The 72089-nt window shown below is 45.0% G+C and overlaps 1 protein-coding gene and 1 pseudogene across 2 annotated transcripts; one reads left to right on the forward strand and one right to left on the reverse strand.

Moving 5' to 3' along the window:
- Positions 1-5452: 5452 nt before the first annotated feature.
- Gas41 (YEATS domain-containing protein 4 Gas41) lies at positions 5453-27797 on the reverse strand. 2 transcript variants are annotated; one of them, XM_084598481.1, is made up of 8 exons: positions 27726-27797; positions 26500-26664; positions 22164-22283; positions 21401-21467; positions 20032-20126; positions 15406-15498; positions 14010-14097; positions 5453-9231 (listed from the first exon to the last, which is right to left on the reverse strand). In XM_084598481.1, exons 2-8 carry the CDS (start codon positions 26560-26562, stop codon positions 9032-9034), a joined length of 726 nt encoding a protein of 241 aa, XP_084454607.1. In that variant the 5' UTR covers positions 26563-26664; positions 27726-27797; the 3' UTR covers positions 5453-9031. The 2 variants fall into 2 exon arrangements, with proteins under 2 accessions (XP_084454607.1, XP_084454606.1); XM_084598480.1 differs by having other exon boundaries at positions 5454-9231; positions 26500-26636; positions 27726-27794.
- A 1872-nt stretch (positions 27798-29669) lies between these two features.
- LOC146196711 (uncharacterized) lies at positions 29670-38289 on the forward strand (annotated as a pseudogene).
- Positions 38290-72089: the final 33800 nt, after the last annotated feature.

The raw sequence follows: 72089 nt of genomic DNA on the forward strand, positions 1-72089 counted from the left end.
TTTTCGACCGGACGATCAATCTCGCGCAAAATTTGAAGCAGCCTGTCCAGAACGAACTGCCACGTGCTAGTGATAACTAAGGCCTTCAATTTGAAAATGTTGTAAAAAATGATTTAAATACTGATGCGACACGCGACAATCACTGACGCCTATTGACCTTCGAGAGCCTGCTCGAGGCGCACTCAGTGGCAATAATAAAGTGATCGTAAAACTCCCCGCGGCAAGCAACGTATCTCCTCGGTTTCGCCCCCAAAGGACGGAATGTGCCCAGCCCCAATATAACATTTCCAAACATGTCTATACTGAAGGGCAGGATATAGAAAAATATAAGCGCACAGGAATTAGTCACATTAAGGTCACGAAGTTTTGCTCTTTCTTTTTTGGAATTATTGCCGTGAATTAAAAAATTAAAATGTAATTTCCTTCTCAGAACCACCGTAAACAGCGGGAAGACAATATTTTCCCTTTCACTTGTCTTTCCTTTTTTTTTTTTTGCTGATTCTTTTTGCGTGCAATGCGTGTGTAACTGGCGGTCCCAACGCCAAAGACTCTAAAGGACCACTTAGAGAGTTTCATTTGAACAGCCTAAGGTAGCGGTTTATATATCGCATCTCTTTCGGCTCAAGGCGTCAGGTGTGGGCTTTCGCCAGAGATGCAGGCATGCGGTGGTCCGACTCTTCTGGTCTCGTATGCCTACCTCGGGGCCCGAGAGAGTACTAGCTACGGGATTCAGGCGTATATATACATGAACTATCATCTCCTTCATGTCTTCAGTGTGCTTCTGCCTACATAGGTTCCTGCTGCCGTCGACGAATATATATCACGGCCCGTACGTGTGATGAATGGGCGGCCGCCGTGCGCACGCCGCCGAAAACGGCGGTCACCTGAGTGTCCGTCTGCTACCTTTTCGCAAGCTACTGCCATTTGCTGCTTTTTACACATCGCACTGTGGTTCCTCCTTCAGCCCTGGTTGCGCGCAGAGGCACCTGCCGCTCCGTCACCCGGTTGGTTCCTCACTGGACAGCGACCGCACGCTGACGCGCAACCGGTAGCGCGCACTCGGGCCGCCCGATCGCTTATGACCGGAATGACTACAGGGTGCTGCTGGTGGCAACCGTCCTCATCAGGAAGGACCCTTGGAGACCTCTCCACTTCACTCTACCTGCCTTGGCTTGCCAAATTGCCGTCCTGACGCGATGGTAGTTTTGTGTGTGGTGTGTCCGCTAAGCTCGCAAGTTGCAACCCCCTTCCCACACCTCAACCCCCCCCCCCCCCCCCCGCCATTTTTTTCTGGTATACAACGTCTTCGGCGTGCCCGAAGCGACTTCAATCACTAAACACCTGTAACATACCTCTATCATATGTGGGCTCTAGTAAGCGAGCATGCATCCAGCGAATATTGCAGAGCCAGCGGTGCATGGAGGTCACATGGCGCCTTTTTTGAAAAGAGCGTGCTTTTCAAAAGGGGCTTGTTGTTGTGGCTGTAGGAAGAAGGAAAGGAAAATGCACGGGCCTGCTACTGGCTCTGTAGCTGAGTCACCTCCGCTGCCTCGTGCGGACAGAAGTGAGAAAGTAGAAAAGAAAAGATAAAAATTCATAGTGGCTTATCTGTAGTTAAGCATAGGAGATTGCGAAAGCAAGAAGAGGCGAAGAGTCTCCAATAGAAGACGACACTACCTATTAGACCACAGCGCACATAGTGGGAGAAGCGCGAAACGCCCGGCGTGGCTACGAGCCACGCTACGCTGAAGAGCCGACTTGGTAGCCCAGAATGCTACAAGTTCAGCAGCGGTGGCTTTCACGCGCAAGTACTTACATTTAATTGACAAGATGTACTCGCCGGAATGTTCAATTTGTGGCATCGCAGAGACTGTGGACCATATATTATTGGTGTGCCCAGCGTATGCGTGCGAAAAAAGTGTGCTAGCCGCTTCCTTGAAGCGTTTGGACAAGAGGCCTCTGTCGGAGGAACTGCTGCTGGTTGCTTGGCAGGACAAGGGGGTGTCCAGGCAGTGCGTGCTCTGCCGTTTTTTTTTTTTTTCTGTGCGCCAGCGGACTTGATTCGCGCTTGTAAAGCAAGCTACTGTGCCTGTATATGTATTTTATATGCCTTCTCCCACATCGTCACCCATCATGATCTTCTTTCTTCTCTCCTTCCCCTTCCCCAGTGCAGAGTAGCAGGCCAGATTTGTATTCCAGCCGACCTCACTCTCCTTTCCTTTCAATAAATCCATCTATCTATTGGTAGCCCAGCTCTCGCACTGGTATTACGTCAGTAGCCACGTGGTGTAAAGCGTAACTACCAGACCACGCTACGCTGAAGGCTCGAAACCTGGCGTAATATTGCTTTCGCAATAAAAGAAGAGGCAGATTAGTTGCACTACTTTTATTTCCATCGGAAATGGGCGTGCTCTTCCCCGCGCCCGGCATACGGGGAGTCGTACGCCCGCGGATTAGAAGCTGGCAGGGAAAGACGCGAGCCGCAACAGCCGTCGTCCGCCACCTAAGCGGTGGCGAGTGCAATGACGGTCTACAACAGATAAAAATTCGGTGGCTGGCTAGCCCCCGCCGCAAGCGGCGTTGACCTAGCGTACCAGCCCCGTAGGGCCAGGAACAGCCACCCTTCAACTCCTCCCCGACCTCAAAAGGGGCATGCGGTGGACGAAATTCGTTAGCCGCAGCGGCAAAGGGAGTCGCGTTTTTTTTTTTTTTGAATTTTTAAAAAGCGACATTACTAACGGCCGGCTACAAACGACTTTACTAACGACGACGATCTTACTAACGGCACGTAAGTGTAATAATTAATAATGAAACAATTGGGAGTTTTCTACTTAACCAACTTACGAGTTAGCAGATTAACTTTTCTGATGAAGCCACCTCGACATCTCAGAAAGCATATTTTTAAAAAATTACGGCCGATTTGCATAGGCAATCAAATACGAAGTAGGTGCGTAGCACTGCTTAACCGTTGTACTTCAGCATGTCAAGCACGGCGAACCTGCGCCGCAATACCTGACGGCCCGGCTTCATCCATTGCGACGCGAAGCAAACGCGCAGCGCAGCCGCGTCTTCAGCTTTCCTTACCCCATCTTCAGAAATGATCGAAAACAGGCATAATGTACACCCTTTGCCAAAAGTTTAGAGCCCAAGGGGTCTGTTTCTAATCCACCTAGTAGCGCCTCTTTAGCATTAGTGGAAGTCGATCACATTGGAGAGGGTAGGATGAAAATTATCCCTACCTTCAGTAAAGTTAAAACTTTGAGAATGTATTGCAAACTGCAAGGTATGGCTCAGAAGCAAACCCCTTGGGCTATAAACTTTTGACAAAGACTGTACCTCTTTACAAAAAAAAAATGCACTGATCTGCTTCCGAAAGGTCTGGGGTGGGTTCATAGGGAGAGAGAAAGAGAGAGGAAAACGCGCTTGAAGGCGAGCGAGCACAAGCAGCTTCAAGACGCGGCAAGCGGCTCGGAGCCGAGGTCCAGGGAGCACCGGGCTTTCACGTCTGCTGTCCGTGAAGGTTGAGTACCTGATGCGAGGGGAGATAGATAGATGCATTTATTGAAAGGAAAAGGCAGAGAGGTTGGCCGGAATAATTAAAATCTGGCCTGCTACTCTGCACTGGGGAAGGGGAAGGAAAGACGAAAGAAGGTCATGATGGGTGACGATGTGGGAGAATGCATATGAAATACATATACAGACAGAGTAGCTTGTTTTACAAACGCGAATCAAGTCCGCTGGCGCACAAAAAACGGCAAAGAGCACGCACTGCCTGGACACCCTTCCCCTTGTCCTGCCAAGAGCCCAGCAGCAGTTCTTCCGACAAGAGGCCTCTTGTCTAAACGCTTCAAGGAAGCCGCTAGCGCACTTCTTTCGCGCGAATACGCTGGGCACACCAATAATATATGGTCCACAGTCTCTGGGATGCCACAAGTTGAACATTCCGGCGAGTCCATCTGTCCAATTAAATGTAAGTACTTGTGCGTGAAAGCCACGTTTAAACGAAGTCTATGTAGTAAGCATGCCTGATGACGCGGAATATCACGCGGAACTTAAAATTTTAATGTTTCATCGAGCCTTCTTAGACGAATGTGTCGGGCGTCTGGCTGGGCCCAGTAAGCTGCTGTAGCATTATTCATACAACTCGTAAGAAGGCACGTCGTGTTACCTCTTGAAAAAGGCACAGCTGTTTGGAGGCCATTGATAAGTGCGCTTTTCGCTTCAACATCGGCCTGTTCATTCCCATGGAGCCCGTAGTGGGCGATGCCGAAGCTGAGGACGCGCGAGCGACACACGACTGCTCATTCCGGAGTAACACACGCTTGTGAAACTACTACTACTGGGAACTTTGGGGTATTCTTGGGGAGGGGGATACTGGACGCAGGTTATGTCAGCCTAAGTCAAGCTTGTGAAACGCTGCCCAGTGACGGCCGCCACGTCTGCAACTGACACGACCCTCTCTCACTGTCTTACTATCTCACTGGGTCCATTTATGCGGCCGCTCAGCACCATGGAGCGTCCGTGTGCTGTGCGATGTCAGTGCACGTTAAAGAACCCCAGGTGGTCGAAATTTCCGGAGTCCTCCACTACGGCGTCTCTCATAGCCTGAGTTGCTTTGGGACGTTAAACCCCACAAACCAACCAACCAACCAACCCACAGTGTTAAGACGCGTGACGCGGCCGTCGCCACTTTTCCTTCCTTCTCTTCCAGTTCACGGAGAGACAGATGAACAGGCCGCTCCACCGCCTCAATGCTGAGCCGCGCGTGTCGCCACCTTCTCTTTCTCCATTTCAGGTTCACGGAGAGTGCGCGGCTTCGGACAGACATCGGCGAAATCCGTGATTGCGGCTAGTAGTGCTACGCACTAAAAATGTTCTCACCTTTGCTGGAACATCCAGCATACGTAATAATAATAATAATTGATTTACAGGAAGGGAAAGGCACAGTATCTGTCAGTTGCTCTGTTGACAGCTGAACCACGCTGTAAGGGAAGGGATGAGGGTGGGAGTGAAAGTGGAAAGAGAGAAAGGGGAGCCGTAGTGGAGGGCTACGGAGTAATTTCAACCACCCGGGGATCTTTAACGTGCGCTGACATCGCATAGCACACGGACGCCACTTCGTTTCGCCTCCATCGAAACGCAGTCGCCATGGTCGGGTTCGAACCCGGGAACTCCGGACAGTAGTCGGGCGTCTTACCACTGCACCCCGGTGGGGCATCCAGCATACGTCAAGTTGCAGATCTCACTTCTTGGAAGCCCAGTGGTCCCCACGTGAAAAATTTTCAAGCCGATTCTCGTTGCACGAAACCGAGAGGCTGAAAGTGCATGTAGTCACGCCTACAAGAGCGCGTCACCCGGAAGCATGCGTCAGGTGCGTTTTTGCTGCGCCCAGGCTGGAGCGGCGAGTGGAAGGGAGCAAGCGACACGCACTTACAATTATAGGTGCATGAGCAGAAAAAAACCAATTGCATCAAAAAATTCCTTTATTTGCCTAGAGAGGTTATGACGTCACCAGGGCAGAGGCATAGCCGAGCGCTGATTGGCTGCAGAGGTGTGCCACGTAATGAGACCAGGTGACATGGCCACGTATGCAGCGCACTGACGAGCTCGGCTTCAGTTGTGTGTAACCCTGCCTAGACTGCTCTGCTTATCAGGCTGAATAGTGCAGAATCAGTGCCACCTGCATACTCCCTAATAAAAATACAACCTGAATCTACTGTGATAAACATTTCAAAAAGACGATACAAAAAACCAGTCAGCATGCATGTCGGGCTGCTGCGATAGAAGCCTAGCTGTAGCAGGAACCTGCTTTTAATGCTGTCGCATCACACTCAAGGTGACAAGCGTCGCCACAATTCTTTCTTTTTTGGCCTTTTCTAGTTTATAAAAGCTCCGGTTTTAGGTGAAAGTGGCCTTTTTATGGTTAAAATACAGTATTATATAGGTACAGGCAAACTTGCATTTGTACTTAGTGTCCCTTTAAAGGGTAGCTTTGGCACTTTTCCAAGTTTCACGAATTTTACTGAAAATTCAAACTAGGTTCTCCGTAGTATTTCAGTTCTTTGCTCCAAATTTCGCAGTCAGCGACATTTTGCCTCAGCAAAGATGGAATTAAAAATTTCCTATTTCATGACCTCAATCCTGCCTATTTGTGAGTAGGCAACCTTGCATTTGTGACATTACAATGCATGCTTATCGACAGTTGCTCTGCATTAATGAAATAATGAAATTTCGAGCTTGCTTTTGGCAAATTCAGAAAGCCGGCACAGACATGAGTTTAGCGAATCAACGTGCACAAGAGCTGCTATGCGCCCGTCATCCCCAACTTCATACATTTGATATCACTGACTGCCACTAGGAAAAGAGGCATTACATTAGCGTCATAATTAAAATCCAGTTATGGTTTGCCACCTCTCATTGTTATATTTTTGCTCGTGATATTTCAATACTATTTATCAGAACCACAGCCGGTCTGAAGGAAGAGTACACTTCTGTGCTCTCCCTCGAGATCAGTCGTGTCAGAACCGAGACCAGGAGGCCCTCAACATTTTACACGGCAGTCAGTTCAAAACGTTAGAAAATTCTGTGCGGAGGATATCAATGAAACTGCGTCATTGGTTTCACTGCTGACCGACACATTGTACCAGAATAGCTTGGCAACCAATCGCTATGCTTAAGTGCAGTTTTATGTTTGCCTCGTTTTATTTAGGGAAACCGGAAATTGCTCAACTGTCACAGAAAGCACTAAAATCTCCAATAACACAGTTGCTCACAGGGACACCTACAACAGTGTAGTTTTTGCATCTGTGGTTCTATTCACTTCGTTCTGGACAAAGCACATGAAACATTTCACCTGTCATCAGTGCCCAATGTGAACCTGCCGCGCAACTGGCTCAGCAGCCGACACCAGCGGTCACTGTCAGTGTGTGTGGACAGCGGGGAAAGCCTCCTTTATGAACTTACATGTGCAATCTAGGACCACCACTGCTGAGACATAACATGGAGTAGCTACAGAATAGGAATATACGGTATTTTTCGGTCCTCTACACACCAGTATCTGTACAGGTGATATAATACCAGTATATTAGGAATTTGCACATAACTTCGACTCTGAAAAGATGCCGCTAGCAAGGAAACATAAAAAGCTCACCAGAGCGTTGGCCGTTGATATAGCTGGTGGTAATTATGCACTCTAGATTATGCTGCTCATAGCTCTGTATGCCCTATGTGCTCCCTTTGTATCGCCCTGAGCCCAGAAGCCAGCTGCTACAAGCCAAGTCATAAAAGAGAGCTATTTTGCATTTACTAAAAAAGTAGCAATCACAATAAGAAACAAAAGCTGTGCTGTTTTTGCATTATGTGTGCCAACTTGCCCAATGCTGTGCTTGATGTCAAGTCAGGCACAATGACCGTAAGTGGTTCATGCTAAACTGACAACTGCAAGTGGATATAATGCACATAAAGATACCATTCTTTCCATAACTGCCTGTCCCATAATAATGAACAGGTAACAATAGGGATAAAAAATGTAGGAATACTCAGCTCCATCTTTCAGGGTATGATATCATAGTGTTAGTCGCTCATCTGTGGGTCCCCTTGAGGATACCTCTTAACAAACATGTGTTTTGCAGCTTACTTAATCGCAAATTCCTTAGCTTGTGCCTTGATCTTCTCACACAGACATTAGCACGTAGGAGTGACCTACTCCATTATGAAGCAGAAGGCGTTGATAGCATGTAAATCTACCAAAGAACATGACACAAAGAACACAGGCCACCGCGACGGACTCTGCCAACCAGCCCGTGCCAAACACTCAAAGCTCCATCCACGCTATGAACATTTGCTGTGTTCATAGCAACATTAAGCCTCATTTCAATGAAGCCATACAAACGTGCATATGTGGAGTGTATGCTGCTTACTAACAGCGTCCCTGAATCGTTACCCAAATGGCCCAATGCTTTCAATTTCCCTCTCACCCTCTATCACAAAGGTGCTGCCCGAGTTCTCAGCTTCTGCCAATTCGACCATGGCACGTGGTGTCGTGACGCAACACAACTCGCCTGCCATTCAGTGCCAGTCTTTGTCAGCCACCTACCCACTACCACCCGTCAGAGGCATATCAGTCTTTGTCAGCCACCTACCCACTAACACCCGTCAGAGGCACATTCGTGATCTTTTGGTCACAATGCTGCCGCTAACAGGTAATTTCGACCTTCTAATAAAAAAGTTTGCGATATCACTTGCACCATACAACTACAGTTGTCTTCAGTGAAGTACAGCTGCTAGAATTAACGTCTTAGGCAAACTAAGTTCAGTGCAAAGGCTATAGTGAAAATACATATGCTTGGGTAAACTTTATTTACGAACATTCCAAGCAGCAGCAAATTCCCTTCAGGGTTGAGCCTGCTCTGTTCCTGCTCTGCAGGATTCAAACAATGATAAAAACACAGGTTGCCTGACAATGCTGCAACTGCTCTTCCAGCAGTTTAGTTTTTACCTGAAAGTGCACAGACAAAAGCAGAGCTTTCTGGCATTCTTCCTACAAGAGGTCTGATGAAGTTATAAAATAACGAAGTGGACATCAAAAACACAAACCAATTTGTTGCTTCGGATATCTCATGAAAGCAAGCACACTGTCCAACAATTCAACACACAATTGCAGTAGGTAAACTTGTAACAAGCAGGACAATGCTGGGTTCTTACAACCTTACCTCTGACCGATGCTGCCATTCTTTCACTTGCAAGCCACCGATGACACCTTAATAACTATCAACAAATTCCACTGCAATTAAAGTGATCTCCTCCACACCAGAACCAATGTCTCTCTGATGCTATGCAATATGGAAGCACCCACATAGTGAGAGCTTGAAAACAGGGTGATCTGGAACACGTGCACACCAATGTTCTCTGTCGCCCTCATCATTTCGAAACACCACTCGAAGCAGCATCCAGCAATGTCCGCACTTCACACCTGGCACAAAGCCACACTCGAGGAAAGTTGTTGCACATCCACAGAGACACTGAAGGCCCGTCAGGACGCTGCACTGGGAGCTGCGGCAGCACCTCCAGGATCTACATCGCCCTGGGATTCCAGTTTTGCAATCTCTGCCTTGTACTTGTCGATGGTTTCCCTGGCGACCTTGAGGCGTTCCTTGAGATCAGCCACTTCTAACCGAATTTTGTTCTTTGCCGAGAGGATAGCGTGCAGGGTCTTCTCTTTTTTCTCTTCAACTGGAAAACCAAGGGTGAACGACTGTAAGAACCATTTAAGACTCTTCACAGTTTAAGATGTGCTTTGTTATCACAGCTTAAACGACAGCATTTGCCAATTTTTGAAACGAAAAGCTTCACTAGGCTAGTCAACTCCGAGTCTCGCGTGTGCTTCGTCGTTAGAAACACCTATAAAGCCCCGCTTTAGCCAAGCCGTATGAATGTGCCTTAGTGGCCTATAGTGGTAACGTGAATTCCTGGCAGGCTGAGTCTGACATAACCGTCCCATGTGAAACGAGAGACCCAAGTTGGCAGCTCCTGCCACGGAATCACGGTCATGGACACGGCACACAGCGACGAGTGGTTAGACCTGGCGCAGTATTGCTTTCGCAATAAATGCCACAGCTGTTCATGCGCAAACCACGTGACGTCACAGGAGAGGCGCAGGTGGTCGTAGCCGCCGCTGCCGTCGCAACCGCCGCCGCGACTCCGCCGGTTGACCTTCAGCCGGTGCCGCGTGCTTTCACCGGGCTGTGTTTATGTTTATACAGAAGTGTAACGGTGATGATGATGTGGAATCGGAATAAAGTTTAATGTTATGTGATGTACGGCTGTAATCGATGTTTCACCGTGATGATAAGCCATGGAATATCTTTAAGGTACAACCGTGAACAACAAGGTAAGCCACAACTATGCCAAGGAACCACAAGCTAAGCCATGGCATGGCCGAAGCTTTTCGCTTTTGATATCCAGGCTTAACTAAGCTAAACCACCACCAATTTCTTATCTCTACAGGTAATTTGTGGATACCGTTTAAAAGAGTATTTTGTGTATATAAGTGTAAGAGCTGCAGCATTTCTTTACTTTTTTTTTTTTGTAACTTTAAAGAAGTGGAGGACTTAGACAAAGGTAGCAGTTTTCTGTCAAACAGGTCGAGCCACAGTGCAGCCATAATTACTTGTCTCTCAGGTATGTGGCGACATGCATTTTTGAATCAAGTGACGTAGGTCAAACAAAATCTTCTTTGATATGACGCCTTTGAAGTGTGAATGGCATGAGTCGCATGACGTAGCATCTTCCAATGCCCAGCAGGAACCATCCAGAGTAAACAAGCAGGTAGATCCCTTATCTGGTGAACAAAACGTCACCTCAAGTTATTACGGAAAAAATTAAAACTAAGGCAGACACATATACTTTCACTATTAGCAGCTGATGCTCAGCTAAGGATGATATGAGCCTGGCCAGTGATTCATAATGGCGTTGCTCGCGTACAACCAGCGCCAGTAGGCTTGAGGTGGCTGTCGCCTGGCTTGCTTTTCCAGTCGCTCCGCTGCAGAAGGAAAGACAACCTCAGACTGTGGCCTTGGCGCGATGAAAGGAGTGCCACTAACACGAATGCATTCCATTGTGGCATTTGCACAGCATGGTACCATTCTGATAAAGCTTTGCCATGTGTAGATTTGCCTAGCATGTAGCATTGAGCTAGCCATGCTAAGGAGGCCACTGTGCAGTGGTGAGTTCTCTATGTGAAAGCGGTTGAAGGTGGAACCTGGCAGAACGATATGCCGTCAGCATGATTGTGCTCATTTTAACAAGTGAACCAGGTAACTGCCATAGTCTAGTAGCTCCCAGCAGAGCATATCGCATGAATAAAAGTGATACACGCTATCTCTCTGGCTAACTTCAATTTTTTACCTTTTTCTTTTTATTACTTGTCGAGCTGGGAGCTGTACCCCGCACGAGTGAATTACTTCTTTCTTTGAATTTCTAGAAATGATGTCTCCAAGTCATCATGAAAATCACTAACAATGGGTAAGGCTTTGGAACCATTTCTATTATGATGTTACCAACAGCGAGGTACCTCAGTACTGAAAGACCATTCATCTAATCAGCATACTTGGCCAGATCAAAAATCGGGAATTTTTTTTTTTTTTCGTGCCAAGGGAGGGGTGGGGTGGGGGGGTTAGGCCACATTTATTGTACCAGGGTCCAGCGAGCCGCCCAAACTTTCAGGCAGTACTGAATGAGTCCTTTTGCAAGGAGCTTGCAATAGCCAACTTTTCTAGCTTCAAAAATCTGTTGCGGTAGCCTTGCTTGAAGCTCAGTAAAGCTGTTTCTTGGGCGTCCAGGTTGGCTGAAGCATCCACGTTGGTGACGATTCACCAGCAGCAGATGTCGGAAAGTTGTGTCGCACAATGATGAGCAGAATTCAGTTCTAGTTTCAGTTTCAAATCACCTTCATTGCTATGAGACATGCCCTTGTCGCATCCACGCATTGTGCAAAACCCGAAGTGTTCGCCTTTTCTTGGCGTCACGAAGCACACAATGTCAGAAGTACAAGATTGCAAAAACTTCTGCTAGTGCATCTTCCTTTGTTCTGACAGTAGTGCCATGACCTCAAGCACACGAAAATTCTAACTTGACACTGTCCACAGCACACAGGCAGCCTAGCCAACTATAAAACTACACATAAACAGCTATAGTAAACACAAATTGCAACCAGCCTTTGCTACTTTGGCTTTGATCGGCTGGGCAGCCGATGATGCCGGTGGTGCTAGTGCAGCAGTTGATAGTGATGCTGGTGATTACAATGCAGCTGCAGGTTCCACCGGGCTGGTTTTGCAAAAATTATACTTTCGGAGACAGAGACAACTTATTGGCAGGTATAGGGGAGAGTGGCCGTACAATCAGAGAGTTCAGTTCAAAATCAGGAGTCTTCTGAGTGAATCGGAAAGGTTGGCAGGTATGAATTGGCACAACAACGATAATACCATTGTCACATGGGCACTTTCGGTCGTGATAAAGTTGATTGAAATCGAGCTCATTGCAGATCCGGCGTTGCTACATGACGAACTCAATCATGATCGTCCACGATCCTGCTCTACCGCCTCAACTACGGTCGAGCTGTCATTGCCACCCTCATTCTCAGACATTCATCAAATACAGTCGAACCTGGTTATATCGAACCCGGATATATCAAATTTCGGTTATATCGAACTCACGGAATATCCCCTTGAAAATCCCATGTAAAAGTATAGGAAAGCCGCGTCATATATCGAACTCAATTTCACAGGTCGTTCGATATATTGAACTCCGCACCACGCACTGGAAAGTGTGCCTTCTCCAAAGACGATCGCATCACCCTTGGCCGTTTGCCGCTTGACGTTTTCAAGCCACGCGTGGAAGGAATGAAAGGGGACAGTTCGGCGACGCTGGTCTTGGCAGCGCCGCGCCCATTCCCCAAAGGCGCGCGCATTTGCAGTTATCGTTTCCCGCGCGCCAACACATGACGTTTGCAAGCCATGTGCGTGGGAGTGCCCATTCTTTTGCCTAGCTATCTCTCTCCTTCAGCACGCGCTACGCATGTGCCAAGCCAGCTCAGCCCGTTTTCAGGCAGACGTGGGACGCTGTCAGCGTGTGTTGCGAACCCTCTGCGCGCGTGCGCGCGGCTGGCGTGGCGTTCATCCTTGCATGTATGAATCAACGAAAGCACGCGGTCAGCTGCTGCGATCATGACGCTCGCCCCAAGCGCGGCGTGATAAATCGAACCAGGCTTGTGCTATCAAGCCATCAAGCCATCACGGGCACTCTGCCAAGTTTGCTCCCCACCACCACAGGAGCTATCAAGAGATAAACGTGCCCCGACGTTATCGCTGCGCAGCATCTTGGCACGCTGCCATTGAGCTGTGGATGAGACGACCGAAACGGACTGACGCACGCCATCGACATGCAAGCGAAAATGCTCGCGACGATTTCTGCCGCCGCAACAGAAACCTTGTTTTGAGCTGCTGCGGTGGCTCGAGTGGCGAGAGAGACACAGTTCCAACAAGTTTGAAAATTTTCACTCTGTCGCTGCCGCTCGTCGCTGAGATCGCTCAGTCGCTTGCATGTGAGCGAGCTGGCCTCAACGCATTTTTTTTTTTTTTTCAAATTCTCGGGTGCAAAAGTGGAGGGTGGGTTCATTATGCGAGTGGGTCGATTACGCGACAAATACGGTATCGTTTTTTCGCATCGTAAGTGCCGTCACAAGGCGATTTCTGTATATAGAATTATCGATATATCAAACTATTTCGCGATCCCCTTCGAGTTCGATATATCCGGGTTCGACTGTATACCAACGGTAAAGATTACTCACAAGATTTATTATAAAAACATGCCATATTAAAATAAATATTTTTGTTATCTAAATTTATGTGAATTTGTTCAAACTATCGACAGACACCACATGCGCGTTTTGCCAATGGTAAACAAATGTGCGGGCTCGACCACACCTGACCACGCTTGCCAGTTCCCGCGTGCGCTCGCTGCCTGATCTGCCTGCATGCGCAATGGATGACACAACTGCTATTCGTCAAGGAAGCTATGATCACAAACAAGAACAAAGTTTTAATGAAGTTTGTATTTATGTATATAATTACAAACTGACGACGATGTTTATCGTGTGCGTAGCGTCATCTCTCATGTAGCTATCAAACCTGTCGATTGGAATCGAGCGGGTACGTGTAGCACGGTCCTTCTCGACCGCGCTTGAAACTTCAATCATGATCAATACCGATTGTGATCCAAAGTGCCCGTGTGAGAGTGGTATAAGATCGCCTTAAATCATGCTGCAAGGTTTCAATGTAGCATGTTTACAGTCTGCCATGCATATATGTATACATATTTACTTGCTATCCAGAGTAGCTCTGATGTCTATTTTTCACCCAATTCAGTTGCCAATTCTGCCAATTATGCTACAAATTCAGTTTCAAGTTATACACCAAACCGTACAGACCATAGACTAAAAGGTGAGTACTCACAGTCGAACTCATGCTTGTATGGGCCCACAGTAAGCGGCCTCGTACTTGTTAGGAGCTGTTGCATCATGACAGTCGGCTCCGAAAATATCTGTGGACAAAGCAAAAATGTTAACCATGCAGATGCTTCACCACAGAAGATGCGTATTCAGCAAATTCGTCCCCACTGAAAATACCGTGCCATCTTGCCAAATGCAGTAAGCAGGAAAACTATTTTTTTTTTCTTGCCGTTACAACCAGTTGCTGTGTATAAATAAGCAATCCTTCAACAATTCTAAGCTTGGTTTGGTTCGTGGGGTTTTAACGTCCAAAAGCAACTCGGGCTATGGAGACGCCTTAGTGGAGGGATCCGGAAATTTCGACCACCTGGGGTTCTTTAACATGCACTGATATCTCGCAGCACATCACGTTTTGTTTTTCATCTGCATCGAAAAGCAGCCAACACGGCCGGAATATGTTTGCTCCTTCACCTCTGAACCAGCGCTTTTTAATCTCAAAGCACGAACTTCGCACCTCCAGCTAAACTCACATTAAGGTCACACTACACTCCCAGCACAGATGTATAAATTTTGGCTGGATAACAATGTGGCAAACAAAATACAACTTTTATTGCTTGACAAGACAGCACAGCACATTGAATTACATAGAGTAAACTCTCATTCCCCTATTGCAGTGTGACACCATTTAACTTTAGCGCACTTGTAGGGAGTGAGCACCAGACTGAACAAGGTTGACGACTGGGCAAGTTGGTAACGGTTCATTTTAAACCACCCAAAGGATGAGACACAGGGAAGAAGAGGACAGGACAAGGCTGGACCAAGAACTGAATGTTTATTGAACGAAAGAAGACAACGAAGAATCGTTCTGAAAAGCACGCGCACAACGCAACTGGTGAAATTAGAAAAGTCGTTAGTTAGGCCTTGACTTTGAATTTTCTTCTTCTTCTTCTTCTCAATTTCCTGCCATTCCACCGGTTGGGTTGTACGCGTCCACTTCTTCCCTGTTCTCGTCCTTTGGCTGGTTTAAAATGAACTTAAACACTTGAAAAGGCCTACAACAAGCAAGTTTCTCTGGCGTGTAAAGAGGCCCTTGTCTATTGCCTGACAAGCCAGGAATTACAAAAGAAAAAAGAAAGAAGAGAATGTGGCAGGACGTTTAATGCACAGCAGCTTAGATTTGACTAGCCATACCAAGAGTACCAAATAAGAAATAAGGTGAAGTGCATAAATAACAACCAAATATGTGGCGAGCTCCTATTGAACTGTCACCAGACAAATGCTGGCATTACTGACAAGATAGTCAACTGCCAGTTGGCATGCAGTGCGTATGGCAAAGCTATGCAATAACATTCAGTAGTTTCAGCCTGTCAGGCAACTGCGTAATAATTAAAAGCACTCACCAACTCATCATATGATTCCGACACAAGCTGCTTCTTCCCAAGCATTATGTTTGTCTCACTTTGGAACAGCTTCAAGATGTGGTAGACAGTCACCTAAGGAAGTGCAATTGAATCATTAACTAAAAATAAATGCAAGATCAGTGCATGGCTCGAAAATGCACTTTACACGTTCCGACCATTACACAAAGCAGGAAACAACCTTTCAAAGACATTGCAGCATGTTCGATTCTTTGCTCTTACTACCACTTAACATCGCCAGAACAAAAAAATTAAATCCAAGAGATGAACATTTTAGTTTATATATATATTTTCAATTTGGCAAGCTTCCAGTGCTTACTTCAGGATTTCAATTTTTATCTTCTTTTTATGGCTAAAATATTAGTTTTGAAGATCAATTGTCTTTCGGTAATCTGGTGACCCTATGAGGTAAAAAGTCACGTGCAGTTAACCTTAATTGTTTGTTATCCCCATCAGTTTTTGCCATTAACACACATGTAAATACAGCAAAACCTTGTTCATACGTCTCTAAATATGCAAGAAAATATGTATTATCCGGAAACGTATGATCCGAACTGCCTGATTTTGAAAAAGTTGTCTGCTGAATAACATACAAAGACATTTAGAATTGAGACTTTCACTGCATAAAAGTGTACATTAGCAATTATAGACATCCAGTATGCACAGCTCATTTTTTTGCTCTCAGAGAATTCAGTCTATATTTGCGTAGTCCCATGTGGAAGAGATTTAGTAACAAATCTGGTTTGCAGCAGGTTATGACGAGCCAGAATCGCTTCCTTAGTTGTTTCCAGATGCTTCACCCCCTTACACTAGTGACACGTGGAGAAGCCATCGTGTTAGCTTACATCACCGTGTTTTGCTTAGGTATGCATCCGCCAGAGCCGGCCTGCTTGTATGCAAGCGAATAGTTGTAATCACACAGTTCTCCCCTATGCCCCGACCCTAGAGAAGCCGTCGGGTTGCTCCTCATGGAGTCATGTTTCTGCAGGAACGGGGGCCTTATGTTGCGAATTATTGACCAGTGTCTTTGACTTCTGTTGCCCGTAAAGTTTGGGAGCATACCTTGTATATTACTTTAGTAGCATATATTAACGAATATTGTTAGATAATCCAGCTGAACATGGTTTTCATAAGGGCCTTTCTTGTATTACATAATTAACAGAATTTATGCATGACATCGCCAAAGCTTTAGATCATCGTCCCTCTGTAGACTGTGCCTCTTTAGATTTCCAGAAAGCATCAGACACTGTGGCACATGTTTTACTGATTGAAAAACTAGCAGCTTATAGCAACAATGCACAAGTTTATCTCTTGGATATGCTCATACTAGTGCTTCGTAAGCAATTTGTCGTTATTAATGGGTCTCAATCTCGGTAGCAAATGTCACATTTGGGGTACCTCAGGGATCAGCCTTAGGGCCACTATTATTCTTACTGCACATCAATGACATAAGTGATGACATCCAATCTCAAATGCAATTATTTGCAGACGATTTTGTACTGTACAGAGAAATGGGGGGGTGCGAGTGATGCGCTTGTTCTCCAACAACACATAGACAGAGTCAGTGAATGATGTGTAAAATGGCATATGAGACTAAATTTATATATATATGTAGATAACAGCTTCAAAGAACAAGAGACTGCCTCAAAAACTGATGTATTTACCAGAAAGAAAAATCCTCACGTGAGCAGCTATAATCTAAATGGTATAATGTTAAATAAAGTTTCAGAATATAAATACTTAGGTGTTTACATCTCAATGAAAATGGCAGAGGCAGGTTGACTATTTGCATCCAGAGCAGCGAAAGCTTTGGCCTTTATTGTTGAAATGCCATGTCTTTTCCGCTAACTACTGGAGAATTACTGTACAATACCAATGTTAGGTCAATCTTCGAATATGCCTGCCCAATTTGGGACTCTCCGACTGTGTGAGACAAGGCCAAATTAAAAAGGGTTCAGAAATTAGCTGCTCGGTTTGTGTCGGATTTACAGAAACGGTATCTCTGCCAAGACATTGAAAGAAAGACTGCAATGGTAGCATTTGGAAATTCGTCGGCATAAGTTAGGACTCAAGTTTTTTCACGTGATTTATGACTGTTCTGTTACTATTGAAAGGGAAAAATATATATTGGCACCTCAATATATCTCTGACTGTGTAGATAACAGCTTCAAAGAACAAGAGACTGCCTCAAAAACTGATGTATTTGGATTGTTTTTTATTCCCACAAACAATATGTGATTGGAAACTGCCTTCAGTCACTGCTTGCATTATGCCCAATGATGTTTTCTTGTTTCTTTTTTTTTTTTTGCATTATAATGACCATTTCAGTTTTGTGGTGCAGCGAGATTTTTTATTTGTTTTGTTTTGTCTTTGCTTTTTGATATGACTTTGATTTGTTTCCGTGGCTGACATTGCTATGTTTTGCTTTCCTTTATGTATACCCCCTCCCACTGTAATGCTGCTTTGGCGCTGTAGGGAAATAAATAAATAAATGAATACTGGTTTGTTGGCTTTCTTTGATGCTTCGCCCCTTTGCACCTAGGGACTGCAGGAAAGCAACTGTTCAATTTTTCGATCAATTTTTCATGCCGCAAGTTCTTGTTAACAGATGTCTGGTTGATCGCAAAATGTATTATACGACCACAATTTGTCAAAACTTCGAACGAAGTAACCAGGAAATCAGGTTATGCGAGAAAATATTAAACGGAAGAAAAATAGTATAACTCTATAAGCGAAATTCACTGCCTGCGATTTTGAGCGTCTGAAATGGGAAATCGTACAAGCCAGGAAAGTATCAACGATGTTCTAGTGTATAATCAGAGGATCGCTCATAAAATATAATATGTAGCCACAGGAAGACATAACAGTATGCGATTTATTTTAATGGTTTGGACATGAGACGTCCGACAACTGGTTTGAAAAAAAAAGCACCAAATCGGTAGTAAACAAGTATGTAAACAGCAACATGTGGAGAGCAACAGGTGAAGGTGAAGCAGACAGTTGCCAAGTGAAAATTCACACTATTTAGGACTATTAGTATAATGTGGCACAGCAGCACTGTAAAATACAATGTGCAGAGAAGTGGTAGGCTCCGTATAACCGACTGCCTGGGTAAGTGCACCAAAATCTTAGTATGTACGCAGGCGATTTTGCATTTGATTTCCATCGAGGAGTGACCAGCATGCCTAGATTATCAAAACCGCAACCTCGCACCAAACATATCTTCACTAATGATCAGGAACCACAGCACGGCGAAAGCGGAAACCAAGCGCGTTATTATTCAAGCACCAATAGTCAAAACATTTTCATCTTGTTCACACTTTGAAGGGTCGTGTTTTAACTTCATTTGCGAATGACAGCCTGAAACCTGTGGTGAACAGGTTTCCCTACTACATGTGGCCAAACTGGTTTCCAGTTAAAGTGCAAATAGCATTCAGAAAAGCTGGACTTTGTCAATGTCGAACAAACTTCAACTCAGCGTGTGGTTAGTACCCTAGAACCCTTCTATAGTAAAGCCATTTAGACCAGAAAAAATCTTTGCTATATCAGTTGTTGGTGATTAAAATTAAATGGCCACTTACTAAACACGTCTTGTTGCTAAAAAAAAAGTAACACTCAAAAATACCTTCATTCCTCCTCTTATTGTCTCTTTGTGCAATTTTTTATTTTCTTTTTAAATTATAAGATTTTCTGTTCACACTGTCAAGTGCCGCATCTCCACTTTTCTGCCACTGCCACCTCATGCTTCGCGCTGCACAGTGCTGTGAATGTTAGGCCGTTTCTTCCCATCCTTATTTCTTACAGCAGTTTTGCTCTCTTACTTTTTTAACGGACCGCATCAACTTTTCTGCATTCGTAGCCAGGTTTACCGTTTTCCTACGCTCTGCATGCTTTCCTCATCTCACATATCCGAGGCACACATGAAGTCAGATTCTTCTTAGAGCTAATGAGCCTAGTGGTAAAACCATTTTAAAAAAATGCTGTTTTATAGTTTTTTTTATTTAAAAAAAAAAAAAAGATATATATATATATATATATATATATATATATATATATTTGTATCAAAATTCTCGACTGTGTGTTTGCGGAAATCTCTTGAGAAATATGTCAACCAAACGCAGTTTACTATAATCGATTTTTATGACAATTTCTTTACTATAAAGGGCAAAAAATGTAGTCGCCCATGGAAGATGAACTAGTACTTTAATTTCACTTTACTATCTTGCTACCACTTGCATAATTTTCACTCGAACTTTCTTCGGCAATGTAAAATGAAGAAAGGCAATGTCTTCTTCCCAAGAAAACATTCCTGCTTTTCATGCTTTGTAGCGGGCGGTCCTGGCCTCAATTCCACCCAGGCAACAGATAAAATAAACAGTGAACTTTTTTGAAGTGGGTAGTTCTGTGCTCAAGCCCAATCCTTGTAACGTGTCTTAACAGTACGCTCAGAGTTTCGAAATGTTAATAATCCTTCACTGAGCGACATTAAGGGCTGCTTCAATATGGCAGTAGATTTCCACACACAGTGCATTATCCAAGCGCCGAAGACTCTCGACTCTTGAGCTAGTTCACACTCCTGTCCAATAACTAACAAAATGTCATGCTCACCGGTCTTTCTGTGGTATCCATGAAGTATATTTTAATGACAATTTCGAATTCCCCCCAACCAGTCTCCGTCACTTCATATGGCGGCTTTGTCACCACTGCATAAAAAGAAAAATATATTTGCTAGAGGCTATATCACTACATTACAGTCAATGCATCACAAAGCAGTAGAAAGGCACTCACTGAAAAAGTCTCTTCATTACAGAGTAGGCAGTTACTCAATGGAAGAGGGAGAGAGGAAAAAGAACACACTGAACAATGTTGCTAGGGCACAACGTCCAATTACAATCCTACTTGCAACATGTCATTTGATATAACTCACACTTATCAATGTATCTGTCTAAGCTTCTATTTTTGTGGATTTAACCAATAAGCAGTAACACCCAAGGAACATAAATGTTTACCCCCCCCCCCCCAAAAAAAAAAAAGAAAAATCCATCCTTCAGACAGAGTGAAAAGGACACACAGTCGAGCATAAGCAGTTTCTGCCACTGCTATCAACAAAAAAGGAAAAAGATGAGCTAATACTGACTAAGTTGGTTCATCAATTAGATCTTGCACATGAAAGTAAGTTTGGTTCAACCGCTGAATGCCTGCGCACTTACGTCTAGCTGTAATAATGAAACATTTGTCATCATTAATGCCACAAATGCAACCATACTCACCACACACTAATATGCCGCCAATAACACAGGAACACATTGTTCAAAGGTAGTGGTTTCTTGTCATTTGAGATTAGCCATGCAGATCATCAAACAGAAGAAGTGATAACTTGAAGGGTGACAGTAATACAGGCTCTTCTAGTAGGGTCACACAGACATCAAGAGAAAGTGGCTAAAGAACCCAGCTGTGCTGAACATTGAGCACAAGCAAAGTACAGTGCATTAATCCACCGTACCAGAAAGGAATGCCGCGTGCCAGACCACGCTATGTGTATTGCAAGCTTGGCACATGCATTAATATCGCTGTATCTACTGTTTGCAACCGCATCTTTTCGTCGGCCATACAATAGTCTCGTATAAAGCGTCTTGTAACTAATAATATGTAACTGTAATAAATTATTGTAAATTAATGTGAAAATATTTGAAGAATGCCTGAGCCTCATTTCTTTCAAGTACGAATGACAGGAAATTTTTTGCCTTCGTACTAAGTACAGCTGTTGCAGAGGGGCTCGCGATATCTTTTCTAGGAAATGCACACATTGCAAGTGGCAACATAACACCACAGCGCAGCTCCTCGCCACAGCCATTACTGTCAAGCCATTAAGAAAGAAGTGCCACATCATTACTTATACAAGCCATGGTAGTCAATAAGTTGCAAGTACAAACTACTTAAACGAAAGGAATCAGCTGAAGGAGTGCCGTATACTCACCCCTATTTTGGTTCGGGTAACTCTCGTGAAGCTTGAAGTGCACTTTTTTGACATATGAAGACATGTCCTGCAGAAAATATGCACAATTCATTGAACACTCTACCTCACCTCACCTAAGCCCACCTAAGCCCTACTAAGCCAGAAAAAACAATTTTAACCTAAAACAACCTGATGCGGTGTCTGCACATGACACAACACCAATGCGCACATTTCAGAATGGCAACCTAGATCAGTGGGAACCCTTTCCAACATTGGCGACACATTAGATACATGAGCACATTGGCCTCACAACCCTTCTTACATGCAAAGGTCACGCAGCAGCAGCAGCAGCAGCACGAGCTGCATCAAAATACACAAGAAATGTTCACATGGCGTCAAGCGCATGTGCCTAAATAAATAAAAAACTTAACAGTAGCTGAGAGTGAAAAATGTACAAATGGTTCCTGGATAGGTTATCAATAAATTGTAATCAAGGATGGCAAACAGTGAACGTTAGGCACCTAACAAAGAGGTGCCACAGGCACAACATGACATCCCTTAGCAAAACTGCAAATCTATATCTCCACAACATCTGATGATAATACTGAAAGCGTACACTACTGCGAAGTTCCAACTGCCTAGGCAACCCACTGATAGATGTCGCAATTCCTAGCTGTGGTTAAAAACAAAGTGCAAAGAATTAACAACAGGAAGTTTCAAACAAAGATTTGGAATAAACATACATCTAGACGAAGACCAGCAACAAAACCAAAGGCATACATACTTCATTCTTGTATGGCTTCAAGTAAACAGTCCACTGATGAGTGTGGCCATCCTCTTCTCGCTTCTTCCCAAAGTAACGGGCAACATTTCCATACACAATGGGTTTCACAATAGTTAAGCCCTGTGAATAATGAGAAGAGACATAGTGAGACGCTGCCAGCAAACCTTACTGGAAAACACAAGTTTTTCAATGACACAAAGCTCAAAAGCTTCTGCCACACCTCAGATTTATCGTGGCTTTATTTGCATTTACAAGAGGTATAAGCTACATGGCCTGGTGATGATGCAACACCTATCCCATCTGACCTTTGCATATAGATACGCCTTCCCCTGATACGAATGCTAGATCCTATGCAGCAATAAAACTAACCTGCACATGCAACACTCACGTACTTTGACAGGAAATGGACACGCTTTGTGCGTTGCGTTTACACATCCTGGACTAACTCAAGTTGGTCAAGACACAACTACACAACGGCGGCAGAAGCTCAATGTGCAGCCTCATTAATAGGTGTTCTCCAGGGAAGTGCGAACAGGCTACAAGTGGGACAAATGTTTTTGACACCAAAGTTCAATAAAATAAAACATTTGACAGTAACAAAATGAGCCTGTGCATTGTAAACTACTTCCTTACTATATAAACTATGCTAACTTAGCCCTTTACTAACTTTCTGTAACCAATGCTATCACTGCCACTCACAGCAATGCTTACGTCATGACTAAGCGCTATGCCATCAAAGTGATTCGCATATTGTAACTTGAGAGGAACAAAAGGATGAAAAAGCTAAAACAATTAGGTGCCAGCAACTTAACAAATTGGCACATGATTTTAAAAATATTGCCTTCCCCAATGAAAGCTCTTAGTAGAAACTGTCAAGCAGCATAAATGCAGCCAAATACACTGTATAGATGCAGCTTGAATAGTACATGGCATCCAATAAGTGTTGAGCACATGACTTAGTTTATGTTTACACTACTTGTTTGCGCTTAAGGGCACTTGGAATAATGAAGTGTATATCACAGCATTTGCTAGGTGGCAGAACGTTTTGCAAGGTGAATTCGAATGCAGATGCATCTAACATTCCGCTGTAATCTCTAGAACAAGGATGTCTGATCGCATTTTGCAACTCACTGCCAATGCTCATTTGCATACCCCTATTATACTATCCCTCTGTTCTTATCACAAAGCAATACCTTCCACAAACATGACAACTAGATCACATAATATCCATCAAAATTATGCTTGAAGATGGCTCAGCAAATAACAGCCCTTACTAAGGCTACTGAACTCTCTCGTTACCATGCCACTATGCCTTAATCCCCAGTAATAGAGTGATTCAAAGTGCAATTTCAGTGCTAGCATCAAAGACATGGTGCATCATTATAGTGTCATGTCCCACATAATCTTAATTTTTACCTCACGGCAGCAATTTTCGAAATACCCGTGAAGTTTAGATTTTTGCATAGTGTGCTAGTAGCATGATATCAGCCTAGGGACAACACAAGCTCAAAAAAGTCCTCTTTCACACTATTCTGCATCTTCTGCAGAAGATTATTTTAATGTATCAGGCAGCAGTTACTCTGACAATGAAGCCTGTAAGTTTTGCTTTTGGTTCTTGCCGATTTCGTGATTCCTGAAGCCAGTTCAGGCATCATGCTGCTGTCATGAAAGACATTTTTGCTACTTGTAGTGTATCGACAGCGTATGGGCAATATTTGCTTAAACAAGCTCGAAGAAAAATAGAGCTCTGGTCCAATTGAAGTCTGGGCATATACCTAGGATTGATACTCTATACCAACTGAAAGCAACTTGCAAAATTTTGTAGCAAAATCGGAGCCTTCTAAGGGCTTTACAAGTATTTTGTTACCTTCTTTTAATTTTCTTATGACCTGATAATTACAAATGTTATGGCAGATTGATTTTTATGGTTCTGCAATTCTTTCCAGTCTCTTGAAGCATTCCTAATTATAATTTCCAATGTTGAAAGGTATGGTTAGGTTGGTGGGGTTTAACATTCCAAAGCTACTCAGGCTATGAGAGACTCCGCAGTGGAGGACTCCGGAAATTTCGACTACCTGGGGTTTTTTAATGTTCATTGACATCGTACAGCACACGAACGCCACTCCGTTTCGCCTCCATCGAAATGCAGCCACCGTGGCCGGGATTCGATCCCGCATCCTTGGGCACAGTAGTCAAGCGCCCTAACCACTGCACCACCACAGCGGGGCAAGTGTTGAAAGGTATATTTAGCAGCTTTTATTTTAATATCTGTATGCTAATATTTTTTTTATTACTAATTTAAATCAAAGGGACACAGAACACAGCCTTTTGTTTCCCCACAATTCAAGAAAATGTTTTCTGGCTAGAAAAGTTGTAATTTCAAACAAGTGAGCAGATCTAAAATAGTCCGATTCGAAATCTTCTTAGTCTTTTTTTCAAGCCGTGTTACTCTGTCAATAAATGTTTTCCTAATGTTCAACTTTTTTGTGCAGTTCACATTTTTTCGTAATGTTCCCACTGAATATTTATGCCAAAATAAATGTATTCAGAAAGCACATTCTGTTTACGCTATCTTCATCTACATTACACAAATTTATGCATCACACATTCTGAAAAAAATATTATGCCTCAGACCCACAAAAAACACACACTTCTCTCATGATAAGGAATGAGTTAATAAAAACTTCCCTAAAGTCAATCACAACCGTGCAACAATCTGTTTCTCATTGGAAAAGCCCTTACCATAGTGTTACCCTCTGACCTCCTTTCATTATTTAGTATAATTACTAGAGTCTTCCTCAAAACACATGTTGCAATGTGCTTAACTTGTGAAATCCCATTTTGGTGGCTACAAACTCTGTTTTGCACCATTTCTTTAACTCCTTAATGAACAATGCTACAAATCTACAAATGCCATTTACATTCCTTGTGCAGCGTATTGCGCATGCAATTATTGAGCGATATGATGTTACATGAACACCGCTTTGTATGTACGGCGCTTTTTACGTTCATATTACGTTTGAAAACGTTTTATATTACGTTTTAAAGCGCCGCTCTTTTTGGGCACTGCCTGGACACTCAGGTACGAACAGTGCAACCTTGCTTAACAAGTTATGTATTTTGTACAGTATACCTATGCTCACCTATCATTTGTCACTATCGCTCTCCACTGTACTTTGCCTTGCTGCCTCTCCCTAACCCTTCTATTTCCGCCGGCCACAGCTACAGTGCTTAAGATACTAGACAGCACTGCCATAGACAGTAATACCTCTTCCTTTCATTTGCATTCTTGTAATTAACAACTAATACTACTGTAACACACCATGCACTCATTATTACATAGAGCTTGCATACAGAGTTTGACACCAGCATGTTCTTAGTAGCCAGCGAATTTCTAGTAAAAATGTTTAGCATCACTATGAAAAGCTGCACGAAGAAAAAACTAGGCAAACATAAGCACCTTCCAGCCAGCATTCAGCGCAATCACATAGCCAGAATATTTATGGGGGAGGAACCCAGGGTAACTTTCTGTAATGTGGGGTAGTGCTGCATACCCAAAATCATTGCTGTAAGAACTAGAGGCAGGTGAGCATGATTTCAAAGGGGTAGGATTTGCTTCGGGGCTATTTTGGGTATATGTCTGGCCTAACAATTTCTCATCTCTCATTTTCTGACAACTGCTGTGGGAAAAAATAAGCAACCATTTGTTGAATTAGAAACTGTTTATTTTACTGGGGCCTTCAAGTTGTTTAGAGGCCTTTGATTTGGAGATTCACACAACTCAGATAACGCATATAGTCATGGGTTCGGTCATGCATGCGGATCCCTTTGGCAGAGTGTCATTGTTTTTTTTCTATTTCGTAATACAGTATCTTCATGATTGCCTTATTACCACACTGACCACCACAAAAACAAAACAAAACAAAAAAATCCTGCTGCTTGCTCCCTTTGTATGTATCCCATAAAGAGCCCCTCATTTCCCCTACTTTTGTTTGTGATTAGCTCAACGAGGGTCTCAAATCTAGCAGCTTACAAGTCATAGGTAGCGTAAAAGGGTTATCACACATCTCCCACCTTCCCCGTTAGATTCTGTTTTGTGTGACAACTTGCAGTAACACATCCTCCGCTACGGTGGAGGATGGCGCTGGCAAGTACACTGAAGGATCAGTGACACACAACATAAATACCTAACAAAGATGGCTAGGAATTAAACTTGCGACTTCATGTTCAGGCACATCACTTCATAGCTGCTTAGTTACTGCAGTGCTTGCAGCAACAGAAGGTGCAAAATGAAGCAATCTAAAGAAAATCAGGCAAAAGCATCCACATTACATACCTTCACTCTCCCACCGGGTTCTTGGACAATATCTGGAAGTATGCCTGGCATGACAACTGCCATTACACGGCAACCGAATGCTGAGCAAGGATTTCCTTTTTTTGCAGACAACCTTTGTGCACAGCCTATGGTCACACCTGTACGGTTAATGATGTAATATATAAACTAGAATAAAACAGTGAAAGTCAATGAAACAGACATAACATGCTCATCTAATACCAAAAGAAAATTCTAGATTAAAGTTAGAAGCTTCTTATAGTTAAGATATTCAGCGGACAACCTGCGATGGCATCATAAAGAATAAACAAGCCATCACTTAGTTGATTCACATGTAGACAAGAAATTGTTGTTTGTCCATTAAAATTTCTGAATAACTAATAGATTTTTGTGTGTTAAAAAACAAAATGGAACATAAGGTAAGTCACAGTGATGAGCTCCAGACTTATTTCGAGCCTGTCGACGACCGCAACTCGCAGAAAAAACTCAGCGGAACTCGTGGAGTCGCGCTCAGCAATCGCAGCAGGACTCGTACCTCTGGTTGTTAAATTAACGTACTAAATAAGTTTCCTCCGAATGCCGGAGGCAAAATCAAATCGTTCTGGCACATCCCTTTTCTCTTTGGTGCAATAAGGAATCATTATTCGAGATCTCATCGTTCCATGTTTACCAGACATCTAAGACATCTTCGCTCTGTGCTGTCACTGCTTGCCGTTTTTACCTTTGAAGTCCCGCTAGCATTATTCTGCATTATATATCCGTCAATTCTAGTTCGGCGAACATATTTTACAGACTACTTGCGAGAACAATTAGTTACATCTATGCGCAAAAGGCCAGGGAAAACTCGAAGTGCAGCTATAAACGAAGTGAACTGACAAGTTCATCAAACTAACCCATCTTTAACAATTAAACGAACTTAGTCCGGAGTAACACACATAAAACCTACATACGTTTTCATATATATCAGCGACCACATGTCATGAATGATACTCAGTGATTACTGAATAATAAGTAATACATATAGACTCCAGAAACCGAAATAAAACGTGTTTGCATGATGCACCGAATCCTGAGTGCGCGATTTTGACTCTGGAAAAAATTCACTAAAACCAAAAACAATACTAATACGTAAAGCATATACTTAGTCGACTTATAGCAGCAGTAGCATAAAATCAAAAGCTCAATATGTCAAGAATTGTGCACCAACTACTAGGAAACATGAAACTTACGAAGGACGCAGCGCACGCATCCGCAGCGGCTACTCACGAACGCGAATCCGTGTTGAGCGCCATTTTGTCCAGCGTTGCCGCCTTGCTAAAATTATCTAGAGTCGGTCGCTTGTTTCGGCGGTTTGCTGGGAAACAAAAGCCACAAGGACAAGATATATCGCTTTGTAATATGATGTTATTTCTAAGCCTTATGTTTTTTGGCCCTGTGAAAATTTCTACGCGTGCCAGCTATGCATACGTTTTGTGCAAGGCTTGCGCTTTCGGTTTCGGGCGCTTTTGGTTGCGGCTATTCGGGGCGTGACGCACAATGGTAATACGCGTTCGGGCATAGAGTTAATACTACTAATCGTTCGGGCACGAAGTTAATACTACTAATGCGGTTCGGGACTTTTGAGAAAAGCGAGGAAAAAAAAAAAAAGCCAGAACAACCATGTTCAAGGAATGAGGTCTAACTAAAGAAATGCCGCGCGAACCCAAGAAAGCAGCAGCTACTGGCGCGAAAGCATAGGAGAATATGTTATTTTTCTTTTATGAATGTGGAGCAATAATTGAACATAAAGTAACTGACTCGAAAGTAAAAGAAAAAGCAGCCCCATGCCACTCATGGGATCCGAACCAACGACTTCCGAATTTCTCGTCAATGGTTGTTGGCCCCTTATTGTTATGTGTATCTTATAAACATGCATGTCTATAACGAAGCCCCTCATCTCCTCGCATTTGTTGACTAGTTTAACGAGGGCTTAGAATTCTGCTGCCTTGACGTCATAGGCAGCATAAGAGGGCTATCACAGCTCCCCCCCCAACTTCTACGTGTAGTTCGCGGTATTGCAGTCAGTTCCACGTCCGCCGCCGTGGAGGCGGCGCTGCATGCAAACATTGGTGACGTTTTGCTCAAAGGCATAAGGCTGTGCTATATGAACTCGAATGCAAGACTAATTGTTAATCAGGAGCTAACGAAACCAATACCACTGGAGTCATCTGTTTGTCAAGGATGTCCACTGTCTCCATTGTTGTTTGCTTTATATCTGGAACCCCTCTGTCTCAGTACAATTAACAGTGCAGCCATCCGTGGTTTCTCACTGGCTTAATGAGAAGTTAAGATTTTTGGCCTACGCTGACGATATCGCCCTCTTTTGTTCTGACAAAAAGAGGGTACTTGAGGCTTTACACTTGACTAAACAATTCTGTGATGTTCATGCGCTGCTCTTAGTTTATATAAATTCAAAGACTTTTGGTTGGGCCATTGGGGCACTAGAACAAGCCAGTTTGGAGGCATAGGCTGGGACTGTAGTCCTCTTCAGTAACTAGGGGTTCCGCGGCTCCAACAGCCTATTGGGATTCACAAATCGTACCTAATGAGGCGACAAACACAGGCTTGGATGGGTAGGGAACTCTCAATGTTTGCTAAGGCACAGGTCTGTAACATATTTTTGTTTGCAAAGTTTGCGTATGTCCTTCAAGTCCTGCATTGGGCGAGGAGGAAGGTACAAGTTATACACAGAATATTTGCAACATTTGTGTGGCGCTCTCAATGGGAGCCCATGCGGCGTGACAACTTGTTCCTTCCCTTGGAGTCTGGTTTAGTCTGGTGGAGTGGGCCTTGTTCACTTGGTTTTGCATCAACTTGTTTCCCGTTTTTTTTTTTTTTTTTTTTTTTTTTTTTTTTTTTTCAAATCGGCAAACCACCAGTTTCTTGTAGTTGTGCTCATTAGGCGCCTTAGTCTTCATTTGCCTTACTTATTCGCACCGACTGGGCAGGCTCGTGAGGGGTCTTTATGGGGATTCCTTAAGGGGGTTGCTGACACTTTTCAATTTTAGATTACATGTATAGCCTCTCGAGAAAGCAGATGACCAGGGTTCTCTCTGAGTCTTTGTTCCCTACACTTGTATCGGCAGCTTTATCTGGGGTTTTTGGACGCCATTGTTCTAAAGCGTGTTAAGCAAATGTGCATTCAGGCAGCCTCAAAAACGTTCTTTTTCAAACTAAACACAGCGACGTTGCCTGTTAAGACATTTCTTCATGATAAGGAGATGTTTGTGCCCTGGACGGTGAATTGCCGTCTCTGTAACGTACCTGAGACAATCGATCATTGTTTTATTCTGTGCTTTGATGTTATGTTCTTTTGGGACATATTACAAAGAACTCCTAAAAAGGACATTGAAATTACACCATGTACAATTAGATTTTTGCCTCTTGACAAAAACTCCGTCGTGCCTTATGATCTATTTGTGTGATGGGTACTGTTCAGTCTTTCGAAAAGCCGTATGATGGACAGGCATGCCAAGCCACTAAGATCGTCCAAATCTGGGTTTTGGGAACTGTGTGCTTTGGTGAGGAATGTATATTCTGCACGCGAAGAACCTCCAAACTGGATGCTGTACCTAGATGCATGTGTGTGCCTCCCAGATTTTGGATGTTTTGATCATGGTGCATTGTCGGTCTATGGATATAGCGGGCTTGTATTAAGCAGCCCGGCAACTTCAGACATCGACAAGTTTAAGTAGGTAGAGTTTTTCCTTTCTCTCTCTTTCTCTATGCGCATAGGTTAAGGAACATAGGATCAAGATATGGTGTTGATGTAGTATTTTCAGCCCCCAAAAAACTTGCCAAGATATGTGCCATAGTGGACAGAAGAATGAAGAATCAACAAAAAAGCGAGAGGAGGTCGTGTAAAATAAATCACCAGGTTAAGTTCGTACCATGTGCTGAAGGCGTGGTGTATGACATAGAATTTTCTTGCGGAAGGAGGTATATAGGCCAAACAGGTAAATGTATCAACACCCGGCTACGCCAACATAAGGCATCTTTGAAAAATGCCCCATCTTCGAACCTTGCCCTGCACTACAGGGACTGCCCTTTAAATAATGATCAGAGATATCCTGATAAAAAACTATGCACACCTCTTTTTAACAGCACTAATGTAATCTACAGGCATAAGGATCAACTAACCAGGGAGTTATCGGAAGCCTATCACATCCATAAAAAAGGGGATAGTTGCGTGAGCACGCCATCGGTGCTTCTGCATGACACTGAGATTGTATATTTGGATTCCCATGATTAGACTGATGCTTGTTTGGGAGCGCATGCGTCCTGGTTCTTGAAGAAAAAAAGTGTATATTACCTGTGCTTTTTTCGAATAAACTTCAGTTGTTAGTCAGCGCTTGTCCGTTATTCTCCCTTTTCTGTTTGTCCCAAGTAGCCGCGCTGTTTTTTGATCTTGCCGTAGTGGAGTACTCCGGAAATTTCGACTACCTGGGGTTCTTTAAAGTGCGCTGACATCGCACAGCACACGGGTGCATGCTTTGCTTTTCGCCTCCATCGAAAAGCGGCCGCCGAGGCATCGACCCTCAAGAATTTATTGGGCGTGTCTCTTCGTTCTTAAAGGAAGCAAACGAGAGTGACGAGAGTATAGAATAGGGGCTGCGAGTTTTCTAACCCATCCTGTGTCTCTTCATCGAGCTACTGATCGGCTTTCTACCTCTGTCACTCAGCAACCCATTGGGAGCCCCGTGGCGAACAATGTTACTATGGCGGATAAAGGAGGCACTGTCGTGGGCTGTAGCAGGTCGCAAAGGTAATCTAAAGTCTAAGATGACCGATTGCAATTATGCTTACGTGGCTAGTGTGCTAGGAAGTCGGCCGTACCGCTCAGTTCTAACACGCTAAAAGGGCTGGGCTGGGCAGGTCAGTGGGTGCAGAGGAACGGCGGTCTGGCGAGGTGTTCATTTTTGTTTTCTTTTAGTGATGGCATTCGAGCAAGGACTGGATGAAGCGGCGAGCATAACTGTACATCCCCTGACAGTAGTACTACTGCCGCAGGCGGGTGAAAGTTTTTAATAAGCCGGTGTGTGTACACTGGGAATCATCGTTGTAGTGGGAACAAATTACAGAATGCAGGTGAGTCGGAATGACAATCAGCCACTTGCAACCATCCGGGAGGTAATTCCTAGATAAAGGAGCACTTCTCTGGTGATGAAGTGGTGGGACTAAAGCCCCTTGAAATTATCAAGGGACTTTAGGTGGGACTATCGACGGAGAGCGCGAGGAGGAGGTCGTGACGATCGACCAGACAAGAGATCCAGGAGTAAAGCGATCCATGCATCAATGCGTTGCTCGTAAGTCGGTGGGCTCAAAAGACAAAGGATGCAGGACGGATATAGAAGGAGCGGCTTCGGGCGGCAGGAGAGAACGTGAGAGGAGATCAGCATCTGCATGTTTATGGCCAGAATGATAGACGACGTTAATGTCTTATTCTTGGAGTCTGAGAGCCTAACGGGCCAGTCGGCTGGAGGGAGCTTTCAAAGAAGGCAGTCAGCAGAAGGCGTGATGATTGGCGACAACATAAAAAGTGCTCCCAAACAAGTAGGGGCAGGCGCAGGCGGGCAGATAGACAAGGAAAGATGACTTGCGACTTCGTCCTGAACAAACTGCTGAATGTGCTCAAGGAGGGACTGGTGGTCCAGAGTACCGTCCCCGGCGTGAGCCGACCTGGAAAGGTGGCCTCCGAAAGGTAACATGTGGAAACCCGCAGCTCATCGAAGCTTTGACAAGAGCTGATGACATCGGACACAGTCTGTGGATTCTTGGCGACGAGCATCTGGAAGGCGTCATCATAAATGTTTTTCATAATGTTCTTTATCTTATCGGCCTCGCTCATGGTAGGGTTTATGCGCTTGAAGAGGTCGACCACATCATCTATGTAGCTGGTGAAGTTTTTGTCGGTTAGTTGCACCCATTTCGCAAGGGTTGCTCGGCGCGAAGCTTACGGACAGCGGGACGGCAAAAACTTCGGCTGGCTTTGAGTGCCGTCCAGCTACAGATGTCAGCCTATTGGTTGTGAAACCGGCAACGCCGCTCAAATAAAATATAACGTTGGTGAGCTTCACGGTGTCGTCCCGTTTGTTGTACTCACTTAAGGCAACCGGTCTTCCACATGCGTGTCATCTGTGCCGCTGAAGATTACCTGGTCACGCTGCCGCGCTTCGCCGGAACAAATGACGGCCGATGGAGTGGGTGGGGCAGGTAGAGTGGCGGTCATCGCAGAAGTGGTAGGCAATGCTCAGCTATAGCTACAGGAAGAGGGGATTTTTATAACCTCTACCACTTGTAATAAAATACCTTGCACAGGACGCTACGCCGTGAACAAGGAGCAGAACGCCTGGCGATCAGTCGTAGCTTTTTCGCAGCACACGCATGAGCGTTCATCGGTTGTCCTCTCTTCCTTGAGCGTCAGGTGCTGAAGATTCCGAAGGCGGACGCCTACCTGTATATATATATATATATATATATATATATGTGTGTGTGTGTGTGTGTGTGTGTGTGTGTGTGTGTGTGTGTGTGTGTGTGTGTGTGTGTGTGTGTGTGTGTGTGTGTGTGTGTGTGTGTGTGTGTGTGTGTGTGTGTGTGTGTGTGTGTGTGTGTGTGTGTGTGTGTGTGTGTGTGTGTGTGTGTGTGTGTGTGTGTGTGTGTGTGTGTGTCTTTGGACCTCTCCCTTTTGTTCGGCTCCTACGTAGGGGCACAAGCCGAATCATCTCTCGAGTATTCGCCCAGATGTTTAGACAGTGTGCATCGTCCACATTTCCAGATGATAGCTCCTCTTCAGATCGCCTTCTGACTTGAGAATGTGGACGCAAAGGGTCTAAGAGTTGAGCCCTTCTGGAATCTAGCAAAGACGGATTCATAACTGTCCCTTCTTTAAACTCTTGCCGACGTTATACACAAAATGAAATATGCCTGGGCGTTCTTAGTATGCGATGCGATATAACTGTTTTATATCGTGTCGCATAGCTTGGTTGCAAGTACATTTCGCTCTTGAATTGATCGCCTTTCCACTGCATATTGGAATTTTATTTCGCCGTAGCGTTTTTGGTCCGCTGTTGCTTGGGCATCTGATGGGAGAGGGGCGGACGTAAGCGCTTGTGTAGAACGCCTCCCGCACAGACCCCTTCCCTTTTGAGATAAATAAAGTCGTCACTCACTCACTCACTCACTCACTCACTCACTCACTCACTCACTCACTCACTCACTCACTCACTCACTCACTCACTCACTCACTCACTCACTCACTCACTCACTCACTCACTCACTCACTCACTCACTCACTCAATCTAGAGGTTAGATAAGGGTGGGTGGTAGGCGGAGGCTCCTACGTGGGACATCTTAGCCTGTGGAACAGAGTTAACCAAAGCATGTGGTCGTCCAGAGGTACATCCAGCTCAGGGTGGTTCGGAGGAACCACCTTACGGGGCCGGAGGATGCCCGGAAGGTGCCCCGATTCGCTCCGATCCTTTAGGTGCGCTGTGTGCATGCACGCTTCCCGCGAACGATCGCCGCAGCCAAGGGGGATTAGGCCTGGTAAGCAAAAAATCGCCAGCCTGCCTCCGGGCACTGGTTTGTCGGAGGGCTGTGTGATGTCACGAGACCACGTGACATCAAGCTGTCAAGTAGGTAGCTTTTTGAGATGACAATCAACCCGCCAGTACCCTTGAATGCAAACTCAGTCACTCTACTCCTGGCTGCCCAGCGCGCTCGTACGGCTTTGTGATAAACGGGGCTTTACATCTATGTCGGGTGATCGTTAACATAATGTTGTAGCTTATGACTGCATGCTAATGAGCATGCATAAGATAATGAGGCGATAAATTAAAGGATTAGGGATAAATGAGTAGCAAAGTGCATGCATGAGAAAAGGGATTCGCAGATGGGTGCCGTAAATCTGTCGCGTCATACCCTTAAAGGCGAAGCTTAAGTGTACAACCATTTTTGTTCTCTATTTTCTTTTCAAATAACTATTTAGTGCAAACCTTAACATTCTTGATCTATGCTTGATTGCGGTCATGAGACGTGAACAGTAACGATGACGACGATATCAGCATTCGAATTTCCCGGCTGTCTTCGCCAGCAGGCGGGAAGCTGTCACCGCGCAGATTCGCGTTGTCTCCGTTGTGAGGCTCTACTAAACACTGCTGGTTCCACTAATCGCAAGCACGTTTTCTGGACTCTATTCAGTAACTATCACACGACAGGGTAACGTCACCGCGTGCGCCACTCTCTGCGCGCAAGGAACCAAAATGGCGCCACTCGGCTTAAAGGGTTTCTTCGTGTTCGCTCCCTCTCCATTGTGCGGGGAGTTTTATGAACATGGGGAGAGGGAAAACCACGGCGCGTGCTGGCGGAGGGGCCCAGACGCGGAGGCGCCTGCTGAATCGATCCCGCCGCCGCAACGGGACAACTTTTCTTGCCAACTTTTTCTGGTCGGCGCGAGCAGCGGCGACCTCCTCCAGTCGTCCCGTTGCGGGACGGCCAAGAAAAAGGATGCGGATGGGATGGCCCGGCGGCCGGATCGCTTGACTGGCCGAGCGTCCCCCTCCCCACTGCAGCCACGCGTGTTGTGCGACACGCAAGTTGACCCTCCTCGGGCGGGGTTTCCGGTGATGTTTGCCCGGTGCCGACAGATTTGCTGACAGGATAGACGCGATGAATTACTTCTGTGACGAAGAGTGCCAGCTACTGCCCGGTAAGAAAAGAAGAATCCTATGTATGCTCTTCTAGTAACAGGTTCCCGTGGCCGAATCTGTTGTTTGTTCTATGGCGAGTTTTCGGAAGGTTTCATGTGGAACCTAAATACGCGAGTTCTTTTTTTTTTCACATATTTATTTTTCTTCCCTTTTTGCCAGAGTTACTCCAGAGCTTGTCTCGGTGTCCAACAGGACAGTGCTAGCAGGGACCCTCAAACGTGGCTTTTGAATATACTCGTTCCGAACGTGCGTAGGCAACAAAGGAGGACAGGAGAATTTAATCAAATCTTTCTTTTGAGCATCACTTAAAGATAAGTGCGTCGAGTAGACAGTCACGATCACGCTCTGATATATATATATATATATATATATATATATATAGGTAGTGTCATTTCAACGTGCATACTTTTTCGCGTTCATCCGACTAGAAAAGGGCGCAATTTCTGCTGCTTATTTCTATCACGCTGTTCGCAACGCATCACGGAGCGTATATGCTTTACAATAACAAAAAGCGATTCCGAAACCCTTGAAGAAAACAAAAGCCTTTTCTTTAATACGTGGGAAGTTTTGCGGTGTCGCCTCAGTGAGGCTGCACGCGGCCACTGCACCGCTTTTTCAGCTTTCAAAGTATGGAAGAAATGCCAGATGTTGAAAAATGAGTCTAGGGATATGAGATGCTTGCGTACGTGTTTATCAGTCTGTCGACTCACTCGTCGCAACAAAAGTTCGACAAGTATGTGCATATGGTTTTTCGCATTATATGTGAAAAAAAAAAAGCGTCGCGTTTTCTTTAACACACCTCTGTATTTTCTTTCTACAGGAAGGTTTCGGTTAACCTGTAAATCACCAGCAAAATCGCAAGTTACAAAACGTTGCATCCTGACGAAAAATATTTTTCGCGAAAAAGCCTTTTACTACAGGCAATGAAACACATCACTCACTTTAGTGGAGGATTTCTAGTTGGTCTGATAGACCCATCATGTTGCAAATAAATAAATTATTTCAGTTAGGCATGGAAAGGTTTCAAAACTTGTTTATGATATCATTTTATTTTTGATAAAGAAACCAAGATAGGTTTACATGAGTATCACGGTAAAAGTTTAATGTGTAGTATGAAAAGAAAAAAATAGGGAGGAAACAAACGCAACCCTTCTCCGATTTCTACCGAGGCAACAACACAAACAAGTAACAATATCACACGGTTAAAGAAAAAAAAAATCAGCATTAGAATCTTCATCACAACGATGTTTTGTTTGTTTATTTTCTTAATAAGACGTGGTTCCGTTTTGCTCATGTACGAATTACTGTGCTATCGTAGCGCCACACAACGAACCGACCTATCAAAGCCCGCACCTGCATCCTGCAGGCTACCAACTAGCAGTGGTATGCTCGTCATCCATCGCTTATAACGCCGTCGCCGTACTTTCTGCAGATCGGGGCCCTTAACGCTATCTCCTTAATAATACTTCGTATAGCTAAAGCTCTTAGCTGTAGGATTGGTCGAGCTATAGAGCCGTGTGTTCTACTATCCGTATGAGCTTGTCTACTGTTGAATTAATGTAATTAAATGCAGCGTCCGAAAGATGGCAAAGTAGAGAAAGAGAGAGAGAGAAATTTCCCCTTACATTTTGAGGGCAGTGGAGGAAAAGCCTGGAAGTCGGAAGCCACAGTAAGAACCTAAAGGGTGGTTTTCATTTGTTCCACAACACGTCCAATAAGGAGTTATATAAATTTTACCAAATCGTAACAATTTTTTGTACACTGGTGACAACAGAAATGATTACCACTTTCACAACCCTTCCATCCGCCCCTCCCCTTGAAAATTTGGGCCTCTCCACCACCCATTTGAATTCCTGGGGAAACCTCTGGCGGCTGCCGTGGACAGAGAAGGTTCTGACGCAGCCGGTGTAATTCGCTACCAGAATTCGCTACGACGTCTTGGAATGTGGCAACCGTAGAAGGCAGCCACCTGTCGGATGTGAATACCACTGCAAAATGGAAGGATAAATAGCTAAGCCAAATCTGATTAATGCATTAAGGCAACCTTAGCCCTGTTGAGTTATTGATCTTTTTATTTTTATTTTTAGGGTAACCCGCAAAGTAGCTTTTGGGGGAGGTGGTGAAATAACGTTAGTCACACCCCGAAATTTGAGTCAGTGCACTGTCCATTTTGCCATGGCGGGAATCAGTCAGAAGGGTCGGCGCACCTATACATCCCATATAGCGATACTTCCTCCCACATGTAGTGAATAGGAGCTTTGTGCATCTCCCATAGCCTGAGTCGCTTTGGAACGTTAAACCCCACAAACCAAACCAAGGAGCTCTGTGTTGGTCTCCACGAGCCGCGCGGAACGATAATCTGTGTGCTGCAAAAACTGTATGGACATTCTCGCACTTTAAGATGCAGTAGTACATTGCAGGACCTTACGCGGTGTTTTTGTGGTACAGCAGCCGCCTCGCATTGAGGTGGTACCTGGTTCGATCCCCGGTACGTACCAACGGGTACCCACCGTTTCCCAAAGGGTACAATATTTCCTCGGCCTGGTGCTCGGCTCTTCTGGTGTGAAATGCTTGGGAAAAGGGGCCATGGACCAAAAATGTTCAAAAAAAAGCGGGGGGGGGGGGGGGGGGGGGGTGCATATGGACTTCTGCCATGTGAGGCGGAGGCACATTACCGCGTTATCAGGCCGTCAATACGCTTCGTATACATGGAGTCAGCATAAACCTTATTTCCTGCGTAGTCAAGCTCATGAAGCATGTGATCCTGAACAGACTGCAGGAGTACGCAGAGGACAAAGAGATCTTGCCAACAATTATGCTAGGCTTCAGAGCTAATTTATCTACACAGGATGCCATGATTCAGCTCCAAGCAGACGTCATAGACACTGTGAAATGCACGGGCACCAAAGCAGTGCTACGGCTAGACCTCACCAAGGCCTTCGATAACGTGGCACACGAAGCCATTCTCGAGAACCTCTCAGACATTAACCCAGGAGAAAAACTTTCCGGTACATTCGCTAATTTCTCAGCCATAGGTCCGCGATAATTAAAATAGGCGAAATAGAGTCATTACCTTTTCGGCTAGGGGGTAGAGGGACACCGCAAGGATCGGTACTGTCACCATTTATCTTCAATCTCTCCCTCATAAAGCTTCCACCCCGACTGGAAGCCACTCCTGGGCTGAGACATACATTCTACGCAGATGACATCACACTCTGGACCACCAACGGGAATGACGGTCAGATAGAGGAAACGTTGCAACGCGCGGTAGACACTCGCAGAGCTCGCAGGTCATTCGGGCCTATCATGCTCACACCCAAAATCAGAGCTACTGGTCATCAGACCCAAACCTGCACGGTTCCAGGAGCCAAGCGCCCCCAACCCCGCTTAACGTGTGCGTGGGGGGACTTGCAATCAAGGAGGTGGAGTCAATAAGGATCTTAGGGTTGTATCTACAAGCTAACAGGAAAAACGAAGAAACCCTGCAAAAGCTGAAAACATCAGTTAATATGTCAATTAGGCTAATCAGAAGAATTGCCAACCGTAGGAGAGGAGTCAAAGAAAAAGACCTCTGTAGGATAGTGCAGGCATTTGTCCTGAACAGGATGGTATATGCGCTACCGTATACCTAAAACTAGATGCTGCGTAGAAAGGCAAAGTCGAGACAATAATTAGGCAAGCATACAAAGCAGCCCTGGGGCTGCCGAACTACACATCGACAGAAAGACTCATGGGACCGGGAACACATAATACACTAGAGGAGCTCAAGGAGGCTCACCCCACAATGCAAAAAGAACGGCTTAAGCGCACTAAGGCAGGCAGAGCCATACTGGAGCGCCTAGGTATAGGCGTGGAACTTCCACACGAGGACACGAAAACACAGCTACCCAAACTCCTTCGCAAGTGACTGACGATCAAACCACTACCAAAGAATCTGCACCCTTCTTACCACGAAGGAAGGAGGAAAGCTGGGGCAATAGCTCTGCACGAAAAATACGCAACGAGCGAAAGAACTGTCTATGTTGACGCGGCAGAATACGCAACAAGAGGAGCGTTCGCACTGGCGGTGGTGGACGTGCACGGGCGGCTGCAGGCATCAGGGTCGGTAGTGACAAAATCTTCGGAAACCGCGGAAGAGGCAGCTGTTGCCCTAGTCATAGCTAGCACCGACGCGGATACAATCTTCTCCAATTCTAAATTTGCTGTCCGTAGCTTTACCGGGAAAGGGGGGGGGGGGGGGCAGAATTTCAACTGCAGCACAGAAAACACCGAAACTGACCAGGCAACCATACAGAGAAATTGAGGTGATATGGGTGCCGGCTCACTTGGGTAATCCGGGAAATGAGGCGGCCCACAACATGGCTCGAGGTTTCGTCAACCGAGTCGGTGGGTCCTTCGTATCCATGGGTTACTCTAAATAGGGGGCTGGCATCTTTTCACGATATCACAAGTCATTACAGATTGGAACGGCACAAATTTCCACCACCTGACAAAACGTTGGATAAGGCACAGGAGACCGCTTGGAGGAGACTCCAGGCCAGATTCTTTCTTAGCCCTTACCTATTAGCAAAAATGTTCCCGGATGACTTTAACCCCGCGTGCAGGTTCTGTTGCGAAACAGCCACGTATGATCACATACTATGGCAATGTAAAGAAGAGCCTCCACCGGAAGATCTAGTACAAATTCCTTCTTTTGAGCGATGGGAGGCCGTTCTGGTCAACTCGCGGACCCGGGCATTCAAGCCTTGACCACCGAGTGGGCCACTAAGGTCGCCGCCAGCCATGGACTGGAGGCCGTCTAGAGCGGACCGTCTGCATCTGCATTTTGACGAAATAAATGTTTTCCAATCCAATTATTGATAAAGACCTCTAGGGACCGTGTGTAGCCTTTCACGAAAAGTGGACCAATGGAGTAACTTCCTTGATGCAGCAATGATTTAAAGCACATACAGAGAGATGCACGGGCGAAGTAAATGAGCTACCGAGGAGGTCGTGTAGCTTGATTGCAAGTACGCGTGTTTGCCTTGAGGGGGTGGAGGCAATAAAAAAAATTAAAGGGGACACTTAAACTTCTCCTTAAAGGTATGGTGTGATAGCGTATAGGCAACCACTAGACACATAACCAAGTCATGAACATGTCGGTGTATCCTAAGTGTACCGTGCCTGGCTTGGCCTCCAACATCACCGGAAGGCTGATTCTTATTCCTCCCAACGTTCTAATATCATGTGTCTCGTTAGGTCGCACAAGTACAGTGTTCTAGGACACTGTAGCACAAGCCATCGAAGAATCAGCGCGGCCATATGCCAGCTGCCAGCTACTGCCTCCCAGCGCCATACCCGTAATTTTTCGCACATAACGCCGATGCCGACGCCGAAGCCGAAGCCGGATTTTGACACGGTAGTGTAAAAAAAAAAAACAAAGTGAGCTAAAAATCACGAGCGTGGCGCTGGGAGGTGGTAGTTGACAGCTGACATTGCCGAGCTTTGACTGAACGTAGGGTTGCCTCGCATTAAGTTTTGCAGGAGCTGCCAACTAGGGTCTCTCCTTTCAAATAGGAACATATCAGAATCAGCCTGCCAAGACCATTGCATTGACGTTACCAGGCCACGCAGGTATGTTTATACGGCTTGGTTATAGTAATGATTTATATGTCGAGTGGCTGCCTACGCTATCGCTTTATACCATGGAGGAAGGAAAGAACTTAGGAGAGGCCCTGACGTCATTTTTTTGAAGCCAGCGCGGGCGCGCCGCGGCCGGACGCTGCAACGTCTCTCCTCCTCCTTTACCCTCCGCATTCTCTTTCTCCGCGACGCTCACGTACCTAGGGCCCTTAGCAACGCTGTTGTTATAGTGGCTCGAGTTTTCATAGCAACAGCGTCGCCGTTGCTAATGGCCCGACTTGGCTAACCCTAAATTTTGACGTCACTTCCGCCACACTTTCTCCAATGCATTGGGAATGGCAAGGGCCTCTCCTAAGTTGTTTCCTTCCTCCATGCGTTATGCCCTTAAATTCGGAGCTTAAGTGTCCCCTATAACTTTCAGACTAACGGAATCATTAACGCTGTCGTATTAACACTATAACCATCCCACCTGCAGTAGCAGATGCATCATGTGCTGCCATATATTGCAACCGGGCCCACCCATATGCACCGGGACCCAAATGATTTGATTACCTGCCTATGCATGCCTGTGGAGGATGCTTTGGATCACCGTGACATTGGTATCCGTCCAGGCAGGGCAAAGAATCGGAGTAAACCATGATTCAATCAGTGAAGATTGATTATATTCATACCAATGTGCGGAAGGGCGGAAATGGTTGCCCAGATTGCGAGGACCTCAGCGTACAATGGGATACTGAGAGGAAGGTAGAATGTGTAGGCCCATAAAATTTATTTTCAAAGTTGCATAAAATCGACAACGCAGAGACAAATACTGATGACACGATTGTGCCCATCATCTTCATGCTGCCTTCAAGGGGACTAAGAGGGATAGTACTGCTGTAATGTGGATAGTAATACAGCAGCATCACTATCCGCATTTTATGCTTCTCCGAGAAAAGAAAGAAAAAAGTAACGGAGGGCATCCGAACTCGCGTATGTCTCATCGTGAGTTTATATACTGTCGTTTCATAAACTCACGATGAGACTAACGGTTCATAAATTCGCTTCATGAGCTAGCCTCCAAATTGATTAGCAACTGTATGCTATGGGCAGCGAGAAATTTTATTAGTCACCCGGAACGCTGTGGTGACGAACATTAGCCTCATAATTTTTGTACAAAATTTAGGAAAGGTTGCGTCACATGGAGGTCTGCTGATTAGGACGCATGAACAAACTGCGAGCCATACGCGGTGATGGAAATGCTTATCCTGGCCTTTCAGGACTGGGAATGCAAGGGCCTTCGTCACGGGGGTTTTTCTTCTACAATCCCGTCCTCGCACTCGCCGCTTCGGTGGCTAGAGGGCTTTTGTTTCGACGCCATCGTTTTGGGACCATCTCGAGGTCTCAACAACAACGACGGTTACCGAGTTTTCAGACGAAAGCCCTACCAGCCCCATTAGAGGAAATTTCGTTCGAATTTCGTCGACTGGCTTGTTTGTTAGGCGCCCGTGTGTTGTGCGAAGTCAGTGCACGTTAAAGAACCTTGGGTGGTCGAAATTTCCGAGTCCTCCACTACGGCGTCTCTCATATCGCTTTGGGATATCAAACCCCACAAACCAACCAGCCAAAAGTCCCCACCTGTGTATTTCGAACCCAGGTAGAGGCAGAAATCAACTTTGCTTATCACTGCGTTAGGGTGCCTCGATGCCTTTGCCTCCGGCGTTGGCCATTGAAGCACCCTACACTGCGTTGCAAGCCAGGGGGGCCCGAATATCCTTGCGTCAATAAATGTTTTGTCCTTCTCCTCCCCTACACAGTCTCCGTGTCTCGTTTCTCCATGAGCTCTGCTGCCAGTCTTTCAAGCTGCGCTTCGGGTGTCGACGTTTCCATCTCCTCGAAGAGAGTTCCACTAAAGGCACTAATTACACACCCATCATACTAATAAAAACACGAACCATAATTTAAATACTTAGCCAAGCATGCCAGAATGCGGCAAAGCAAAGCTAAATGAAGCAAAACTCGGTTAAACGAGAACTAAAATTTACTTCTTCATGCCTTTATCCGTGCTTATAACCAAGCTAAATCAGAGCTTACTTTTTTTTCATCAAAAGCGATATTATAAAACCACGCTCGGTGATGTCGGAAACAAAAAAAAATATATATATTGTTCATTCAATTCAAATACGCCCTGAGGAACTAAATAACCGGGCTTTTTAAGGAAAAAGAGGTCAAATGAAAACTTTACAGCGATTGTCTGCAGCACGTATTTTATCGCATCGTCTAAGACTATACATGTACAAAGTGCTCGAGCAGCATTTATCATCTGTCAGGACGTAGTTGAAAAAAAAAAAACGTTGTTTTTATTTGACGGCCATGTTTGTTTCATGTTCTCTTCATTTCGCCCTTCTTAGCAATGGCGTAGTTTTAGTGTTCGTCGTTGCATAAGGGTCTCCTCGTTTTCTCCGTAAATGACGAACTTAATACACAAATGCGTGTAGAGGACAAAGAACGAAGAAAATAGCTCGAATGGGGTCATTAAGTTAGGCTATACAGTTTTTTGTTTGCCATATGAAGGCGCGATGAAGATTTACTCGACGAACGGAAAGGGAGACGGAAGGCGGATAGAAGGAACATCCGGGCTATCTTGGGAAACCGCTCGAGAGGAAATGAAGGCACGGTACATTTAGCAGCGCCAAGAAGCCTTTGACAGGATGCATTGTTGCGAGTTCGGCAGGCTCATTCGATCATGTTTTTCGCTGGGGCGACACATGCATGCACTCGTGCAATTAGAAAGTAGACGCAATGATTTTCGACCATTGGCCTGCCAATCAGCGGCGTACTTAATACTTGCTATGTTTCCATCTTACGGCGGACTGGACCTCCGCTGCCGTCACATCCACCACCACTACCGCAATGATTGTCAAGCATCAAATTGTTTTTGAAATTTTGAAATGTTTTCTCCTCCTCCTCAGGCGCTTTCAGCTGGCGTCTGAATAATTTCTTAATTACCTCATGACAATTAAGATGTTGTACGGAAATAATTCAAATATCGGGGAAACCTATCTAGCCAATTGAACAAACAAAAACGTGGTTTTAATGGACAACACTGAATTTTGCTCTGAATTTAGGAATACTTTAATTAACGACGCTGGAAGTGCGTGTTGGCGTTCAAGCAAAAGTGACATTTCTATGTTGAACTTCATGCGCTGCATGATTGGCCGGAGACACCTGCGGTGTCAGGAGCGCTAATAGTTTGGTAGCATGGCAGCCGTTACCAGCTGTTCACTTGAGTTGGATGACGAACTGGTTTTGGCTGTACCAATGAATTACCCCGTTGTTGTAATAAAGAGTGTTCGTCACTGAATACCTATCATTATAAGTTAGGAGGAGCTAAATGAATAAAATACAAGTGCTACCATTGCTGGCGGATTTCGCGAGCAAATTGAGATATATAACATCAATACATTTTGATAGCGGACCCCGGAGGCTTGACTATATCATTCAGTTCTTAACCGGCGATTATGGGATACTTTTAGAATCTGACGTCATTAGTTGGAATTTTAAGGACGAAAAAAAGTTGAGTTTTTAAATGCTATTCTTGAAGCAATGAATCCATATTTTGCTGCCGAAAACAATCATAAAAATAAGTACAAAAATTTAATCGATTTTTACTAAACCCAAAATGGTATGCTACTGTGCTAGGTGTCCCATTAACGCTGAAAGTGATCGATACGTGTGCGCATTGCGCCGTGTATGCACGCCTATACTTGTCAACCGGATTGTAAACCAATGCTTTCTTTATCATATATTCTTCCTTTCGTTCTTGAAAGCACTGACGCATAAGTTTGACATCAATAGGAGACACCACTTCCGTATAGCCCACAAAGCGAGTGGAAACACAATAAGCGCTGAAAAGACTACTTTTGTATATAGAAAGCAAGCAGTTATGCGCGAGAAGAAAACCATATTGCCAGAAAAGTGGCGTGGACCCTGTGTACTAATACAAGGTCCAGAAAGTGGAGCAAAGAAACTTCGACGTGAACTAGAGTCATGAATGCAGTGAGGCTTGTAAACTCTCTTTCAAGATGCGTTGTACTTTTATTATTCGCCGTGGTTTCGTTCTGCCTCGCATCATCATCATCACCACCATCATCATCATCATCAACAACAACAACAACAACAACCAGAGTATACCCACTGCAGGACGGAGGTCTCTCCCATATCCCTCCGATTAACACGGTCCTGTGCTAGCTGCATCCACTTGACCCCTGCGAACTTCTTAACCTCCTCCACCCACCTTACTTTCTGCCTCCTACGCTTTCCTTCCTTTGCAATCCAATTTGTTACCCTAAGCGACCATCGGTTGTCGTCTCTTCACACTATATGCTCTGCTCATGCTCATTTCTTCTTAAATTCCACTGGATAGTGATTAACTCGTGTTATTTATCTGACCAACACTGCACGCTTTCTATCTCTTAATGTTACACCTACCATTTTTTGTTGCATAGTCCTCTGCGTTGTCCTCAGCTTAAGCAGAACACTTTTCATTAGCCTCCACGTTTCAGCCCTATAGGTGAGTGCAGGTAATATGAGTAGAGAGAGGCAAGATGCGTTGCACATTGCTAAAATTTTCGTCTCTCTTGGCGTTCTTTTGTCAGAGTTATCATACCTTTTTTCTTAGTATCGCATAGCGTCAATGCATAAACTTTGCTGTTCGGAAATTTTGTATGATTGAAAGAGAAGATAAGAGAAATATCATATTGCCCATAAGGTCAGTGCCGTGGTGTCCTGAAGCAACACTTTGATACAAACATATTCTCATAAGGTACCCAGAAGATTTTATGAATAATGACAGAAGACGAAGGGGCGAATGTTTTGGCTTTTTCTTTTGGATCAAGACCATATTCGTATCTCTTGGAAGTTTTCAAGATTGCATTGAGTGGAATGGACGCTCGAGACCTAAATATTTAAAGTTGCCAATAACCCCTGAGCGTCTATTGTTATGAATAAAAAAAGAACTTACTGCCAACGTCCAAAGTATCCTGCGATATTTCGTGCATATATAGCAAGAAAATTTATAAACATGATTGATCAGGCAAAAATTCCATTTTGCTATGGTATCAAACATGCACACTTTATACTCGCCTAACAATTTGTTTCTTTTTCATACGCATCAAAAAGTCATTTCTTATTATGCTCACAAAAAAACCTTCTATAGCACTTTCGTACCAACAACAACAGTGTGAACATTAATCAGAGTTACAATCTTTCGCAATGTTACCTTGAAAACCTGTGCAATAGGCGTATAGACTAAGAGCGCATCAAGTATTTTCGCACAGAAAAAAAAAAACAAAAAAAAAAACAAAGACCAATATCTGAATCGAGCAATGGAAGGTCCAATAAAAACAGAAAGAGGTTTCATAACGATCGAATCTTGTTCTTCAGGCTTCGAATGAGGAAAAAAGCGTTGAACAATGAAAACAACTGGCTAGAAGTCATTAGCAGCGTAATAAATCTCATATGAGTGGCCGTCCGTATGTAGAACAAATTTTAGGGTGACCCGTCCGAGGGCAAAAAGACCGAGAGAAAGCGAGGTGACGGAAGAAAGGAGACGAATGGGTGAGAGCTTGGCGACCAGCATATATCTGTATAAACCGAATGCCTGGGAACCACTAGCCAATTCAGTCTAGAGGAAGAGACCAAGAAAGAGGAAGAAGCAAAAAAAAAAAAAAAATATTCGAAACAGTGTTCTGTAGAGTAGGGAAAAAACAGAGCGAGAAAGGGAGAAAGCGGGAGAGGTCGACGGAAGGCTGGAGAAGAGAGGAGCGCATCTCACCATTGCCAGCGCCGGGCGCTATATAGCTCCCGCGCGATCTGCCATTTCGTAATTACGACGAAACGATTCGGCCCGAATGGCCCTGCCACCGCCGCTTTTCTGTCGGTCGAGGGCTTCGCTCGTTGGGTGTATAGGCAAGGACCAACCCCGGCACTACTAAGCGCACTCTTTCGCGCTCTCCTTCTTTGGGAATTGTTTCGTCCCCGCACCGCCGCGCTCTACTGGAGCCAGAATCGAGGCCGCACCGACGCAGGGTCGGCAGACTGTGGCTACAGAGTGCCCGCCCTTTCCTCCGTGCTCGGAACTATTACACGAGCCGGGTTCGCAATTAGGCGCGGCGCGAACATGCCGCTGTGCCGTCGAAAAAGCGAAGAACGCACGGAGTAGCAGTGGCAAGGGTGTGAGTGTGTGCGTGCGTGTATGCGGTATAAAGATACAGTGGTTCTCTCAGTGAGACGAGCACAAGTGTCCGACCCCTTCTCCAGTAGAGCACTTATGCATGCGAAACTACGCGTAGCACTTGCCTTGTGCTCTTGTCTGGAGTGGTTTGAGGGTTGGATACTAAGAAGGTGAGGGCTGTGGAGGGTCCGCTGGTATGCGACATCCTTGCAAGGTAAGGGATGCCGAGTGAATCTACAGATGCCAGGAACACACTTAAACCAGCCGTGGAGTATGTAAGAATATAACTCTCGCAAAAAGCGAAATCGCCTCCGGCTTGGAGATAGATGTTTATGACTGATTACTTTTTGAGAATCCTCACTGACACTAAAATGAGCCATAAGTGGTCGTCTTACCACAGCGCTTAATGCGAAGAGCTTAGGGATTGGGGCCAGAGAAGAGAACCTTTTATAAAGCCAACTTGTGGAAAGTTGCGACACTTGTCTTCTTTTTTTTCTTTTTTTTGCACATTGCCATTTAATGGCATTTGCCTCATTGGAACAATGGCTCAGAGGGTTCCTAAATCTGACTTCAAACGAAATTGATGCTGCACTGCCGGATGATAGACCCTTAGCATCTTACGTCTGAAACACTGCCGGCAACTTCTGCATCTGTTTGTGCGCGCACGTGTGGGCTTACATACGTGCGTGTGTGTTTATGCGGGGTACAAAACAAAATTTCAAACTCAGTATTACACACCACCCGTCATAGTACGGCGCAACTAAGCGATTGTCTGGGCCAAGGCAACTACTGAAATAAATAAAAAATAAAGCGCGCCGCTCAAAATCGGCTGAGAGTCATAGTCAACAAAACGCGACAAATGAAAGTGTCTTATTATGCAACATGTCTGCTCGCGTCGGCGCTGACAATCATACTCCTCAAATTTCTTGGCAAGCAGGACGCGCTCTTTTCAGGGAAGAATTACTAGTGCTTATTTGGCAGGTGGCCAGAGAAGCGGTAATGATAGGACTGACGACGGACATGTCTCATAATGGCGAACAACTCGCCGAAGACATTCGTAAGCCAGTTTTTGTCAGGGCTAAGCAGGACTAAGCAGACCACTCTATGAGCGAAGGGACCGTGGGCTTTGAGATCCCTAAAGTGCCGTCTGCATGACATTTTGACAGAGATCATGCGGTGGTGTCCATCCATTCTTTTAAATACAGAAGGCACAGCTCGTGGTACGTTACGGTCCTGTTTCGTGGGTTCTCTGTGGTTTCCACGAACCTTCCAGCCGTGCTTTTGTACTGCCATACAGCTAATCCTTATTTGATTGAGGCGCCGTATCGACAGGCCCCGTCTTTTGCGAAGAAGAGCAGCGACCTATGAAAGGAAACCTAGGAAGTTTGAACAATATAATATTGAAAGAAAAATCAGGAACGTTATCGTTCTACCGCTTTACGTATGGAGGTGTTAAGTGTAGCTGTATTGAAGCTACAGAAAAAAAATTATAACCAGTCGTTTATACTGATAGTGCCCGTGTCTTCTACTCCGTCGGGACCACTGAATAAATAAGCTCTCTGAGTCCACGTACGTACTTCGAGCGGGTGGCTGTTTCAAGAGTTTATAGTGTTTCAAGCATTGATAATCGACGCCGCGAGCAACAATCGCGATAACTGCTTTGCGCTATTATAGTAAGTACGCACGGGCAAAGTAAGTCTCAGGAAGCATGCAAGCCTTTTCGTGAAATGTATGCGCCAGCAATTTGGTTGTTATTTTATTCGGGGGAAAAAACTACTGGCCGTCAGGATACAGGAATATATACAGGGTGTCCAACCTAACTTTAGCCAAGAGTTATAAAATGAAACATTGGAAATAGGCCAAAGAAACCACCTGTATACAACTTTCAGCTATCTGGTGCACAACAGGCAATTTTTTGTTTTGCAATTAACTAATTAGTAATTAAGATATTTTTGTAATTTACTAACTATTGCCTTTAGACAACATATGTGATTTGCAGAGTTGGACAGCATCTTCTAAAACACCCATTCCGTCTATTTCCGATAAAGAAAGCCTCACGTGTATTGTTTTTCCAAGCCCTAAAGAAAGCGAGCGAAATGCAAAAAATATCACGTGACTGGCGCATTCGTGCGCCACGATTGTGGCGTGGAAAGAAAATGAGGGGCTCGTTTGGATCCACAACTGAAAGAAGCCAATAGTCGGTGTCGCCAATGATAATCAGGTGCATCTTTCGTTCACCAAAAAATATGAGAGATTATTAGCTAACCTTTTTATCCATTGGCTTATAGGAAGTGTAAATGCGGAAGCCTTTCATCGCCTCGAGAAACGTATGGCTACGTTGTGTCCATTACGCTCCGATTTCTGTAGTTTTATTTACTAGCCTTCAAAGAAAGCTGTCACGTGACCAGCTGCTAGTTAAAATCACTCGCCCAGGTGCGCGTACAAATACTAACCGGAGATCGCGCTGCGGAGAAAAAAGTTGTGTAATCAGGCCGCGTCATAGGAGTTTTGGGGATATTAAATAGCGCCGATGTCACAAGGAAGGTTTATTTTTTTTTTTTTTTAATGCGAAAGCCTTTTATGCAACAGGACTCGCTAGCGTCTCCGTGCATGCGTCCGCGGTGTCCCACATCTCCGCGAGATTCGAGGGGTACCGCGAGATTCCATTTGTGAATCATCCTGATGACGACATCAGAAAAATAAATATCCTGTCTCCACCGGGAATCGCACCTCCATCCCTCGAATCCTGAGCCTGAAGCTTTACCAACTGCGCCACACCCGGGATCGGGAAACTCGCACCAGAACTCCCCTTGTCTACCGTGAGGATAATAGCGAGATTTCGCGAATGACAGATATTGCGCCTTTCCTTTCCTGTAAAACCAATTATAGAACACAGGTGAACTTCGATTAGTTCAATGGAATGCTGGTTGTATTCGACGAGGGGCGTGATGAGCCGTGTGCAGCAGCGACGCTCAGACTTTCGCATTTCTCCCACTTCAGATTCTGCACGTAGCCCTCCACTACGGCTCCTCTTTCTCTCTTTCCACTTTCATTCCCACCTTCCTCCCTTCCCCTACGGCGCGGTTCGGGTGTCCACAGAGCAAGTGTGACAGTTACTGCGCCTTTCCCTTCCTGTGAACCAATTTAACTTAACTTAGCATTGCGCTCAGATGTTTTTTTTTTTTTTAATTGCTCAAGGTATCGTACTTCGATGTGGTAAAAATACTCGACGTGAATGCTAGTTTGACGAAAGAACGTAATTAGCTGTTTTTCGAGATCTAAAACTTTTACATCGGGACTGTATTCCTCAAGGCAATAATTAACAAGCTAGCTAATTAGTTTCTACTAATTAATTTTAGCGAACGAAATATATTGCATGTTAAAACAGGCCACTCTGAAACAACACACACACACACACACACACACACACACACACACACACACACACACACACACACACACACACACACACACACACACACACACACACACACACACACACACACACACACACACACACACACACACACACACACACACACACACACACACACACACACACATGATTACATTACTCATTTATGTGATTACCGATGTAAAAATAAAAAAAAAGACAAAGTACAATCCCCAATGCTTCCCTTGGCCTCGCCGACTGTTGGACTTCTTTCCGTCATGTATTATAAAGAGCACCCTCATCCCCCTCATTTATCTGCTTATATATATATATATATATATATATATATATATATAACTACGAGTAACCAATTAAGGAGATGGTTCATACTGATCCCTTAATTTTATTTGGAGTCACGTTTTGACCGGAGCTCGGTCTTTCTCGAGGCTGAAGGTTTGTATGTATGTAAAGATATATATCTTTACAGATATATGTTTTGTTTCGCGAAAATTCTTTCTGGTTCCCCTCCAGATTGCACGTCAAAACGCGCAGTATCAATGCGGTCACGGATTAACGAAAACACAGGTACAAGCTGCAGTGAGTTGGAGAGCGCACGTGCCACGCTAGGCTGCCATGCAGAGTCGCCTGGTTTCGTGGCCGCATCGCTTAGACGCATTGTTTGCACAAGCGACGCCGTTGCTACGGGGAGTCGCCGCGCTTCGCGTAAGAACTGGAGAAAGGGTTGTTGCGGTAGTAGCGGCTTGGCCACGGGTCCTATAAAAGCAGCTACGTGAGAGAACAGCGGCTGGAGGGGTATGGCGAAAACGCTATGGGCGAGAGGGCGTGGAAAGAAGGATACAGGGAAGCCTAGTGCGTAAGCACAACTGGAGTATGGGGAAGTGTAGGCAGGGCGTCGGGGGAAAAGGGGACCCAAAGGGGTTGGCGCTGAAAAATGAAGCGAAGAAAAAAAAAGTACGGAGGCCTCGGTCACATTCTGGTCACGCTCCGGCAATGAGAGGGCCCCCTACGTGTCTACGATCGATGACCTCAAAAAGGAGCCCCACAGAAGGACCAGCGAGGGCTATGCAGCGGCGAACCAACGTTGCACGACGTGTGGGTGGCACGAAAACCACTACGCTCACGCTCGCCGTGGTCAGAGAGCGAAGCAGGGAGGGGGCTGCAACCGAGAGCGTGGTGCTGCATCATTTTTATACTGTGTGCGTGTGCGTACCTCATCAGGAGGGGACTTTTTCCGCGACAGGAGAGATGATCTAGATTTCCGTAGCTTTGTGTGAAGGCATGCGGTGGGAAAGCCCCACTTGTATGGTGCGAGCGTTCCTACTGCAGAGGCAGGTTACTATCAGCCGATAACCAGTGTGGCGATAGATTACGTCGCCTTTATTATTATTTTTTGGTTTAGATGAAGAATAGCGGGAAAGAATTTGCCGACCATGGGCTTTATTAATGAATTTTCCGCTGAGGAGTGATAATTAGGTCGCCATCCAGATGGAATGGTAATGGCTAGCCGTCATTTTACGCTCGAGGAGGTTTCATGTGGAAAGTAGAGAGCTGGCGGGGTGAACTTCATGGCTTTTTGAGACTAATGATTACTGCGGCGGAAGAAAGCACGTACTTTTCGTCGGAGGAGTACAATAGGAATGGGGTATATGAGTCGTCTGATGCGTCTAAGATCAGCCAAGGAATTCTAACCAGCATCGCACAAATGTAGTGCTGTCTTGGTGGCTGGTTTTGGGGTGTCTCGTTTTTGCTTTGTCAAACGGGCAGCCGAGGCAGCTATCTGGGCAATTTGCACGTGATAATTTGCACGGCACTGACTTAAAGTTGTGCCGACTTTCACGGAATGTTTTGTCGGATATACTTTTTTCTTTATTTCAAGTCGTCTTCTCTGCTCTGCCTAACAGCAATACAAAGAGACGACGTTTTATTGATTAAATAGCATATTGTGGTTGGGTTCCCTAATCCGTGGTACTGTTTAATTGAGTCGTCAAGCGGTCTGTCTCGTCGTCAAGCGGTAAAGTCCTCCGGGTCCGAGGTGGAAGGCCACTGTCTCAAAAATGTGAACAATGAGGTCCAGTGCCATAGAGTGAAACTGCGTGAGACACCCATTGTGTCCGTAGTTTTGCTGAAAAAGCTTCGCTCACTTCTGCGTAGTTTGGCATATGATTAAATCTTGAAGTTATACCCGTGGGCTTCAGAGATTTTGCGACCGACAATGAGACTTGATGAAAAATGAAAACAAATGTGGTTGCAATATCGCGAGAGGGACTTTAAAAGAGGGAGTTTTAGTGCAGGTTAAAGTGGTAGTATATGTAAGAGGCCACTCAGATATCAAAAAATGGAAATTAGCTTAAGGACCATCGATTCTCCTTGCATACTGCAAAGAGTCGAATTATTTGGTTGTTTCTTTTTTTTTTTTTTGTTAATTCGACGTTAGAAATAGAGAGTTCAACTTTGGTCTAGTTTTTGCCCTTATTAGCCCGCTTATTTTGATGTCTTTCAGATTATTTTATGCCGCGTGTTGCTTTGGAAAGATATATTTTTTTTTTTTTCTGACGTAATCTTTGAGGAGGTTGTAATGCAGCTCTCCGTTATTTTGTTTTTGCGTCACGACATTACCGCATAAGCTGGAGTTCGACCACCTAGAACAACTTTCCTTTCGAGGAAAAATAATGTTTTTATCTCAGTGAATACAAAACAAAAATGCAATCCGAGCTTCTGCCCCGCCGGGGTGGTGCAGTGGTAAGACGCCCGACTACTGTGCCGGAGTTCCCGGGTTCGAACCCGACCGCGGCGGCTGCGTTTCGATGGAGGCGAAACGAAGAGGCGTCGTGTGCTGTGCGATGTCAGCGCACGTTAAAGATCCCCAGGTGGTCGAAATTACTCCGTAGCCCTCCACTACGGCTCCTCTTTCTCTCTTTCCACTTTCATTCCCACCCTCCTCCCTTCCCCTACGGCGCGGTTCGGGTGTCCACAGAGCAAGTGTGACAGTTACTGCGCCTTTCCCTTCCTGTGAACCAATTTAATTTAATTCAAGCTTCTTGTCACCACGTCCCAGCGAAATTAATGTGGCAAAGTTTATGGCCTTTAAGAAAGAAAGGCTACCATGGGTTTTTTACAGATTAAATTAGTTGTATTTGAAACCTCGGCCCCGTAGTCAGCGTCGTTGTGTGTCCCTTCTCAGTTTGAAAGGCCCTGCGTCGCCTGTAGCCTCCCGTTTTTATCATTTGAGCAGTCATGTGCGTTACTAGTCAATATTCATTTTGTTAAGCACTGGCTAGCTTCGACTAGCCACTTATGATTGAGCAATACGTTTAGAAAAAGGACACGGCCTTCACAGTTGGCATGGTTTCATTATTGCAAACGTACCTGCCGCTGGTTGCTCCTTTATTCATATCTTGACCACTTGACCCCTACCTTAAGGAAGAGTAAAAAGAACTCGAAGCTGGCCATTGTAGTTAAGAAATGCCAGGAAATTCTATCAAAAGAAAAAAAAATACAGTACTGCCACAGAAAAAAAAAAAATCTATCTTTATAAGGTAGAAAACACCATGAAACAATATACAGGTGGCACCGCCGCCGGCCAATTTCGCAAGTAAAGTGCGTGCGTCTACACAGTATACGTTGCACTGCATCCACTTCAAAACGGCGGCAAACGATCCTTACTGGTAAGGACGATACAAGCTTGTATCGACTGACGGGAAGATGTCTAACTCCAATATTTTTGAATAATTTGTTTTTTGATACCAAGCAGACGTCGGCATACCTTAATTTTTTTTCTCAAGGAACAATTTTTTTTACCTTTTAGCAATAATAGACTGTTATTCTGTTTCCTTCACTTTCTACCAACATTAATTGTCACTTTCTTCTCCTTTGAAGCAGGCATTTCAACAAGGCTGATGCGTAGCCTAACATAATCTCTGATATTGCTGGTGAAACAAAGAAATCTGAATATGTCCCGTAACAGAATTCTGCTAGTCTGGCTTCGTTAAGGAAGATGAGTCAATTACGAAAAAGTTCTCAGACCAAATTCGCTTTCAAGGAACTCGGCTTTTCCGGGCTAGCTCTGTTGTTTTCTCTTACCCCGACCACGGAAGTTGCCGCAACACATTTCCGCTAGTCAGCGCTTGAGTGTAGGTTTTTCTTTCTTTCTCTCTTTCTTTCTTTCTTTCTTTCTTTCTTTCTTTCTTTCTTTCTTTCTTTCTTTCTTTCTTTCTTTCTTTCTTTCTTTCTTTCTTTCTTTCTTTCTTTCTTTCTTTCTTTCTTTCTTCCTTTCTTTCTTTCTTTCTTTCTTTCTTTCTTTCTTTCTTTCTTTCTTAACTTGCCTGCTTTCGCAAGAAAAGCAGACTTCCGCAAATTGCCCGCCAACGTGAAATCACCGTCGTTTTCATACAGCTGCATTACGGGAAAATAAGGTCAAATAGGGTTAGCCTTAATGGATTCCGACGAGGTCACTCACGTACATGCTGCTAGGCGGGGCCACCTGCACTCCACGCCAGGGACAAAATGGGATGAAATCGGGAGAATAGCGTGAAAAAACGAAAGAAGCAAAACGGTTGGAGAGAATAGCGTACGTGAAGTGTATGCCGAATTACGTGAAATAACAGAGTGAGCTGAGACAGACACGTTGTAAAGATTACTGTGCAGCGAACAACGCGAAAAAATGTAGAAAGTAAGACACGTCAACTAAAATTAAATGAACAGAGAAAAGGTAGGAATGGTCTCTCAAGACCTAAGTATGCGAGAAGCCGCATGTTAGTCTTGTCCATTTTATCATTGAAGTTATGCCAGCTGTGCAGAAGTCCAGATAAGGACCTCAATACAACTGAGAATTCGGTGCAAGCGTCTTTCGAAACGGGAGGCGAGTGTTTTGAATCTGTGAACATTTTGATGGAATACACTGTTGCAAAAATAATAATAACAGCTAGTCGTAAAACGCGACTGGCCCGCTTCCGCGAGCCCATTACGATCGTTCAAACAGAAATTACCCAAACCGCACTCTACGACTCGACATCTGTTCCGGGTTTAGCAAGGGCCGGCGAAATAACGGGGGCTCGTCGCTGACGCCCCGGGTCCACTTCGAATGAAATATTCAGCGCCCGCTTTGCCGCGCCCCGCGCGTTATACCGCCCGGCTCTGGTGTGTGTATGTGCGTGCTCGAGTGTGTGTCAGGTGTGGTCGGCTTAGGCGTGGTCTTCATTCGGCAGGTCTAGATTCTCAAAACTTACCTGTAGTTAGCCTTCGCGGGTGCTTGGGTATGGACGTATAAGGCTGCTCACTGGCTTGGTGTTAAGCTTTACTGCAGTCGTTCATTGTCCATTGTGAAGTTTCGGCGCCGACAATAAGCTCATCCTGAACCTCGTTTATAGTCCGGAGCTGTCATGTCAATGTCGCAAGAAACGTTGACTTTTGCCCCGTTACTTTGCGAACGAGGTTGCACCTCTCGATGTACATAAACGAAAACTGAGATATCTTTATTACTACATTCGGTCGCTGCTTACGAATAAAAGGCTGGTGGGCGAGCAGAAGCAGCTGCACCTAAAAAAAAAAAAGAAGAAAGGAATGGCGCCAAAGTTGTGAACTTGAGTGAGCAACCCTGTAAGTACATATAGTTGAAATACAAGGTAGGTAGTGTTTGTGAAACCATCTGGAAGCCGCATCAAGCATATCTCGCCAACGCGTTAGAATCAGATCAAAATCGCGATGTAAGATTTATTCATGCATCATACCCGTATAACATCAGCGTTTCATCTCTAAAAGCAGAATCCAGTTTATCAACAATTTTATGTCGACGTCGCATTTCCAGCCTTTCACTGTATCATAAGTTCTTTTTTTCATCCCTTAATCAAGCATCCTACATCACAGCAGTAGCACATATATCTTATCGAACCAGTCATCCACTTCAAGTTGCGCGCCCGCGCGCCCGGACCATGTACTACTTTCACTACTTCATTCTTCTTCCGAACCGCCACAGACTGAAACGGCCTTCCCCACGAAATCGCTGCTGCTACTTGCCCATCTTCGTTTTTGCAATTTGTATCTGACCATTTTTTTTTTCAATAATTATTTACCATTATACTTACTGTTTGTATAAAAATCCACCCCTTACGTAATGCCTCTACGGGGACATTTAAGGTCATAAACTGAACTGAACTGAACGTAACCAAACGTTCTCGTTTTGGCAAGTGTGACTTGAGGTGGAAGGCAAGTCGGCAGTAAATGAATAACAGAATTACTCCTGCTATCAGGATAACCGCTAGTGTGAAACTGGAGCGCAGCTCTTTACGTGCTTTTGATTTCGCGCCATATTGAGGCAAATAATTCTAATTTAGAGAGTCATGTAGGTGTGTACAGCTACAGAGAGCACTTCCTTTTCCACACTTCCTCATTCTTCAAGTCACACTCTTTTACCACTCCTTGATTGTGATGAAAAAAATATCGCGGTCAGATAAACGTAGGGAGATATGTTCTACCGCTGCACCAATGGATATTTCGAACGGCGTCTTTTGAGGTTGTCACGGCCGCGGGGAAATTACTAGAAAGAGGGAGGCGGGATGTTTTCGCGGATAAGTGGTATGAAGTATGTTGATTCTCTTTATATCCAGATAAAAGTCCTTCACTGCTAGCATTCGTGTGGATCTATGTGTGGACAACGAGCTGCGCAGGAAGTCTACGACGTATTATGTAAGCGCTATCAGCAAGACGGTGTCAAACTTTGTATCACACCGTTCACGCACTTCATCGAAAGAATCGATCAATTTGAAGGGCGCTTTACAGACAGAACCTTACGCAGGTAGATGGTCCCTCCCGCCGCTTTGTGACGGCCTCTGCGACTGGTAGTCTCTACAACATCGAGGGGCCTTTGGGATTCATCCTGCAGGTTTGATCAATACAAAGTACAGAGGCATGTTGTAGAATATGTTCTTGATCAATATCCTTGGCATGTGCCGCAAGAGAGCGAAATGAAGATTGCTCGACGCCGACCGGAATCTTGTACCCCAGGCTGGTCTTTGCTGCTTGCAATAGGCTGGAAGCCTGTACCGGGCGTACATAAGCTTCACCTTTAATATCTTTAAGTGGTCTCTCAGGTCTTCCCCACTGCCATTCACCAGACTGCCCGAGATGTCTGGTTCCGGATGACCATGGCGGGTTTACGGAGGCCGAGCGGAATCTTTAAGCCTGTGATTGGGTGATGTAAAATGTAAATTGGTTTATAGGAAAGGGAAAAGCTCAGTGTCAGAGATCTCCGTGGACAGCTGAACCGCTCTTTAGGAGAAGGGGTAGGTGGATTTGAAAGAACATCGAGAATAAGGTGCCATAGTGGAAGGCATCGGTATAATTCCGACTACCTGGGGGTCTTTAACGTGCACTGACATCGCACAGCACACGGACGCATCTGCGTTTCGTCCCCATTGAATTGAGGAAGCTGTGGTCCGATTCTAACCTAGGTACTCCAGATCTGTATCCGGGCGTCTTGACCGCTGAGCCACCACGGCAGGTTGACAGGGTGACCACTTAGGCCACTCTATCGGTTATGCCGATAGCGACGTCGCTCGAGCCAGGAACGGGCGCCTAAAAGCTGTTCTGTAAAATAAAACGGCGCGAGTATTATAACAAAAGACGGCAGAGAAAGGCTAAAATGTTTAGGGGGAGAGGGTTCTGCCAGCGCACATTAAAACAGCTAAATAGAGGAGAATAGCATAACTAGAAAGAACTGGCTATTCAACATTAAAGACTTGATCAGGGAAGGATTCAGCCTTTATCGTAAATTTTTCATCACTTCCAAATTAAGAATGCGGCAGGAAAACCGGCGTCGTCTAATGAAGGCTCCCTGCGGACATATCACAATCTGGAACTAAACTCGTGCATCCCAGTCGTACAACGCCCTTGCTCTCCATTTTGTAACATCTTTGAAAACCTTTCGAAACGTTCGGCTTCCCACACTACTCTGGAGCCGTATTTCTCAATTTGTTAGGACATCAGGACGATAAGCTCTTTTCTTTTTGCAGATCCGCTGCGATGTATGTGAAAACGAGCACGCCCTCTTCGTTTCACAACCGCTCGTCTCTGAAGTGCTCGTATTAATTACCGAGCTAATAATGAAAAGCTCTCGCCTTTTGTATCGAGAACATTTCTAGGGGCTCCTAATTTAGGAGTTGCGAGCAACGTATACACAGGCAAGATCGTCAAGCGAATATATAAGGGTTGATAAAGATCTAACTTCCAGATCTTTTCCGTCATACGGGGCGAAATATTGACTCCGCTAATCCAGCCAAATAGTTTGAATGCCCCTTGATTTACACCATATGAGCACCTCGCCTTTCATAAGGAGAAAATAAGCAACGCTTACGAAGGCGACAATCTTTTATGCTATCCTTATATGACATTTCCGAGATAAAGAAAGGTGGTAGTTTTTCTTAAGCTTTATAATATTTCTAAATTTTTGATTTTGTTTTGTACCCATCAAAATTCTGTAGAGGTTCAACCATATTTGAATCAAGTTTCTCGAGCGTGAGCCATTTACCGCAGCCGCAGTTGCCTCTGTTGTTTCAATCGTGGCACGCTTCCACGCTGGGTGATTTCGTTTTCTCGTTTCTCAACGGGAGGGAACAGCGTCGCATGGTAACAGATAGCACAAATATTGTAAAAATTAATCAGAGTGCATTTAAAGCCTTCCGTACTCGTTGCCTCAGTGTTTTTTTTTTTTTTTTTTTTTTTTTTTTTTTTTTTTTTTTTTAAGGCTGAGTGGGGGCAATGGATTAATACTACTTATGTGAGCACTTAGCGTTTAAAACATATGTTCGAATCCTGTATATGCAACCTTTTTTTTGAATTTTTTTTAATTGCAACATTAATTATTGCTACCAATATCTTTCGAGGGGGGGGGGGGGGGTGTTCTCTTTTAGGTTGCATCATGCGATGTTTTTAATTCTTAATAGCCACAAAACCAGCCGTGAACAGAGCCATGAGGTGACAGCACGACAACGGTAACACTGTTTAATTATTTTCACCGTAATCATTTCCTGCCTTTAGTGAGTTTATGTTACCTTTGGGTTGCGTTCAGAGACACCTTTCGGTAACAATCGCCGTTTAACCCGCTCAGAAGCAACCAGTCGGGAGAAAAAAGTTGCGTCGCCCTACCGTTGAGGAGACGGAATTACGCCTCAACGGTAGGGTCCTCTGAGCAGCGTCATCTGGCGACAGATAGCGGAAAAATTGTAAAAATGAATAAGAGCGCATTTAAAGCCTGCTATACTTGTTGTCTCTGTGGTGCAATGGATTGACATTATTTACATGAGCACTTAGCGAATAAAATATATGTTCGAATCATGTGTTTTTACCTTTTTTTCGGAATTTGTTTTTCAAATTGCAACATTTTTCTCTCCCTCTTCTTTCTCTTTCTTCTATACGTTCTCTCTTCTGTCCGCACGCAGCGGAGGTGGCTCAGCTAGAGAGCCAGTAGCAGGCCCGTGCATTTTCTTTTCCTTCTACTTACAGCCACAACAACAGAGCTGACATCGCACAGATGGAGGCGAAAGGAAGAGGCGTCCGTGTGCTGTACGATGTCAGCGCAATTACTCCGAAGCCCTCCACTACGGCTCCTCTTTCTCTCTTTCCACTTTCACTCCCACCTTCCTCCCTTCCCTTACGACGCGGTTGCAGTGTCCACAGAAAACAAGTGGGACAGATACCGCGCCTTTCCCTTCCTATAAATCAATCAATCACATCGCACAGCACACGGAGGCCTCTTTGTTTCACCTCCATCGAAACGCAGCCGCTGGCGGTCGAGATCGAGCCCGGGTACTCCGGCACAGTAGTCGAGCGTCTTACAACTGCACCACCGCAGAGTTAAATAAATTGGTTCACAGGAAGGGAAAGGCGCAGTAACTGTCACACTTGCTCTGTGGACACCCGAACCGCGCCGTAAGGGAAGGGAGGAAGGTGGGAATGAAAGTGGAAAGAGAGAAAGAGGAGCCGTAGTGGAGGGCTACGGAGTAATTTCGACCACCTGGGGATCTTTAACGTGCGCTGACATCGCACAGCACACGACGCCTCTTCGTTTCGCCTCCATCGAAACGCAGCCGCCGTGGTCGGGTTCGAACCCGGGAACTCCGGCACAGTAGTCGGGCGTCTTACCACTGCACCACCCCGGCGGGGCCCACCGCAGAGGGGCTGGTTTGGTTTTTGTGGAAAGGAGGGCGCATTATCTCCTAATTAATTACCGTTTATTGGTTAAATAGAATTGAGAATTGTACTTTATGCCACAACGTCAAGTGGTATACCGTTGACAAGGTCTCGACGAGTTGAATACAACAGTAAACGTCAAACCATGCGAAATTATGCAAAACTAAACTATCGCTTGTCTAACTCGGTTCAACCATGGTTAAACCGCTCCTATATATATTTGGTAACTAGTGTCATCACATCACAACGCACTAGTGGCATAATCCGTTCACTCGCAAATTCATATCAAGACGCTTATTGTCGTGCGTCTTGTAAGGCGCTAAAACTAGAGCTTCCACTTAGCCTTTCAGCCAGTGTGTGATGTCTGAAGCCTCCAGGCTCGCTCAACAGCGACGACGCTCGTTTCTGTGTCGGTAGTTTGTGTGACGTCACGAGAGCACGTGCCATGGCCAAATTGGCAAGCGCTTCCAACAAGAGCAACACTTTTGAGATGGAAATAGATAGATAGCCAGGGGAATCAAGGCATGGTCCAGGGGAATCAAATTTACGTCTGACCGGAAGCCGAAACCGAAGCGAATGCCGAAGTTCCAACGCAGCTCATTCACGTCATGCCTAAGAAAGCTAAATCCCCTCACTTTTTTTTTTTCATAGTATTTAAGGTAATATTCTGGGTTGCCTTTCGAACATTGCAAGCTGCATTGCATCCGCACCAGACTGGAAGTAAAATTAAATAGAAAAACGTATGCAAGCTACATACGTGATGTACTTTAGTAGAGATTCACCATCTGGGTTGTCTATTTCTGCGCATTGTTGATTCTGAATGGTCATCTGTAGTGAGACGCAATTCAAGAACGCACTGCAAATCTTAATCAAAGGATGCACTCCAGCCAATGGCATCGGCCGATTGTCGTGATGTCGAAGCTAATCTAATTAATTCTTGGTTAGTCGCATTGCGTTCACCAGCACCCTGCGATTAACGACCACATGCAAGGGAAATAACTGCGAGTTCATGAGAGCCTGTCGACATGATTCACAGGAGGGCCTCTTTTATTAGGCATTTGCAGTTGCAAATTCTTTAGGTGTGTGACTACAAGTGGTCGCTCTCTTTAGCACATTGTCAGCATACTTCTCAACCTGGATTTTCGAGAAGTTTAGCAATGCTTCATAATAACACAGCCCGAAACATCTACAATCGATTACATTCCAGTCATTAGGTGATTACAGCATTTTTTCTATTGATCGGCACTACAAATTGAAGTCCACATACAAATACATTACTCTATAAGCGGCCTCTGAAAATTATACTATCACTCTATGCTAATACATGCTGCCTCTGAATATTCTAGCCAATGAACTTTTAGCACGCAACCGAGTAGGTAACGTATTGGCTAGAGTTTAACCTTTTCATTACTGATATCAATGAGGCAAGCAAAAGTACATTTAAACAAGAAGACTTGTTAACTGGAGCCGGCACGAAGTTCGGTTTACAGGAAAAGAGGAATAATATAAGGAGATCACAATTGTAGGTCAATGCTCGCCTCACACTCAAACTACAATAGTCGTTGCTGAATGTTGTGATATGTCACTCTAGGATGATTTTTTTTTTATGTGTAAACTAGGGTCGCGCCTCAAAATATGGGCTGCACAGTTGCGAGGGCGTTGAACTTTCATTTTCTGCTGTTATTGTGGCCACTCTTCACACGGGTATTCTTGCGCATTATCAGCGCTGCTCTGCTGGTCCGCGGCATGCTAGTGGTGCCTGGGTCTTTTATGAGACGCAAATTTGGCAGTCGCATCGGCGATGAGTGCATAGTCCGTGGTACCCTTATTTTAGTACACTTTCGCGCCGGGAGAAACGAGGCAGTGGTGTTTGGATTAACAAATAAATAGGCCTTGAGGGCACGACGTTCTTATTTTTTTTGTGTGTGTGTGTATGGCCACGCTGCTTCGTACGGCATGGTCAGAGTAACTCGAAGCACGCCGTGCCAAGTGTCTCGAGACATAGCGGATATCGCTTACAATCTCGTTTTCTAACGCATGCGCAACCTCGTTGCTGACGCCGCTCGTGTGACCCGAAAACCAGTCTACTCCCACCTCTAAGCTGGGATCTCCATAGTATACGTGGAGCAATGTTTTGATGGGAATTCTGAAATAAATATCAATCTGCACGGTCCTTCGTAAACAGAAATAAGATTTTTTTTTTTATACACTGTATGCAGCTTCACGTTTGCTTTTTTCGAGTACTCGTACTGTAATAGAACTACAATAGGAAGTGTTGCATACATCAATATCCTTCACTTTATGTATTGCGGCATTTTCATGCATGCATTCGACAATCAACTGATTCAACGGGGCAGTAATTCACAGACCGCTGCCTCGTTAGAGTTAGAAAAATAAGCGATTTCAACAAGCAAAAGAACACCATCATTCGGAAGCAATTCGATGGCGTTCGGTAATGTTGAAGGTCTCCCGATTGCAGTGTAGCACGCGAGAATAGAATAATTCAGGCCCGCGCATATCTGCCTGCCTCCTCTCAAATAAGCATTCATTTGTACAGACCTTCGCAACAAGTCTTTCTTTAATTATCTGTTCTAAGCAGATTCATTTTCACTAGCGTGAGCATTTGCATCGTAACAGCACTGAAGTACGTTGAGTGATAGTTCAAGCCGAACCGTGAAAGTTTGCTAATATTTAGCGAAAATAATTTCTTTGAACCGAAACTATCGTTGTTCTGTGCAGCCTTTTTTAAATAAAATATTAGTTCGCTCTTTTGAACGAGTGAATATGTGGCTAGTACTCCCACGGGGCGTAGAGAGTTTTTATTCAATAATAAAGTTGTAACTGTTTTCCAGAAATTGCCACCGTTCAGAGGCCATCCCTTCCTATACTAACGCACGCAAGTGCACCTCTTCGCAGAGTGACTCCTATTGAGGCCGAGGCATACAGCTTCCTGCCACCAGGGAATATACCTCTCTATTTTTTCTTCGGTCGGATCAGTGACAGAAGTATTTTGCTAGGAATGCATGTCGCAGGTGACCGTGTAAATTTGGTTCATTATACGAGCCAACTATTCTTGAGCACTTTTAGCCCTTAGTGGGGAGTGGGCGGACAGGTATGCTCTGTGCTGAGTTGAGTTGTTGTATGCTACAAGTGGGGTTAGCCTTGTTTATTCTTTCGGCAATTTCTCCACCATAGCGTCACTTATGTGTTAAGAAAAAGTCCTAATATCTGTGAAATCTGCCACACTATGCTCAAAGTCACTTATAACAGTACATATTTCACTCCAGCAGTCTCCATCTATGCACACATTCACATAGTCTACTCCAGAAGTCACCATCTACGCACACATTCACTCACAGTATAACATAGTCCATTCCAGCTGTCACCATCTAGAGTCAAGATCAGTATCCTGCAGAAATCGTAAAAAAAGGCGTGAGGTCTCCCTCTGCATGTCTGGTTTCCACTCGGGTAGATAATGTTCTAAAGTGCACCATTAAGGACTCCTGTCTTCTTGAAGGAAGCGAGTATCACACACCTTTCCGCATTGTACTCTGGACAGCACACAATATAATGTTCTATATTCCCGCAAACAACGCATATAGAACATAGCGGAGACGATGCCATGTCCTTCTTATGCATCCAGGCAAGAGTACGAGCAGAGCCCGTACGAATTCGATATAGTAGAGTGGCCTGACGTCTTCTCAGACCGTTGGTCACACCTGGCTTGTGGGGCTCACTCCACAGGGTTCTAAAATGGTTGAATGCCATTTCTCTGGAGTTTTTTTTTTTTTTATCTTGAGGGACTTTTTTGGGGGAAATACCTGACAGTGCTTTATGGGCGAGACTGTCTGCCACCTCGTTGCCTCTGACAGCTATGTGTGAGGGCACCCATTGGAAATGTAAAGCCTCTGCTCTGCTGCACTCTGGAAGGGGAACCGTTTCTCTCCGTAGAAAATTTAGGCGTGAGAAAAATTGAAACATCGGGCACGGCAGCCAGCTTACCTTTTTTTTTTTGCAAAATCGCCAATATTTTGAGCCCGAAGCAAAAGCGACGTCATTCAACGATATAAGAGCACCGCGAGTGCAGGCTTTCACGCTGCACTTGGCAACATATATGGCGCTGAAAATCACGATTACAAGTAAATAGCTGTAAACCTTTACATTTCAGTAAGCTAATCTGGTATGAAGTGTCCGATATCTGAAATTTCTAGAAATACGGGACGGATTTTGCGTTATCGCTGTCCTAGTTATTATTTCCACATAAGGTCGTTTGGATGCTTTAAGGTTGCTTTCTCCTTTCGTATACCCGTCGTGCAGAGAAGCTACATTGCGGGTATCGAGAACATTTTTATTTCATGAGCCGAAGAAGCGTAGCGGTGCTTTTTTTTTTAAATGTAGCCCGGTAATTTACTGGTGGTTATATATAATAAGCTATATTATGGAAAATTTTTGTACCCATCTTTTTCTGAAAGCATAGCACTTGCCAAGGAAAACTGCATATTTCCGATGATAGTATTTTTCGCATTCACCCCGTATTCTTTCTTAGCGATCAAGCAACGAAGTAGTCTCGCTCTGCGCCAGCTGTGGCATAATAAATAAAACAAAGTCCACGCATTTGCTCGAACTTTTTATCTAGTTTGAAATATGTCCTTAAAAACAAGCATATAATGTTCGCTGCCCCAAAGTCTTCTTAAGTCAAGATTTTCTTTCATCGAGCAGCGTCCCGTCCTGTTGATAGTTCAATCTCCCTTCATTTAATGACTGTCTTATTTCGTGCTCACTGGCTGCCATATAGTTGTCGTTTCCCAACAGACATGAGCAGAAAAAAGCTGCATGGTCTCGCACGCTCCTTCATTCGAGGAGGCATACTCTTATCGACCCAGCTTAGGTATAACGCGAAGGCCACCCCAATTTAACGTGCCGTTGCTGCTGCCTTCGATAGGAAACGAGGCCAGCCGGGCGCACGCTTTTGTACACACGCGTACACCGCGACCGACCAGTACGATACAAAAATGGCGCCCTACGTGGAGCCGCCATGTTCTTTTGCTTTTTTCGACGTCCCGGCGGGGGCGCGGCGACCAACCGGAGCGAAGGCCACCGCCTCCTCTCCTCCCTTCACCTTTTTCTGCTCATTCTCTTTCTCTTTTCGCCACGGGTCGCGAGACATCGCGAGATCACCGTTGTCGACGCCGTCGGCCCGGGAAGGGGGGCGGGAAAAGCGGCGAAGCGCACTGTGGCGGTGGTAGCGGCCGAGTGGCGTAGTAGTACGTGAGTTGGAGGGCCTAAGAGTGGCGAAAGAGGTAAAAAGAGCACCGCACTAGAGTAGGAAAGAGCGGCACTGGCGGAATAGTAGCGGCGAGGGATAGAGGAAGAGGGAAGCACCGGCGGGCGTCGTCTGCTCCTGACGCAACGCTCGTCGACGGCGTCGTCTGCTTGCGGCGTGGGCCAGGCCAGCGGTCTGGTGGAGCGCATGGTTTGACTTGCGGTGGGTGCGTGTGCTTCGTCCGCGTGCGGCGGATAAAAACGTTTGTGTGCTTTCGCGTTTTAAGTCCTTCCAGTGTTATATGAATGTCGAGAGGCGTTTCGCGATGATCTAACCACGTACGGTTGTGGTTGAAGTCATTGTTTTCGTGGCGCGGCGAGCTGTCCTGCGGGAAATAGTAATAGGAAAACGGTGCCATCCGGTGAAGCCGTCCATGCGCCTGGTTTTCAAGGTTGCTGGAAAGGAAAAAAAAGTGTGCTGTGTACGCTCCTGACTTCTTCGGCGTCCGTGAAAAAGAGTCTAGGGGAGGAAGATCCTGCGCAAGATTCGTTTCATGTAAGTTAAAAAAGGATTTGTCGTCACATTGCGGCTTTATGACTTTATAAGAGTTTATTGCATCTGCTGTTTCTCCAGAAACTCGAAAATTGCGTGCGTAAAAAGGGATTAGAAGTAAAGTTACCACGTTCTAGTAAGCACGACAAGCGATTTTACAAAGTGCAGTAGTGCCATTACATGCAGTTGAAGCCATTCTTTTTCGGAATTAACAAGAAAAAGATTCAGCTTGCAAATAGCGATTTTATATTTTAATCTAAATGTCCATTCTTCCGAGAAATAAATGACGGCAGAGATTTATGCCCTCATTTGTCAAAACTGATTTCTTAAGTGTTGCAATCAGCACGTATTCTGAGAAGAAAATTGAATCGATTTGTTGACTTTATTCCAGTTTTCTTGACTCCTTTTGAACTAGCTGATGGGACTAGTGCAATTGAGCCGCCTTATAAACAGACTGTCGCACATAATTACAGCATATCTCCTAAGCCTCCCGTACGTCAACACTGAATCCCAGTTGACCAGCATCATGACTGATGTATTGAGTTCTATCATGACTTGCCAAATCCTGACCGTGCCAAATTTCCGTACAAGCAGTTTAAGAACCCAGCCTGCGTTTTTAGCAATGCAGTTAAAGTCGCGTTAAATCTGCTGTAGCAATGCCACAAACATGCAGCTTATTCTTGCAAGCATTATTTTGCTGGCTACTTTGGATAGCAAGCACATTACTTTTTTTTTTTTTTTGCGTTATAACAGAGCACAATATTTATCAGGCGTTTAATCTGTTTTCTCTATTTTTAATGCTGTCTGGGATGTTTTTGTTTCCTAACGTGTTCAGTTTCACTTTGTAATTCGAAATGAAGTTTGGTTTCTCTCTTTATGGGTGGCAGTTATTCTCGCGCTACTTACCTGTGATGAGAACGCTTAATTGTTATGGTTACCTTCACCTTTTAATTCCTTTACTACGGCAATGCCACCGCTAAAACCACTCTTGTTTTATCGTGCTCCTTCCACAGCCTCTTGCAGGCAAAACTACCCCGATTAAAATTCCGTGCATGAATATTGGACTTCGTTTGGTAAAAACAGTCAAGGAATGAATACTGTATAGGCATCCCGATATCTTATTCTGAGAGGTTGTTACTTAAAGAAAAGGCACACTTCGGTCTCTCCTACCATTTTTCAAATGGAGACAAAAAAAAAAAAAAAAAAAAAAACGCGGAACCACATCAGTATTCCGTTCGATGAGGACTGGCTGCGATAAAGCGTTCTGTGTGCGCTCACATAAGGTCCTTATTTGCATTCATACCAGGCCTTCGAGCAATATGTCATGGTTGCCACGATCGAGCGTATAATACTACTACTGCGGCTATAAAATGGAAAAGTGGGAGGTATATTCGCAAAGTAGATTTATAAGTGATACTTTGTGTGATCTGCCTTCGCAGCTGCAAATTGACTTTCATCACGACGAAGAAACCATTCTCCTGTGTACTTTGGAATTTATTATGAATAAGAAAACAAATTGATTTCTATGCAGGGTCTGGAAAAAGTGTTGATTTCATTTTCGCAAGTTTGTTGCACGAAATCAATTAAGTCCCCTTACAGCAGATATTAGGTCAGGTTTTTTGACAGATGTACGCTTTAGTAAAGCTCAAATATAAACAGTATTTTAATAAATATGGAGCCTTTTATCTTCAGTGTCACTATGCTGTCATAACGTTACACTCTCGTACAGGTGACTGCGCTGCAATGCACATTCTGCTGCTGTTATTGAACGCAATTTTTCTTCTTCATTTTGCCTCTTTCAGCAGGGCTGAAAATGCACATTTTCCATGTTTTTCAAACGACCAACGATAATTAGATATATGCTAAAGCCCATTGCGCTCGTCTTGAGTAATGAATGTCAAAGAGAATGACGTGCTCACACGCATCGCATTAACTACTTTGCAATTGGGTATAGGGCTCGTTCAGCCGAAAATCCGCCGCCATGCCCAGAAATTGAGAAACACGGGCCGGAAAAAACGTCAACCGGATTTCCTACAAAACTTTCGACGTAACCGGTCTTTGCACAACGTCCGGGCTGGCGTCCTACAATTTCCTCCATATTCAGCATCCATCCACTAGTCGCGTTGGAGGCTGGCTTGAGACTGGGATTCAAACCGCCGACATATATACTAATTATATGTTGTTAATTGCGAGTGTAGGCATCTGTCCAGGAGTGAGACAGATACTGCGCTTTCCTTTAGTCTTTATCAGAGCTCCGGCAATGTGCATCGCAATGTGCATGCCTTCACACTTCTCTTAGTTCCGTCACAATCCAGCATACTCGTGATCAGAAAAAAAAGGAAAAAGAATCCGCAAGAAACACGGGAGCTGACGAGGTGCTACGGAGGATTTACGTCCCGCATGCGTCGTCGTCGACGCTTGCTCTTCAAAACGACGATGTCCGACGAGATCGCGGCTTTTCACTTCACACATCGACGCTAGCGCGTCCGGGCCCTGCTTGTTTCGCTTGGCCCGGTGCCCGTCGCCTCGTATCCGCTAAACCGTCACAGCCTCGTCCCTCGCATCCTCCTTCGCCGCCGCCGTTTTCTCCAGCGTCTGTCGCCCCTTTCCTTCCCGCGCAGCTGTTTGCCGGTGGCAAACACGAGAAGGGTATATCGACGTCGTTCACCATCGCCGCTAAGCGTGCGACGATTGATCGGCGAAAGATGCCGCTACTGAACTCGTCTGCGGTTTGCTGAGACCTATACGAATATGGGCAAAGGGCAAAAGGGTGGGAAAGGTTAGATAGGGAGCAGGGGGTTAAGATTACAGAATAGAGTATGGGGAATAAGGGCAGAGTGGAGGATAAAGATTTTCTTCTGGACGATCTGCTAAAGCGAAAATCGTCTCTACCGCGCATCTGACAGTGTTGGCGGTGATATGGAGAATGATTCTCGTGTAGGGCATCTCTTTGGGGGCATGATTTGTAGAAGAAGCAAAGAAATTCGGCACGAGATACAGTACCGTCGATCCCGGATGAGAACAGCGGCGCATGTGTTTGTCCGCTGACCTTTTCTTACATGCTCAATGTTTACTTTCCATGACGGAGCACGTGTGGCGGAGCGCTTCTCCGACGTTGTCTACCGTCGGTTGGCGGAGTGTTAAAGAGCAAAGGTTGCCGCAGGCGGGAGCTTTCGTGAGACGCTGCTTTATACTCAACCAATGGACCGCAGCCAACTCTTAAGACTACTTCTCAATCAGTCATATTTTTGCGTGGTGCTATTTATCGCAGAGACTTTCTTTTCGATTTTTTCTTTCTCCGGCATCGTGGCCAACAAGGAAGTCGGTGCAAAGTGTTTTTATCTCCGCGCTGGGGGTTCCGATTTGAGGAGTTTGGCGTCACGTTAATCAATCACCGTGACCTTTCTGTAGACTTTGCATAATCCTACATCTGCATATAGGGCACCAACTAGAAGTTAAAGATAGTGCCATGGTTGATATTTTGACGCCTCATAAATATGTAACGTGCATGAACGTGAACGCTGTCGTGGCTTCGAAATTTCATAAGCTGTTCATAAGTCAATGCCAAAGTAAGGTGAGAAGAGGGTGGGGGCATATTATTTGCATCGGTGGGTAATGATTGCCCAAAAAGCTCGAAACAGCAAATTTAGGGGCACTTTTACCGATTGAGAAGAGAATAGCACGACACAAGACGCACTTCTTCAGAAACTCTGGATGAGGGCGAAAATGCGTATCGGTCGGCGCGACTATACTCAGACTTCGTATCAACTGGTTGAAAGGCCAGTTATGTATTGCATACGGTACTGAATGCATACAAAAAGTGTGTTTTTCTTGAAAATTTTCAGTTTAAAAGGCTGAATTTTACTCAGTGAGGACGGAGCATGAATTCGCCATTTTGGCCTTTTCCTGAAGATCTCAGAAAATTATGGTAACGTTTAGTGTAATACTCTCAATTTCTGAATTGTGCATTTTCTTAGATATATTTCATCTTCTTATTACGTGTTCAGTTACTACGTTCGCCTTATTAATAAAAACCACCAACCTCATTCACAAAGCTTAATCACCTTAAAGCTGTTATTTTACGCCATGAGAGCACATGGCATACTCGATCCTCTCTTTGATAATCTTGCTGGGATGATGCGCTTCTCTGACTATTCCCAGACACTTTATCTACAGCACTCTATGTGGCAGTTCGCGCTGTTTTGAACCGCCAGTGCAGGAAAGTAGCCTCCAGCTCAATCATTCAAGGATTATCCTGGTCTACTATCTACCTTGGCTGACGCCATTGTACGGCTATGAGAGGAGCAAATATGTTTGCTCGCAGATGCGGCATAAAGCGGTTTGAACATTCGCTCCGTACAAAAGGTGCGGAATCGATCCAGATTTTATATCCACCTCTTTGCCAATGGCCGCGGTCTTCCAAGAAACGTGCATTCTGTACACCATGAAGAAAGAAGAGAGGCGAGATCTCCAGCTGTGTAGAAAGGCAATACAAGAATGACAGCAAAACACTTTACACTGAGACGGCAGGACCTGTTAGAAACATCATGACGACAGCAGTCACAGGCTCGGACGGTAACCTAAAAAAATAGCGTGTCATCAAATGCAGGGAGCCAACCCAAGCGGAAGAGGCAGCCATTAATCTCGTGATAATCACCCAGAAACACACGGCTATATATTAACAGACTCGCAATAAGCATTTAGGAATTACACCAGAGACAGGATAGGGAAGGGGCCATAGGAATCCTCAAGAACATCAAGGAAGACGAAAGCAAAGCGAAGCTGATGTGGACACCAGAACGCCAATCCGTAGAGGGGAACGAAAGCGCACACGCCGCAGCCTGAGAATTCCTACCCCGGGCACCTCAACACACGGACGAGCACAACTACTCAAACATGCTGACCACCTCTAAAATCCTACAACACTGTATGCTATAGGCAGAAATGAATACGTGCCAACTAATAAACACCTAGACTAAGAACAAGAAATAACACTGAGAAGAACTCAAACAAACGCGTACTCAAGAACAAAAAGACTCCACGCAATCTAAACACACGACTATGAGGCAAAATGTGCACACTGTAACATGGAGACCAGTATCACATGGTATATCAGTACAAAACCGCAGTAGAAAGGGTAAAAGGTCCGACGATTGAGTGGGGGGGGGGGGGGGGGGGGGGAATGCTGTCCGGCTCGAACCCGAACGTTCAGCACCAGCTGAATTTCAGGGAAAGAGCGGCTGCAAAATCTACCAGACTCTCGGAATAGGGCGGCCGACCACCAAGTTTTCTTTCAATAAATACCAGGTTTCATCATCATCATTTCCTCTGGTATAATACTCGGATTCGAAGGAGCATGTTCTGGAAGAAGAAAAAAAGGAGAAGAAAACGGGATCTTAGGCTGTGACTTTCGCGGATCGATAAATGTTTTCCATGGTGTTCCTTGATCAAGCACCCTTGTAGTCATTCAAATTAGATCATTATCATCACAAGGTCGCCTTAAAAGCGGTAGTCGATACGCCGCTGCTGTGTACAACGATTCGGTCATCCTATGAATAACAGCGAGGGCTCTTCGCAACGCGTCTTGATAAATAGGAA

Source organism: Amblyomma maculatum, chromosome 3 (assembly GCF_055883805.1).
Source record: "Amblyomma maculatum isolate TAMU_Amacu chromosome 3, ASM5588380v1, whole genome shotgun sequence".
Lineage (NCBI taxonomy): Eukaryota > Metazoa > Arthropoda > Arachnida > Ixodida > Ixodidae > Amblyomma > Amblyomma maculatum.

Excerpts from the sequence above, each read along its gene's own strand:
- Gas41 (XM_084598481.1), bottom strand. The coding sequence starts at position 26,562 with ATGGCAGTTGTCATGCCAGGCATACTTCCAGATATTGTCCAAGAACCC. Across the intron at positions 22,284-26,499 it reads AACCCGGTGGGAGAGTGAAG|GGCTTAACTATTGTGAAACC; the intron begins GTATGTAATGTG and ends CATTATTCACAG. Across the intron at positions 14,098-15,405 it reads CGGAATCATATGATGAGTTG|ATATTTTCGGAGCCGACTGT; the intron begins GTGAGTGCTTTT and ends CTTTGTCCACAG.